The sequence below is a fragment of the Pelobates fuscus genome, chromosome 7 (genome assembly GCF_036172605.1).
Source record: "Pelobates fuscus isolate aPelFus1 chromosome 7, aPelFus1.pri, whole genome shotgun sequence".
In the NCBI taxonomy this organism is placed as follows: Eukaryota; Metazoa; Chordata; class Amphibia; order Anura; family Pelobatidae; genus Pelobates; species Pelobates fuscus.
In genome coordinates, this window is record NC_086323.1 from 94,751,283 (window position 1) to 94,823,371 (window position 72,089).

General features: G+C 42.7%; 1 protein-coding gene across 1 annotated transcript; it reads right to left on the minus strand.

Annotated features, from left to right (window-relative positions):
• Positions 1 to 35,139: 35,139 nt before the first annotated feature.
• On the minus strand, positions 35,140 to 57,245 carry LOC134568004 (cytochrome b-c1 complex subunit 1, mitochondrial). Its single transcript, XM_063426217.1, has 13 exons — positions 57,142 to 57,245; positions 48,578 to 48,718; positions 47,455 to 47,541; positions 46,897 to 47,026; positions 45,369 to 45,567; positions 43,454 to 43,533; positions 42,821 to 42,936; positions 42,547 to 42,690; positions 41,533 to 41,693; positions 40,883 to 40,968; positions 38,549 to 38,637; positions 35,479 to 35,554; positions 35,140 to 35,382 (listed from the first exon to the last, which is right to left on the minus strand). Exons 1-13 carry the CDS (start codon positions 57,202 to 57,204, stop codon positions 35,318 to 35,320), a joined length of 1,437 nt encoding a protein of 478 aa, XP_063282287.1. The 5' UTR covers positions 57,205 to 57,245; the 3' UTR covers positions 35,140 to 35,317.
• Between the last annotated feature and the right edge of the window lie 14,844 nt (positions 57,246 to 72,089).

Here is a 72,089-nt window from a genome sequence, read left to right on the forward strand (position 1 = left end):
TTCAGGAAGGTAGAGGTACCGACACTCCTAGCTGTGAGGTATGCATTAAGACTACGAGAACAGGTAACCATATTTCCCAAACCCTAATTTGGCATTCACAATACGAATGTAAAGGAGATGTATCAAGATGTAGATACTTAAATATAGACTATAGTGTATGCCATTTAGGAGTAGGAGAACCTAAGTGCTTCAGTCCGGAGTATCAGCCTCGTACAATTTGGTTGACTCTCAGGAATGGAGATCCTCAGGGGACCCTAATTAATAAGACGGTGTTAGAATCCGTATATTCTTCGGGTGTTCTGCTATTTGATGCATGTAAGGCGATATCAAGTGGTAGAAAGCCGTGGAATGTATGTGGGGATCTTAGATGGGAGAGGACGTATGGATCTAACGATAAATATATTTGTCCCAGTAGTAAAAATAAATATGTGAGTCCTAGATGCCCAAATAAAGACTATAACTTTTGCCCATATTGGTCTTGTGTGGGGTGGGCGACTTGGGGACAGACAGTAGATAAAGACATGATAGTGACTAAGTTGCCGACTAGCCCATATTGTAAGTCTATGGAATGCAACCCAGTCCATATACTTATTAATAACCCCGACAAGTTCCTAGATAAGTATGGCAATTTATTTGGGTTTCAGATATACGGGACGGGTTTAGATCCTGGGACATTATTGTTTATAGGGATAGAGACTGATACGGTATCCTCCCAGACTCATCAAGTATACCACTCCTTTTATGAAGAGATGAGTATAGATAATAAGATCCCCCATAGCGCTAAGAACCTGTTCATTGACCTAGCTGAAAGTATTGCCGGTAGTCTTAATGTTACCAACTGCTATGTGTGTGGAGGTACTAACATGGGAGACCAATGGCCTTGGGAAGCAAAGGAGGTAATGTCCGGTTCTGAGGCAGTTGACCAACTAATATCTGCACCAGCCGATTATCATTTGAGTGTTAGAGGTAAATCTGAGTGGAGATTAAAGACCTCCATCATAGGTTATGTTTGCATAGCAAGGAAAGGAATAATGTATAATACTTCTGTAGGAGAATTAACTTGTCTAGGGCAAAAAGCTTATGATGATGATACAAAGAATACAACTTGGTGGTCGGCTTCAAATGTCTCAGAACCATCTAACCCGTTTGCTAGATACGCCAATTTAAAGGATGTGTGGTTTGATTTATCCATCACATCTACCTGGAGAGCCCCAGCAAATTTGTACTGGATCTGTGGTAAGAAAGCCTATTCGGAGCTGCCACAGGACTGGGAAGGGGCATGTGTGTTGGGTATGCTCAAACCATCCTTCTTCTTGTTACCGATTGAAACAGGTGAGACTTTAGGTGTTAAAGTGTATGATGTGAATCATAGGAAGAAAAGGGGGCCCTTAGAGATAGGTACCTGGGAAGATAATGAATGGCCTCCCCAGCGTATCATAGATTATTATGGGCCAGCCACGTGGGCTGAGGATGGTACCTTTGGTTATAGAACCCCTATTTATATGCTCAACCGTATTATAAGATTACAGGCGGTGGTTGAGATTATCACAAATGAGACATCACAAGCGCTCAATCTTCTAGTGAAACATAATACCAGGATGAGGACAGCAGTATACCAGAATAGATTAGCCTTGGATTACCTTTTGGCAGTAGAGGGAGGTGTATGTGGGAAGTTTAACCTAAGCAATTGCTGTCTTCAAATAGATGATGAAGGGCAAGCAATAGCTGAGCTTACTAGCCATATGGTTAAACTAGCGCATGTGCCTACTCAGGTATGGAAAGGGTACAATCCAAGTAGTTGGTTTGGTAGCTGGTATGAGTGGTTTGGAGGGCTTAAGGCAGTGGTAGGTGGAGTCCTACTGATTTTACTGTTGTGTCTACTCCTGCCGTGTCTTATACCCTTAGTAGTTAGGTCTGTGCAAAGCCTGATAGGAAGTATAGCAGAGAGGAAGGCTGCTGCACAGATAATGGCGATATATAAATATAAGGCTCTAGATCAGGGAGAACCAATGCAAGAAGATGAATGTTGAAGATTCACATCATAAGATAAGTCTGGTCTGGTTCAAGGTAACTTGCGGTGTAAGCAAACTAAGGTTATGTGATGCCTCAAGTAATTGTAAAATATCAAGAGGCATCAAAGGGGGGAATGTGGTGGAATCTCGGTAAAAATAAATTTAGTAGGCCGAGATTACCACGTGGCATGTGTACGTGCATATGCTGACGTATCGATCAGTTGGTTGCACGTGGCAAGATACGATCAGTAGTGTACGGAGCATGTGCAAGAATACAGGATATAGTATTCCCCCTCCTCCATTGTGCTGGACAAGCCATGCGGTCAAACAGGAAGTTAATTCTTATTTGTGTTGATTGGTTAAGAGAATGTGCGGGTGGAGCTTAATATGGGAGGAGTTATATGCCTATATAAGGAGCCTGCACTATTGTCCGGGGCTCAGAATTTGCTGTATTTTGGTGACGCTAGTCCCTCTGAGTCCCGATCGGTGATCCAATAAAGAATCTCTTCCTTCCTGAAGAAACCTGTGTCCATCTCTCTGTGCTTGGCTTCCGTCAGTTTCTCCGGTATCAGCTCCATCTTTTTATATGTATGTATAACTATGTGTTTTTAAGTGGTGTAGGGGAAACCACTTTTTAGGTTTTTGAGCACTATCTTTTATTCACCTCCATATTGTGCACATTATCATACATAGTTGTATTATTTGCAAGAACCCAAATCATTTACACATTGAATCATAACATCACTGAGGAAGAAATATAGGTCTAAGTTAACCCTTCCGTTGGGCTTTCCAACATTTTTTAGTTTTCAGTTAATCTCTTGTACCATGTTTAGTATCTACAAACCTCGTTCTGGTTTGGGAAGATTTTGTCTGCTGCAGAACGTGACCATGTAAATGCTGCAATCCTAGGAACTTTAAAACAAAGTATATTTTTATTATTATTACTGATTTTTTTTTTCCATTACGCTGTTTAATACATTACCTTTGAAATTCATTAAAACATAGGGGATATTTTCCCTCAAATTGTTTTCCTTTAAGTTGTGTTTGTTACTGAGCACTTGCTGGCTCACTTTCCTTAACCCTGGAAATACTGAGAAAACTGTAAAAAAAAAAAAAAAAAGCGCTTACAAAAAAAAAAACAATATTGTTTTTCCAGGGCCAACAGGGTAATTAAGTAATTACCTTTCCTCTTTTAATGGGTTTAAAGAGTAATAATTGAAAACATAAAGTATGATGTAAGCGGTAAGGTCTGTCACAGGACTCTAACTTGAACATATCCTCAACAAAATAATTTATACTTTGAAGACGAACACTTTTCAAAACACAGAGGATAATTATAGTGTGCGGTGTCTTCATTTCCGAGGAGTGGTGAGACAAAAATATGTATGGATATTTTATTATCAAATGTACTTTGTAGCCAGGCAAATCTATTATAATATTACAAGAACGAGAAACAAAAAGTCCCCAGGAGATGATCTGTGTTTGGAATGTAACTCTCCCCCAGGGAAGAGTTTGACACTGTTTGGGACTCTGAGGATCGTGAATAGACAGATGATGAGTCTGTATCACATACCCCGTGGCTTGTGTTCTTCGGTTCAAAATCTTGAGGTGAAAATTAGCATTTTAACCATTAAGTGCTGAAGTGGAGAGCAACAAATTGCAAGCAACGACATAGTGACATCAGTGTTGGCCCCCAAGGGTACCATTAGTCCCAGGGCTAATTTTCAGGGGGTTGGGGGGTGCAAGATAAATGTATTAAACAAATCTTACATATAACCTTTGTGGAACTATGTTTATTAGTATAAGAATAGTGTGAATGCATGTTTGCATTTGTGTAGAATCAGCATGTCAGTGTGAACATCTCTGCATTTGTATTTAGTACTGGTGTGTGAGTTTTTGGCTGAGGTTGTTGGGTGAGGGGGTATTCGAGAGCAAACAATAAGAGGTGGTGATCAGAGAGGGGAATTGGAGTGTTGCGGATATGAGATACTGCACATGTATAAGAGAAAATGAGGTTGAGGGTATTGCCAGCTACATGGGTGGGAGAATTAGCCCATTGCAATAGCCCGAGGGAGGAAGTAATTGAAAGTAGTTTAGAGGCTGCTGAGGTCAAAGATGGGTTAATGGGAATATTGAAGTCCCCAAGAATTAGGCATGGTGTGTTAGAGGAGAGGAAGTAGGGTAGCCAGGCAGCAAAGTGGTCAAGGAAGAGGAGAGGGGAACCAGGGGGACGATAAATAACGGCAATGTTAGCAGAGAAGGGTTTGAAAAGGCAAATTAAATGAATTTCAAATAATGGAAAAGAGAGGGAAGGGGGGTGGGCAGAGTTTTAAAGGAGCAGTGGGGTGAAAGCAGAAAACCTACACCGCCACCTTTACTCTGTTTGTCTTGGGTTGTGGGTAAGAATTAAGTACATTCTCGTGCGTGTGTGTGTATAGATGTGTATCTACGTGTGTATATATATATACACACGTAGATATTTTTTTCTAAAGAAACTGGTCCGGATTCACATTCCCTGTAGCCATATTCTCCCTTACACAATCCTGACCTCCATTATTTAATGCTTTTTGTTTTCTGGTCATCAATTAAGGTTATTCACTTGTTTTGCTTATGGTGTGTTTTTGACCCAGTAGAATGGATGCCTCTCACCCATGGTATGATGACAACCTTGGCTCAGGATGTCATGAAATGGGTAAATATCCCCAAAAGTGTGTGATTGTATAAGGGGTTTTCTATATGTGAAGTAATTTGCCCTGGACACCATATGTTATTCCTACCAATATCGCAGGACCATAATTGGAAGCACATCTTGTGGCTGTTTGAGTTAGCCACTAGAAGTGTCCTTAGGGAGACTGCAGGGAAAGACTGTTAATGCTAAAATTGTTACAATAAAATGTAATGGTTCTTGTGCATAAAGTGTCCTTAGTAGGTACTTCTCTGCCTTGTCAGTGAATGTAGTTTTTTGCAACATAATTAATACCCATCAGAAAGATGGGTGTTTATTTGCACCTTTTAATTAATCGACCACATTACTGCTCTGGGAGTGACTGCAGTAAGTTATTATTATTATTTTTTAATATACTCCACCTACCACCTAGGGATTTTTTTTATAAAGCTTTTTTAATTAATAGAAGTTTTACTTATTTATTTTTGGCACTTTAAATGTAAAAAACAACCCATTTTTTTTATGTATTTAGCACTGAGCAGTATTTGTGTGTGAATGCACGTATGTTTTTGTTTTGAATATGTTTATTGTTATCACATAAAGACATCGCAAACCTGCGATTAAACATAATGTTGCCTGCGCAGAGGCTCTTTATAAGATTAATTGCAGTATTGCCTGCGCAGAGGCTCAGTGTGCTGAAATGTAATTTGTGAATAAGCTGTTGCCTACGCAGAGGTCCAGTATGATTTTACAGGATGCCAATCATCGGTACTACCCTAGCATTTAAGTTCAGTGCTGCACTGCTGGTCAATTATAGCCTCTAGTAATCTATTTGTCTTGCATATTGGATGGGGAGCTTAAAAATAAAAACGTATGTTAAGAGCAAATACAGGCGCAACTAGTTGCTTGAATCGTACGGTGCGGTAAGCATATATGGCAGAGGTATTGCATCCGTCTGGCGATGATAAATCTTGTCAGTTAGTATTATAACAATGTCTGATTAATAGTACTATGCGAATGCTATGAAATAATGTACAAAAAGAATAATATATAATAAGAAATTAAATAAACTAAAAATGATCAATCTGTTATCATGAGGGGCATATACGATTTCAAGCTGTGGTGACTTACTGTTCAATGCAGCTGTCTGGTTATTAAGTATGCGGTTAGAAACGACTTTACAGCCTATTATGCAGCAATCTGTGAGTATGTGTGCATCAATAAGTAGTATCTATCCTTGGCTCCTAGGGACGTTATGGCAGAGCATTGTAGGTTAACATAGAAAAAAGTAAGAACTTAACTTGCTTATAAAATGTTTCTGATATGAATTACCAGGGAGCTTTCCCTTTGTGAATGTCTAACTGTTTAGGCAAAACGAATCCTAACTTGGTAGCCGAGCAATTACTTAATGTACCGCCCTGTACAGCACATTTTAGCTGAATATGTATATACTAAGGAGCAGTACATCGTTAAGCAGTAATAAGGGATATGAACTTAGACAAAGCTTATGCGTTTTTAAACTAGAGTCCTACATGTTCCGTTAATTCCCCACGTAAATAGGTGCTGATGCAATGTTCATATATGGAGGTGAGAAGGCTTGGTGAGGTAACTGTACATGGCTGGAACAGCATGACGGCCTGCGTGACCGTCTGTGAGGAGTCTCTTACTGTGTCACCATCGTACTGTCCCTGGGTCGCCAGGCCTCCGTTCGTCCCCCCTGAGCCGACTCCCGCCAGCCAGCCGGGTCCCCCGCGGCACTGTGGGCACTCAGGAGCGCAAACCGGCCTTTGGACCCAACCACAAAATCCGCGGGTCGACCGCTCCCTGCACCTCCCCAGCTGCACGTGAGTCCACTTGGAGCGCGCACTCTGCTGTCTCACCCGCTGCCGGCCTCATATTTGGCGCTGGTGGCTATCCCCCCCGACCACCGGTCCGTCGGGAGGGGCAGCGTTTGTCCCGCCCCACCGGGCTCGCGACATCAGGGACAAAAGCTCTCCGGGGACCCCACAGACCCGGAGGCTCAAGCGCCCACTCCACTAGCGGTCAGGGGCCTAGCTCGGGGGTCCGTCTGGTGCCCTGAACCTCCAGGGCCCGCACGCGGTGTTCCGGTCAGCCTCCCTTGTGTAGTCTTCTGTGTTCCCTCTCCTGTGGGATAGGTCTGCAGGCGGGCCCCTGTCTGGTGGCCTTTGCCTGTGTAGGGGATCGTGTGGACCTCACGCGGTATCTACCGCCCTGGAGTGTGTCGTCCCCATACGGCCGGGATTACCCCCACCGGCCGGGGGGGGAGCGGGGCCGGGCCCCCCCTTGCGGCTTTTGCTGTCCTCAGCGAAGAATTGCCGGGGTTCAGATGTCCCTGGCCCGTTGGGCTGCTATCCGTGTTACTACAGGTGCCGTGCATGTCCAGGCTTAATTTGGCGTGTAGGCCCGCTTTAGGAGTTTCGATGTTCCCATCTCAGTACCGGGTTCAGTGTGGTATCGTCAGGTAGCTGATCTGTTCCTCGTCAGTAATATGCAGAGGGATCCCGCTTTATCGTATTTTGTGTGTTCTTTTTAGCCGTTTTCCTGGGCTCAAGGCTGGGAGACATGAGGTGCTGCTGCCATTCAGCTTGGCGGCCCGGCCCCGCCCCCCCACGTATGTTTTTGTATGGAGTATGTGTGAGTGAATGTAGGGGTGTGTTTGTATGTAGTGTTGGTGTTTGAATGCAAGCATGCATTTGTGTTATGTGTGGCATTTGAATGCAGTGATGTGGTTATATATAATGGTGGGGTTTGTATGTAGTGTTGACGTTGAAATGAAATGCATGAGTGTATTTGTGTGTAGTGTTGGCGAGATTTTGAGATGTATGCACATATACACATAAACGGACATACACACATGCAGATACATATACACACACGCAGAAACACTGTGCTCTGCATGCTGGCATCTGACAACACATTTGCATATAATTCACATTAGCCACCCAGATTTTTTGTTGTGGGCTGGCTGACACCTCTTAACTTCGATCTTTGTTTAGCAGATAACTCCCCTATTTGCTATCCTTATGTGGGCTTGCAATATTTAAGGACACCAAATAAGTGAACTATCTGCTAAACAGCACCCTCATTTGGTATCTTTAAATATGGAAATCTCGCATACGGGCACCAAATCAGGGAATTATCTACTAAACAGCTAAAGGATCAAAATTTAAAAAGCCCTTTTCTTATTTTCAGTTGTTTAGTAGATAAATCCCTTATTTGTTATCCTTATATTAGATTGCAATATTTAAGGACACCAAATAAGGGAGCTATCTACTGAACACATACACAGAGATACACATAATCACAGATATACACAAACACAATCACAGACCCACACACATACAATGCTGCTAGGATCTCTGTGCTCTTCCTGCACAGGTCCCTCGCACGCCCTATAATGACGCAGAGGCCGCGATGACACCATATCCCAGCTGCCATCTCACTGCAGGGCGAAGACAGTCAGACACAGTCAGATGCACACAGTCCCACACACAGTCACAGGCAGACAGTCACACATACACACGCACGCAATCACAGGCAGATAGTTACACAGGCAAACAGTCACACATACACACACACAGTCACAGACAGTCTCACACACACACACACAATCCCAGGCAGGCAGACAGTCTCTCACACACACACACACACGCAGACAGTCACACATACACACACACAGTCACAGACAGTCTCACACACACACACACACAATCCCAGGCAGGCAGACAGTCTCTCACACACACACACACACACACACGCAGACAGTCACACATACACAGACAGTCACACACAATCACAGGCAGACAGTCACACACACACCATCACAGGCAGACGGTCTCTCACACAGTCACAGACAGTCACCAAATAAGGGAGCTGTCTACTAAACACATACACAGAGATACATACAATCACTCACATAATCACAGATATACACAAACACAATCATAGGCAGGCAGTCACACAGTCACACATACACACAATTACAGGCAGACAGTCACACATACACACACACATTCACAGACAGACAGTCACACACACACACAGTCACAGACAGTCACACACACACACAGTCACAGACAGACAGTCACACACACACACACAGTCACACAGACAATCACACACACACACACACACAGACAATCACAGGCAGTCACTAACACAGTCACAGATAGTCTCACACACACACAGTCAAATACAGTCACAATCACAGTTACACACTCTCTCACTTACAGTAAGCTTGGGCTGGATGAGGAGTGGATCCAGTGCCTCTGTCTCCTGTGTTGTAGTTGGGGAAGCAGGGACTCCTTCCTGCTTCCCCTCTGTGTGATCAGATAGAGGCTGCATGTAGCTCCGCCCCCGCATCCGGCTTGACTCCACCCCCACGGCCGATCTGGCTCCGCCTCCAAATCTCCGTGCAGCCAGTTCTCCTGCTTGCTCCCGATCCCAGCCCCTGCGTGTGAGCTGTGTCGGCTGCCCGACGCCCCTGCTGCTATGGCACCCGGTGCAGCCACACAGCTCACTGAACTCCAAGCCTGGCCAGCCCTGGTGGCACCCCCTTACCTGATGGCACCAGGTGCGGACGCCCCCTCTTAGTACGCCACTGGTTTTACTCACTATAACAATGTTATTAGCGTCTGAGCAGGAGTGTTTGATTTCCAGCTCTCTGTTTTCTGGAGCAATATAATGAAAGTAATGGCATTTTTATAAATTATTATCACCATTTATATAGCGCCAACAGATTCTGTAGCGCTTTACAATATTATGAGAGGGGGGATTTAACTAAAAATAGGACAATTACAAGAAAACTTACAGGAACAATAGGTTGAAGAGGACCCTGCTAAAACGAGCTTACAGTCTATAGGAGGTGGGGTATAAAACAAGATAGGAGGTAGCAATCAAATAAGGTGGGAGTGAAGCAGAGCTGGAGGAGAGAGTAGAGTGCTGCCCTTTATGAGAGAGCAAGGGACAGGTACCGGAGGTAGAGGTTACTCTGGGAGGCCATAAGCTTTTCCTAAAGAGATGGGTTTTAAGGCACTTCTTAAACGATTGAAGACTAGGGGAGAGTCTGATAGGGGTAGGCAGGCTATTCCATAGGAAGGGAGATGCCCGCGAGAAGTCCTGCAAGTGCGAGTTGGCAGTACCAGTGCGAGCAGCGGACAGGAGAAGGTCACGGGCAGAGCAGAGAGACCGAGAAGGGGCATACCTATGGATCTGTGAAGAGATATAAGAGGGGCTAGAATTGTTCAGTGCTTTATAGGTATGGGTTAGCACTTTGAATTGACTCCTGTAGGATACAGGAAGCCAATGTAAGGACTGACAGAGGGGTGAGGTGTGAGAGGACCGACTAGAGAGGAAAATCAGTCTGGCGGCAGCATTCATTACAGACTGTAGAGGGGCAATATGGCTTTCGGGAAGACCAATCAAGAGAGGGTTACAATAATCCATGTGGGAAATTACTAGAGCATGGACAAGCATCTTTTGTAAGAAAGGGGCGGACATGGGCTATGCTTTTAAGTTGGAATCTACAGAATTTGGCAGCATACTGCATGTGAGGCCAGAGTCAAGTATGACGCCAAGACAGCGCACAAGGATAGACTTATGTGGATACCACTAACTTGAAGGGAGAGCGAGAGAGGAGGATCAGAATTAGGAGGAGGAAAGACAAGGAGTTCAGATTTAGAGAGATTGAGTTTCAGAGAGTGGGAGGACATCCAGTCAGAGATGGAAGAAAGGCAAGCAGTGACACTTTGCAGGACGGCAGGGGAGAGGCCAGGGTAGGAGTGATATATCTGGGTGTAATCAGCGTACAGGTTGTAGTGGAATCCAAGAGAGGCAGTATAAAGATAAAATAGTAGAGTGGAGAGGGTGGAAGCCAGACTGAAGAGGGTCAAGGAGAGAGTTGGAATTGAGGTGAAACCCATGGGTAAAGACAAGTCTTTCCAGAAGCTTTGAGGAAAAGGGGAGCAGGGATATGAGACGATAGTTAGAGGGGGAGGACGGGTCAAGAGATTTTTTTTTTCAGGATTGGTACTGTAGTGGCATGTTTAAGGTCAGCAGGGACAATGCCAGAAGATAGAGATCAGTTGAAGATGTGTGTTAAGGAAGGCACAAGACAAGGGGAGAGAGATCTGATGAGGTGAGACGGGACAGGATCAAGCGGGCAAGTGGTGGGGCTAGAGGAAAGGAGAAGCGCAGCCACCTCTTGTTCAGTAGCTGGGGAGAAAGTTTGAAGGGTAGGAAAGGCATGATCTATGTGTGGTTGAGAAAGAGAACGGCAAGGTGGGGAGAATTATTTCCTTAGCTGTTCAATCTTGTCGGTGAAGTAGCATGCAAAGCTATCGGTTGTAAGGTTAGTTTGAGTTGGGCCAGTCACCTAAACCCACACTCACGGACACAAATACTCACCGACAGATGCACATACTCATTGACATTTCACAGACACAAATTCGCTCTCACAAATAGAATATATATTTTTTATTTTAATTAAATTCCACCCAGGCTTCTGTCCTTTGGAGAGCTAGAGTGGATCCTTTCCCTGGGGTCCAGTGTGGCTGCTATGATCCTAGATTCCGGTCATCTTCTTGCTCTGCTCCTTTGAGTGCCATTTAGTGATCTCCTGGCATCACCACAGATCATGCGAGAAAGGAAGAAGAATTACATGATGATTACAGCTCCCTCGCCACTGTCTCCATTCCACGGGTGCTGAATGGGCTAACAAACACCGAGGCGCCAGGACAAAATTCCTAGTCGCCATGATGACCTGGGATTTGTCGAGCCCTGGTGTAGTGGATGCAGTGTGTGTAGTGGAAGCAGTGTCTTTGTGCAGTGGATGCAGTGTGTGTGGATATGTCCATTTTAAAAGTAATTACTATAAACCATGGGCAATGGATACCAAATACTCAGATTGTCAAAATAAAGATTGTTCCTGATGTCAAGGAACAATTAAAAATACTCCAGAAGAAACTGGTAGAGAAAAATATAACAATTCAATAGAGAAAATTATCAAAGAGGTAGGAAGAACATATATGGAGGTGTTTGAGAAATAATAGTAGATAAAATAATAACAAAGTATTCCAATACTCTTTTATTACACAATATCATGGTCAACATACAAAAATCAAAAACATATTTAAAAATTACTGGAGAATTGGTTAAAATTACTGGTAGAGAATTGCCAGTAAACCCACAGATTTATTTTCAGAAAAGTAAAAAATAATAAAAAAATCTAAAAATGACAATAGACCCAAGCAATGCTTTAAAGAATATTAAAAACAGACCAATTAGAGGCGGGTTTTAGATGTGGGAAGTGCAAAGCGTGCACCCATTTAGACAATAAGAATATAATTTGATTTAAAAGTAATATTTCAAGGCAAAAGCTTAAAATAAATAATGATCTTAATTGTCTCTCAAACCATGTGGCCTACAATATTTTGAATGTATAAAATGTAAATGAAAAGAAAGGAATACAATTTTACAAACATGCAGGTCCAATACATTGCCATCTTTGCCCAAAATTCCAGTACAAAATCAAAGTTTACACTGCTATAACAAGGTAGGGGGAGGGTGGTGGAGAATCGAAGGGCACTCAACATGACATAAATTGTAAAAAGTAAAGTAAAATAAACAAGTGAAAAACATAACAAAATAACAATGAGAGGCAGTGTAGGATGCCATCAGTTTGCGATCACTGTATCACTGCAGTTGCGGGACTCCCCCTATGCACAACCAGAACAAATGGGCAAACCCTATCAGGGTCCCAGGAATTCTGCGGTAGTGATGTCGGTGAAGAATGTGGCTCTACAGTGTCGGTCTGTAGTCCCAGTGTTTGAAGGACATTAGTAGTTCCTGAGGCCTCGTAAACATTTAAAGTCCCAGAGTCATAAAGATCAGGCTATCTTGCCCATTTTGGAAGCAGACAATGACATCCCTGCTGGTCCACACTCTGGTTTTCGGTGATGCTGGTATTCTGTAGCAGCCAACCAACAGCACAACTTTAGCCTGTTTGGCAAAAAAGTTGTGCTGTTGTTTCCTGAACAAGGGTGGAATTTCAGCAGCCTCCATGCCATCTTCTAGGCCACGCACCTTCACATTTTTCCACTGATTCTTATCCTTCATAGCTGACATGCGGTCTTGAGCCAGAGCGTATTTGCATTGTATATCCTGCAGCTGATGTTCTAGATTGGTTACCCGGCTTCATAGACCACCGTGACCAGCTCCACATCATGGAGATGTGTAGAAACCCCCTCTAATCTCCACTTGGAGCTGGCCTATATTGGCCGTGATTTTGTGTTGGAACTTGCCCAGGAGCTCTCAGCGTGCCGTCCATTACCAGTGAGCCTCTGATAGGTGCAGGAGGCCTGAGAACTTGCCCCCTAACTATCTGCTTGTGCACTGTCCCCATGTCTTCCAGGGAGGCCTCGCTGGATGATTGGGAGGGCCTGTTGGAGGGAGGCGCCATGACAGGACTTTACAGGATCGGCGGCTTCCAGAGCAACTCCCCAATGATGGCAGTAGCCGGAGGTTTTTGGGGTTTGTATTTCTTATTTCTGCATCCCATCTTCGAGGAGATACTTCCCCTTGTTTTTGGAGGCACTGAGGTAAGTAAAAGCTGAAATAAATCAGTAATTTTCCACTGCTCTGAAGGGAGCTCATCAGATGCACATCTGCTTAGTATGGCTGCTGGCTCCACCACTTGTGTATGATATTTTGTGTATCAGGAGTGGGAACCCTGTGATAAGCCAATCCTTAACTGGGTTTAAGTATCCAATTTCCCACACAACTTTGGAGACAGTGGTTGTATGTATATACAGTTGCAAGAAAACGTATGTGAACCCTTTGGAATGATATGTATTTCTGCACAAATTGGTCATAAAATGTGATCTAATCATCATCTAAGTCACAACAATAGACACTCACAGTCTGCTTAAACTAATAACACACAAAGAATGAAATGTTGCCATGTTTTTATTGAACACACCATGTAACAGCAAGACTTTTGGAGATACTTTTATAACCCTTTCCAGCTTTATGCAAGTCAACAATTCTTAATCGTAGGTCTTCTGAGAGCTCTTTTGTGCGAGGCATCATTCACATCAGGCAATGCTTCTTGTGAAAAGCAAACCCAGAACTGGTGTGTGTTTTTTATAGGGCAGGGCAGCTGTAACCAACACCTCCAATCTCATCTCATTGATTGGACTCCAGTTGGCTGACATCTCACTCCAATTAGCTCTTGGAGATGTCATTAGTCTAGGGGTTCACATACTTTTTCCACCTGCCCTGTGAATGTTTACATGGTGTGTTCAATAAAAACATGGCAACATTTCATTCTTTGTGTGTTATTAGTTTAAGCAGACTGTGATTGTCTATTGTTGTGACTTAGATAATGATCAGATCACATTTTATGACCAATTTGTGCAGAAATCCATATAATTCCAAAGGGTTCACATACTTTTTCTTGCAACTGTATACTGGAGACCTAAAGGTTGCCTGTAACGGAGTTAACAAATCAAATATATTATTGGTTATCTTCATTGGTATCATTATTTTTGCAATTCTAATTTGTTCTGTAAAGCAGTTTAACAGTAATAAAAAATAGATGAATAAACTGGTTAAGTTGAACAAGAGGTTGAAGGGGTTCTGCTCAAAAGAGCTAAAAGTATTTTCAAATGCCTTTATTTTAGATTTTTAAGAAATTTTAACAAAATTAAACAATATATTAAATCCATACAATAACAATCATATATAATAATTTACAAAATCATATAAAGGGATAATGAATATAAGAAATAAAAGTAATTATAAGCTGGAGGGGGATAAAAAGATGACATAGAATCTTAGCATGTAAAATATTCCTAGGTGACGTCCTCTATTAATTATTTCCATCATTTCCATAATTTATAAAGAAAACTTAAACAAATCAAGTTGTCCATACAGATCACATTCAACATTTAAGATTCACAATACCTTAATATAGCTTGCAAAATATGACCATAGATGTTCATAAATTCTCGTATTATAACCATTAGCTACATTTAACTATATGCCTCTCCTTAATGTTCTTTTACCATGAAACCCATACTTGTCCCAATTGTTCCTAACCAAGATTTCTTTTTTGGTTGTATTAGGTGGAGATTTACAATATCTCGGAGCTTACAGTCTAATGGTTAGTGTGTATCATGTTATGATTCTAAATGCTAAAAACACGGATTTGCTGAGTCCCTGCACATGAAGCAGTGACTCACGTATAAAATATGCTTCGACACGTGTACAGTATGGTTGATGCAAGACTAGTATTTATAATACATTTAAATGACAAACACTGTTAAATTATACAAGCATTGCAGGACTGACGTTGCAAGCATTGCAGGACTGACGTTCAGCACCTTCACATTCCTGATGAACACTGAACACTTCACATAGAGATGCATTGGCATAATGCACCTCTACGAGGAGATGCTGATTGGCACAGCGGGATGATGGTCCCTCCAATGCTTGCACAATGGTCCCTCCAGTCTCAGCAATGGTAACAATGCCTTTCCACTTAGAAAAACACTAGAGGCACTTCATATTGTGGTCCTCCAATCATTGTGGTTCTGCAAGCATTGCAGGACTGACGTTCAGCACCTTCACATTCCTGATGAACACTGAACACTTCACATAGAGATGCATTGGCATAATGCACCTCTACGAGGAGATGCTGATTGGCACAGCGGGATGATGGTCCCTCCAATGCTTGCACAATGGTCCCTCCAATGCTTCCCTAGGGAAAAGCATTGGATTGGCTGAGAGTATCATCATTGCTGATCTTAGCTGGAGTAAAGTGATGGCTGTGGGGAGACCGGCACAGTTAGGGATATAAGGTAACAGACCGATTTAACTTCTTTTGGGGGGTAGGGAGACTCTAAATACATGTTTGTATTTCTAATGTTAACATGTTCCTTTAAGCGATAAGAAGAAAGGTCCAAATAAAAGATAACCTAGTAATTAGCAAGCCAAATCCTTTTTTGCGAGTAAATGAACAAAATGGAAATCATATATTGTGAAAACTGACTTTGAGAAGGACTTTATGGCTTTTATTGGGGCTTTCTTCATCCATATTTATGCCTACTTTCTACCCAACATTAAAAAAAACTAAGAATACATAAAATATCACTCACTACAAGGGTGGGGAGTCAAGAGACCAGAAACACCAACATCATTCTTTATGCAACAGTCATAATAAATAAATATGTAATTTATTATGTTTAAGCATTCATAAATATTCATCCAACATTCTAATACAGACCGATTGCAATGACTGATACTATGAGGTACATCAGTTACACAGAGGATTACTCACAATTAGTGATGTCCCGAACAGTTTGCCGGCGAACACGCGCGATGTTCGGTCCGCCCCCTATTCGTCATGGAGGTGGGAGGGTCTGGGAGGGAGGGTCTGCTGCTGATTGGCTGTAATGTGTCTGCTGACTGTGAGGTACAGGGTCAAAGTTTACTCAATGATGACGAATAGGGGGCGGACCGAACATTGCGCGTTCGCCGGCGAACGGTTCCTGGCGAACTGTTCGGGACATCACTACTCACAATGCTTCATTTTCCAATGTGTTTTGTTTGCACACCTTTTTCTGTCTACAGGACTTTTTGGAGCTTTGTGCCAAGCTCCAAAAGAATCTGCTGCAATTAAATGTATTTTGGCCACCACAATCTGCAAAAACAACCCCCCTGCTAAAAGGGTGGATGGATTATACATCTGTTAACAAGTGCCACCATTCATGTCATTTAGCATTGGCAACACACTGATTGTTATATCTTGATAATGATTCCCTTTAGGTTGATTTGTGTTCAGAATCTTTGCGCTGACTTTTAGTGGTTTAACCCCTTAAGGACACATGACATGTCTGACATGCCATGATTCCCTTTTATTCCAGAAGTTTGGTCCTTAAGGGGTTAACAAACCCCAAACCTGCTCCCGCTATATCATCACAAAACGCAGTATAAACAGTTTAATGATAAGCCAGGTATACAGGCACGGTCTGTTCCACAGAGAGGGAAATTCTCCTCTTGGCATGAAGTGACTTGTCCGTGTTAAATCAAACATAAAGACACTCAAGATTCTTGGATGTGTTCCACCTATTTTCCTTGCAAAAAAAAATTAAAGACATAAATCCACCCTTCTCTAATAGACTGGCACCCAAAATCCCTGTCTGTTGTCTTGGGAACATCTTACTACCCAATAGAATTATCAATTAGCTCACACATCTTAATGAAACAATTTTGGAGTTTTGCCAGGTGGGCGTTTGGTACATTTATAGAGGGCGTTGGTCTTTTCTGTTTCTGCAAGCAGAATTATGTTCTGTCGGATGCGTAACAGCAAAATTTGCACTTACTCAGTGCCAAAACGCTAAGCTTTAGCTTAAATTACTAATCATAAAATTACCTTGAGATAGATTCGCTAACATGCCACTAGTGGTAAACAAGAAACAGGGGTTTTGTCTAGTGCCCATTTATTCAGCACTCTATCATCTTATCATGTGACACAAAAATCTATATTTCCAAATTACAAAAATTACCAACAGTACAAATAATATGACTGTTATATCTGGTAATAAATTGCACATATGGGTGTTTTTGCAACTGTGCAAAGCAGGTGGTGTTTGAGATTTATTGAATAATATAATAAATATATGATATGGTTTGAAAAGTTAACAGTATTCTGTTTATTTACTAAGCCGCGAATTGAAAATGATACCCCACAATTTCAAACCTTTTCCAAAATGTACAAAATAGTGAATAAATCCTCCGTGGAGAAGCTTTAAAATGGCTGTCCATTGGCGGCCCCCTTTCAAACTGACAGAACTTGATAGAATACAGAGATGAATCCAGGTGTGCAAAAGTTTGCGCCTCATAACCCAAAACACTTGAGGCTTTAATCTCTTTAGCCTCAGTTTTGCAATTCAGATTTAATTCCCTAAACCTAAAGGGGCAGCTCTGTTGTAGATGAGAAAGATAAGTCCTGCGCTCGCTCCCATCACTAATGAGCCGAATGCAATGGCTACAGTACACATCAGCCCCAATATATAGTTAATAAACCAAAGAAAAGAAAAAAAAGTTGCCTGCGCTCTCTCCTTAATCCCTATGTATATTTAGACAAATGGAGGTCATTTAGTTGCTACAATGGCAATTGGAGGGAATGCCCGCCTGCCAGCGTCAAGGCAGACCCCCCTAAAGCGGGTCCTAACACTGACCCTTCAGCCTGCTTCCTTGAGCTTCTGGCAAAGATATCTCTAATGAGACAGAGGGGTATTTTTTATATACACCCCTATATACTTATTAACCCTTAATAGGGAACACATGGGATGGGTGGCAGCATTGTAACAAGGCTGTGTGATACAAAGTAAATAGTAAATACATAGGGATTAAGGAGAGAGCGCAGGTAACTTTTTATTTTCTTTGTTTTTTAATATATATTGGGGCTGATGTGTCCTAGGCATGTGTGGGGGCCAGGGGGGAGGACATTAGGCCCCCCCCTTATTTTTGTTTAGGGCCCCCACCCACCGCTCAGGGGTGGGGCCCAGGGGGAGGACATTAGGTCCCCCCCTTATTCTAGTTTAGGGCCCCCACCCACCGCTCAGGGGTGGGGGCCAGGGGGGCGGACTTCGGCACTTCAGCAATTCGGCACTTCTTACACTTCGGTAATTTCGGCACTTCGGCAATTCAGCTATTCGGACATTCGGAAGCACCCGAATGTCCGAATTACCAGAAATTCGGCCGAATTTTAATTCAGACAGAAACAAATTGCACATGTCTAATGTGTACTGTAGTCATTGCTGCCGACCCAGTAGTGATGGGAGTGAGTGCAGGACTTATCTTTTTGTACTTGTATTTACTTTGTATCACACAGCCGCCCATCCCATGTGTTCCCTATTAAGGGTTAATAAGTATATAGGGGTGTATATAAAAAAATACCCCTCTGTCTCATTAGAGATATCTTTGCCAGAAGCTCAAGGAAGCAGGCTAAAGGGTCAGTGTTAGGATCTGCTTTAGGAGGGTCTGCTTTGACGTTGACAGGCGGGCATTCCCTCCAATTGCCATTGGAGCAACTAAATGACCTCCATTTGTCTAAATATACATAGGAATTAAGGAGAAAGCGCAGGTAACTTTTTCTTTTCTTTGGTTTTTACTGTTGTAGATGAGGTCCACCTAATCCTCTCCGCATCTTCTTCACTGTACTGCCATAGTTCTGCCTGTTCTGCCAAGCCGCCAACCAATGATAAAAATTCTTCCATAGATGAAAATCTATTTGTTGTATCAGTATCTATTGACTACTCATAACAACAATTATATAGAACTATTTAGGGAATCTGCCCTTTGGTCATGGTGCATGGAATTCAGCCTTTGTTAATGGTCTTAATCTGTCGTTTTCAAATAATCCTGCACTCTCCAATTCAAATATTTTCTGTTGCCCGGTGCTTGTCCACAAAAATACAGAAATAGAAAAAAGGGCTTCTTAAATGGAATAAAAAATGAACTTTTATTGTCCATAAAAATCGACAGGTGATCAGAAATTTTTTCTATGTTTAAGAAGATATGGTGCAGCACAACTGAAATGTTTTGCCGAGGACAAGTGATCTCTGAATTTTGCAATTTTCAGCATTCTTTTAACCCTAACCAGTCTCCCAGTAGCTGCCTCAGAAAAAAAAACAAAGCATAAAACTATGATTAACTATTGCACCTGTTACTGCCTCGCCCGCTGCCCCTCGAGCATGGCCCGCGGTCAGGATGCCTCACAGAGACTGGCCTGGGCACCACATGAGTGGCAGGCCTTTCCTCTCCCCCACGGCTGGCAGTGGTGAGTATGGGTAAGGTGGGTCACTCCCACTGCCATCAATGGACGGGGGGTCCCCTTGGGCTCTCTTTCCTGTCTGGGGGTGTGGAGTGGTCTGGGGATGCCCTTCCCTTAGCTCACGCTGTCCCTTCCTCTCCCTCTCTCCACCCTCCTGTGCTGTCCCCTGGTTTAGTGGTACCGCCTCCCCCCCTTGTTCCCTTTTGTGTTCCCCCTGTCCCCTCTCCCCCCAGGGTTCCTTTTGTCCTCTTTCTGTCTTTCCTGCTTTGGCTTCTGTCCCCAGTATCCAGCTGTATCCCACATATTTTATACCATACCTTTAAGCGGGTTAAGCCTTCAAAGAAGGGTGACCTGGGAGCTAAGGATGGGATGACGCTGGTGGTGGTAGGTGAGATGCTCCTCTGGCTTGGCAATTATAAGATTCATTGAGTGGTGGAGCTCCTGCTGGAGGGTTTTGAGCAGGGCTTCTGAATCCCATTCTCTGTTCACCCTCCCTCTTTTGTGGTCGGAACCTACGGTCAGTGTGGGAGTTCGCTCGGGTGGTCTTGGACAAGCTTCATAAGCTTTTCCTTGGTCGTATGGCCGGGCCCTTTGATGATCTTACCTTGGCCAACTTGCCCCTCAAGGGGGTTCAGTTAATGATGACATATCAGCTGAGCTCTGTCGGGTTTCTTACGCATCGTTGGATGTGGCAGTACGTATGGTTAGGGCGGCGGGCCCTGGGCCTTGCTGGCGAAGGCAGATGTTAAGTCGGCTTTCGGTTTGTTGACAGTGTACCCAGACTGCTATCACCTCCTTGGTTGTGTTCTTGATGGTATTATGTGGATATGTGCCTACCTATGGATTGTTCCATATCCTGTTTTAGTTTGAGTGCTTGAGCATGTTACTGGAGTGAGTAGTGTGGCAGGAGTTAGGGATTGATTCGCTGCTGCATTATCTAGATGATTTTTTTGTGTGTGGGCCTGGCCAATTCCCCGACGTGCCCCATTTTGCTCAAAACGATCAGGGATACGTTTGGGCGTTTTGGGGATTCCCCTGGCTCACGATAAGACTGTGGGGCCAGTTCCGTGTCTTTTTTGGGCATCAAAATCTATTCCATAGCCTTGAGCTCTTTCCAGGATTGGTGGCATTGGAATTGTGTGGGTCACAGCTTCAGGACCGGCATGTAGTTTTTCACTGACAACTTGGTAGTGGTTAAGGCAATTATTCAGCTTAGGGCCTCCTCCGGTGATCAGTTTGCTTCTGCGTTTGGTGCTGCATTGCTTGTGCCTCAATGTGACTTGTAGGGCAATGCAGATGCTCTTGCTCGTTCACAGCAGGCAGAGTTTTGGGCTGTTGTGCCTGGATGGGTGTCCATGTCCTGTGGAGCTCTGGTCTCTGGGTAGAGCAGACTGATGGAGCTGATTCGTGGATCGGTTTCTGGGTCCACGTGGATTGGGGAATTAGTAGACATGTGCAATTAGTTTCGTTCCGAATGTAAATTCGGACATTTGGATGCTTCCGAAGTGCCGAACCGAGTTTCGGAAGTGCTGAATTCGGTAGTTGCCCCATTTTGTCTTTTCAGTAATATTGTGTGGTACGCCCTGCCTGGCCCTCTTCTGGTTCATGAGGATGGGAGTTTTCTCCCACTTTCAGTTTGTTCAGGTTTTTCATTTGGGGTTTGCTGGACCAGGAGGTTCAGAGGATCGGTAGGTGAGATTCTAGGTGGTTTGCTTCTTACATGCGCCCTGCTGGTCTGCTAAATTAGTGTTTTTTCTCCTCCAGTTCAGTTCCACCCAGGGTCTAGGTGATTGGGCACTCATCTTTTGGCCACGGCAGTCTGGCCAGGGGAGTTCTCCTTGGATTCACGCCTTCCACTGCGGAGGTTCATTGGTTTGGTGCCAGGGGCATGAGGTGGGTATGGCTTTTCCCTGAATTGGTCAATTATTATTATTATTGGTAATTCAACTAGGAGGCAATGACCTGGAGACTATTTTGGTTGGAGGTTTGGTGGTCATGATTAGACGGGACTTGTCCCAGATCTTGATTCTGTTCCCTGATGTTTGCCTAATGTGGTCGGAGGTGATTGCTTGGAATTTTTGGCGGCATGACCACAGTCAAAGAGCGCTGTTAGAAGAAGTTGAATGGGCCGGTTTAGAAATGCATCCTGGGGGTTTGGGGGGATCCTGGTTCGTCATCAGGTATTGAGAGGGAGGCGGTAAATTTATTTTGCCCGCGTGGGGTTCACCTGACCGAGGTCATGCTCGACCTTTTTAATCTTGCTCTTCATGAGGCAGTGGAGCAGGGTGGGGCCCCCACTGATATTACGCTTCAAACAGCGGGGTTTGGAGACAGATTTCCAGATGGACTAATAAGCTGGATAATGGTCTCAACCTGCCCTGTCTCTTATGGTAAACGACAAGGGTCTCAAGTTGGACGTGTCCCCACTGAGCTAAAAGCAGTCTGGTGGAGAGCATTATGGACGTGCCGCACTGAGTTAATAGCTGGCTGTTGGTGAGCATTAAAGGTAAAAGGGAATTTTGGTATAATTAGGGTGGAAGGTGAGAGCCTTTGGGGGTGTTAGCTTGTCAAAGACGTTTGATTAAAGTTAAATATACTGTGTGACATTATGTATTATTTATATGTTAATCTATTGATCGGTTGGTTATATTTATAATTAAAGATCGATGTGTTATACAGTATTATGTATTAAATAAATGCTGTGGCCTGTTCCATCCAACATTGGTGTCTATCTTAATTAGGCATTTACTGGTTGGTCAACTTATCCAGTGCCCACTAAGTACATACATGGTCTAACCAATCTGCAATAAACTACAGATTGGTTGAATGTTGCAGGGATAGTTGCCCTTCTGAAAATCTCTCCCATCTCCACACATGATTTCTATAGCTCAGCCCGTCCCGTTCTTGGTCACCTCTCTTACATATACATATAAGTACTAAGGATTATTTTTATTCTACTCATTTTTATTCACCACTGGTATTTTATCATTTCCACTGAGTCCTGTCTACACTATTGGTTTACTGCAATAGGCACCCAGAATTCTGTAAATCATTATGACTAGATAGAGCCTTTTCCACTTCCCTTTGGTGAATCTCCTCCAGTCATGTAAATCACAAAGAGAATTTATTCTCCATGGCCTTGTAATATAAGCTCCTCCTTCGTGGTTTATGAAATGTAGTTACCATATTTTTACGTGCATAAGATGCTACCTATTTTTTTGAGCCCAAAATTAAGAAATGCATATTTTAAACATCTATAGCACTGAAGTTTGGCCGGATCCCGCACTTGTCCCGGGGCCCCTCACACTCCGGTAGGCTGACACTGGTTCCCTGGAGCACCGTCCTGCTGTTGGTGGCAACGATGTCCTCTGCCTGCAATGGATGTCCAGGCAAGGCCTCACTCTGCGGCTTCTATCTTGTCCAGAGCCATGTGGTCCAGAGTGAAGCGAGGAAGTGTCACGTATTCATCCGCTTATAAAAATGTGATTAATGGCATTTACTGTTCAGAATGGAAAAGTTGTGCCGAGCAACATTACTGTCATGGCAGGAAAAGTTGTGCCAAGCAGCAATCAATCCACAGGAGGGTTTGTGCTGAGCAGCAATCATGCAAATATGTACTTGGTAACTGCCTTTGGGGTCAAAGGCCGGTTACAACCAATCAGATCCACAAGCGGGGTATTAAGGCCCAGTTTTGGTTTCCCTTGTGGTTGTCCGAGAGCGCGTTATTGATTCTGGTTATTCTGGTAATTTGACTTTGGCATTGATTTTGACTTCCCTGTTTTCTGGCATCCCTGACCCCTGGATTTTCCTTATCGCTGTGTCTCTTTCTGTGTCCCTTGACCTCAGCTATTCCTGACTATTCTTTGGTACCTTAGTCCGGCCATTCTAAGGTCAGTTATACGTTACCTATCCGTCATCTGTATTACACAATTCTACATGCTCGATCATACTGTAATCCTGACAGGAAGGATGCGGTTGTGCAAGATCTCCCAAACCCATGCAAACACTCTCTATCAAATTCACAGAGAAACACCTCCTCTGCTTCAAGTATTTAAGCAGGTCGCAAAGGTGTACAACACAGCCTATGCCCACAGGAACCTGGCAGTAGCAAACCCAACAGTCGGCTAAGTGTTCTGTCAGCGAGTAGCCATGTTTTGTGCCCAAATTGCGCTGAGTAAGTGTTTGGCTTAATAATTAGATTTTTTTTTTTTTTCAATATATTTTTTATTGAAGTTTTGTCATCAGTGATACATTTTGCATCAGTGATATAATCAAAGGTTGAATATAACTAAGAAAAACAAGATAACATTACATTTGTAATCAGGTTGGGAAAAAAAAATAAAAAATTACAGCCAGGTGCTATGGATTAACATACATAGATTGGTATGTATATATACTTTCGCAGTTGTTGCTCACAGAGCCAGAGTAACAGTCGACCCGTTTGCGTGTTGTAATTGGTGGAGAGGTGTTTGTGTCTGTATCTGTATGACCCTTGGTTAAACATACGTATATTTATATGCAATTAGCAGGAGGTAGCTTTCGAAGACTGTCGATTATATATTTCTACCCATGGAGCCCAACTTGAGCGGAACACCTGTGCCGTTTTGGAACTGGGCACAGCCATTCGTTCATAGATGTGGAATTGGTGTACTTTGTCCCATAGTTGGGTTTTGTTTGGCCAAATTTTGGATTTCCAGTTGAGAGCTATCAGACTACGCGCCGCCAGGATAGCGATGGCACATAATTGCTTGTGTGATTGTTTGAATGTCTGAGGGAACCTCAGGAGCAGGTATGTTTCAGGTGTATTTGGGGTGTCTGGGGTTTTGAGGGCGAGAAGCGTATTGCGTACTTCTTTCCATAGAGGTTGGATTTTGGGGCATGCCAACCAGATATGCATAAATGTACCTTCTGCAGCTGAGCATCTCCAGCATAGCGGGGTTGAGTTAGGGTATATTTTGTGGAGCTTATGCGGGGTTAGGTACCATCTGTACATTAGTTTTCTGTGTGCTTCTATATGTGTGCATTTTGTCCATGTGGATATGTCATTCAATACCCGTATCCATGCTTCATCCGTGAGTTGGATGTTACAGTCTGTTTCCCACAATGTTTTGCAATGTGGTGTTACGGTGGGTGTAGTGTTTTCCCAAGCTTTGTAGCATAAGGAGATGGTCTTTGGTTTTGTGGGGTGTTTCCAACACCTTTCAATTAATGCCTTCGTCGATGGGAACGTCTGGGTATGATTTGTTTGTTGTGTGTGTACATGTGCTGTGATGAGTCCCTTAAATTGTAAATATGTGAAAATCGCACTATTGGGAATCTCCCATTTTTGTTGTATTTCGGGGAACGACATCAGTCCATGAGGTTGGAGTAGGTGATGTATATGTGTTATTCCTGCTAGGGACCACCTTTGTAGGTGTATATCCGGTGAGATAGCCTTTAAGGCCGTCAGTGGAGCCTCTGTGCGGAACGTATCTCTATCCCCCACGGCTTCTAAAAAAGCCGTCCAGAATTGGATAGTTAGTTTGGTAGTGGGTAGCAAGTCAGGTCTGGGTGCTCTGAACTTTTTCGGCGTCCATAGGTGTGCTAGTGCTGATTTATATCTAAATTGGGTCCTCTCCATGTCCACCCATTGTATTGTTCCCTCAGTGGTGTGTAGTAATATTCCTGATGCTAAGGCCGATGCCTTGTAATATAGGCTTATATTGGGCCCCGCCTTGTTTCGAGTGTTTGTATAATATTGTACTTGCTATACGTGGCTTTTTGTGTCCCCAAATGAACTTGTTGCATATGGTTTGCAGTGATTTCAGGAGTGTTTGTGGGATTTGTAAGGGAAGCATCCTGAACAGATAAAGTATTTTTGGTAAGATCACCATCTTATACGCATTTACTTTACCTAACCACGAGATGTGTGTTTGTGACCATTTGTGCATTTCTCATGTGCATTGTTGCGGTAGTGTGAGATAGTTTAGTTTGATTATCTCCGCTATGGAGGATGCAATTTTTACGCCTTGTTTCGAGTGTTTGTATAATATTGTACTTGCTATACGTGGCTTTTTGTGTCCCCAAATGAACTTGTTGCATATGGTTTGCAGTGATTTCAGGAGTGTTTGTGGGATTTGTAAGGGAAGCATCCTGGACAGATAAAGTATTTTTGGTAAGATCACCATCTTATACGCATTTACTTTACCTAACCACGAGATGTGTGTTTGTGACCATTTGTGCATTTCTCATGTGCATTGTTGCGGTAGTGTGAGATAGTTTAGTTTGATTATCTCCGCTATGGAGGATGCAATTTTTACGCCCAGATAAGTAAGTGACGATGTCCTCCAGTCAAAGAGGTATTTCTCTTTCATTGTGGACACGGTGGTCAAGGGGAGCTTAACAGGTAGTGCTTGCGTTTTTTCCTGGTTTAGGCGGTAAGGTGATATGTCCCCGAATCTCGTCAGTGTCTCCATTAGGGGTGGGGTTGATACTTGTGGGTTTTCTAATGTTATTAAGATATCATCTGCGAACAGCGCTAATTTGTATTCTTTCCCTAAGAGCTTAACGCCCTGTATGCGAGGGTCGTTTCTTATTTTTTGTGCTAGTGGTTCAAGGGATAAGATGTAGAGTAGGGGGGATAAGGGGCACCCTTGTCGTGTACCATTGGATATTTGAAAGGGGGTGGACAGGAAGCCACCATGAGCAACTCTGGCAGCTGGTTTCTTATACAATGCCATGATGCCGTTGATAAATTCGATAGGTAAACCAAATTTTTGCAGTACTCTTTGCATGTACGCCCAATTAAGTCGGTTGAAGGCCTTCTCCGCATCTAGTGCCAGAAGGAGGCCTCCCGCCGATTCCCTCTCCATCGTAGCTAGTATGTTAAGGACTTTTCGGGTGTTGTCAGAGCCCTGATGCCCCTTGACGAACGCTGATTGGTCATTATGTACCAGGTCGCTTATTATGGATGTAAGTCTGTTACTCAGTATCTTCGCATAGAGTTTGGCGTCACTATTGAGAAGGGAGATCGGCCTGAAGTTTTTACAAGTGGTGGGTGGTTTGCCTGGCTTGGGTAACGTAGAGATGTGAGCCATTAATAATTCTGGTGGTAGGGCTCCCCTATCTAGACTATGTTGGTATAGGTTCAAGAGGTGGGGAAGTAGCAATCGTGAGAACTATTTATAGTACCTATTAGGGAGGCCGTCTGGGCCTGGGGATTTGTTTGATGGTAAGTCAGCTATGGCTTTGGATATTTCCTCATGGGATATCGGTTGTTTGAGTTGGTATACTCTATCCGGTGATAAGGATGGTAGGTGGATGTTTGCTAGAAAATTGTCAATATCATCAAAGGGTGGGCGTTGGCACCCCCTTGTCCTCGCTCAGATTATACAGTTTGTCGTAATAGTCCGAGAATTCATTTACTATTTTGTTAGGGTCAGTGATTTTTTTTGTCCATTATTTGTGTTTAGGAAGGCAATCCTGGAGGCGAATGATTTTTGTTTGAGCTGGGAAGCCAGTTTTGCTCCCGCTCTATTGCCATAGGCGAAATATTTATGTTTGTATTTTTGAAGTAGATACGTGGTTTTGGCCAATTCAGTTTCGTAGTCTGGCATGAGCATGTAGGAGTCTTGTTTGTGTCGTGGGTGAAGGTGAGCGTTTGTTTCTATGTGTCAAAGCTGTGATTTCTTGAATGATTTCTAGGTATTGGGTTTGTCGCGCTCTTTTGGCATGATTGGCGTGTTTTATAAAACTCCCCCTGATCACTGCCTTGTGTGCTAGCCAAATAGAAGTCGGCGATGTATCTGGGCGAGTATTTTCTGTGAAATAATTTTGGAGGTCTGTTGTGATTTGGGATATTATGGCTGGGTCATTAAGTAAGGATTCGTTCAGTCTCCAGGGGAATTGGCCGGTAGATGGACATTGTTCCGATAAGGTCAGCGTAATAGGGGCATGGTCCGACCATGAGATGATGCCAATGTCTGTACTTATCATTCTCCCTAGGGACGTGGACTTAATCAGAAACCTGTCAATTCTGGAGTAGCTGTTGTGTGCTGCAGTGTAGCATGTGTAGTCTGTCAGCAGGGTGAGCTATTCTCCATGGGTCTACATAGTTATGTGTCGTCAGTGTTCTGCATATATCGGATGTCAGTGCGTGTCTTTGTTTAGAGGTTGTTGCGGTTACCGTTCTCGCTGCTGAGGAATCCATATTGATGTCTAGGAGAAAGTTAGTGTCGCCTCCAAGAATTACCTCCCCAAAACTGTACATTGATAAGAGAGAAAATACATTAGTCATGAACATGTTTTGGTTTTCGTTAGGGCTATAGACATTCATTAAGGTATACGGTTGATTGTTAAGGCGGCATTGTAGTATGAGGTATCTGCCTTTTTTGCCACTTATTTTACGGATGAGTTCAAAAACCACATTCTTATGTACTAGTATCGATACACCTCTCTTCTTTTTGTGGTAGCACGTATGGTAGTCTACTGGGAACCAAGAAGAGTTAAATCTGGGTTTGGACCCCCATTTGAAGTGGGTTTCCTGAAAGAAAGCTACATGCGCTCCTTGTGTCTTGGCCTCTTGGAGAGCTAATCTACGCTTATTAGGTGAATTTAAGCCTTTGGTATTCAGCGACAGAAATTTGAGCGGCATATCGCTGCTGGTGTTATTCGTTAAGGGTCGTACCAACAGTACCAACAATGATATCCGAAGTTGGGGTGGATAGAGTGTTGGTGTAAGTGAATGTTACTTAAGCCGTGGGGGATGAGTTATCTGGGTCAGTCGCAGGGAGGGGGAAGTAAACTATGTACAATTACCCGTTAACCACCTGGGCCTAATGCAACGTATTGCAGACGGGTATATGGTGGCCTAGCTAGTAAGCCTTGTTTGGGGGTTGGTGGTATTTGCTTAGAATAGGTGATAATCAACGATTACCCACTACAGTAGATGGATGTGGAAATAACAAATACAAGATTAACAAAGAAAAAGAAAACAACAATCACAAAGTTATGAAATTAGCAGTGGCCTAGCGCCAATCGTGGTCACATGTCTCATGGCCGTTGTTGCGGTAACTGCACACATGAAGTCATTATATTCTTATGTGTAGGCAACCTGCGAAACATAGAATTAATTCATTTAACAATATTACGTGTCCTTGTGTACAACCGGAGTGGGCTCAAGGATGAGGATTTCTTCGGCTTTGTGGGGTTGCTGTAATCCATGGGACTTGATGCCAATCTCTCGCTATTTTGCGGGGAGGCGGCAGGCCTGAACTGTGTGAGTCATTCGGTGGAACGGGAACTTTCCAGTCATCCAGGATTTTTATGCCCTCTTCTGGTGTCAGGATTGCTCGGTCAATTCCATTTCTCTGCACGAGGAGTTTAGTCGGGAATCCCCATTTGTACATTATGTTGGCGTTGCGTAAGGCTGTTGTTATTGGAGCAAACGATCTTCTTTTAAACATGGTGGCCGCTGAGAGGTCTATGAACAGCTTAATGTCCGCATATCCTTCAGGGGGGGCCGTGTTGAGCCTAGATGCATGCATTATTTGGTCCTTGACCGTGAAGTAGTGGAGTCTAGTAATGACATCTCGGGGAGATGTGTCTAGTAATGACATCTCGGGGAGTTGTAACGGTCAGATATCTCGGTTTAGGTAGTCGGTGTGTTCTATCCAGGTGGAGGTCGGCCTCTGTTAATGAGGGAACCATAGCTTTAAACAGCTTCTGTACAAATTGTGTGAGGTCACGCGGTCCCACATTTTAGGGTATTCCGCGGATCCTAATGTTGTTTCTCCTGTCCCGGTCTTTGTTATCAGCAATTTTCCCTTCTAAATATTTGACTTTATTTTCTAGCGCCACATGTGCTTCTGCCAGGTCATTGTGCGCTGTAAGTAGTCCCTCTGTTTTTTCTTCTAGGTGAGCTGTCCTGTCCCCCAGTGCCTGGATGTCAGCTCTAATATCAGATGCCACTTTGTGTAAGTCGGAGCATAATGCTGTTTTCAGTCTGTCCAGCATAGTGCTGATGGATGCATCAGTGGCAGGGGTTATGACAGTGCTGTCAAAGCTGTTTTGGCTGTCTCCTACCTCATGCTCCAGTGTGGGCGATCCGGTGTCGTCGGTGCCATCTTGGATTCGCATGGGAGAATTGAGCTGCGGATTTAGGTGTATATCGATCGTTTTCTGCTTCATTTTTCTCTGCGATTTCGTTGCCATCGTGTGCAGGGTGCGTTCAGTGTCTGGTAGAGGTATTTTGTACGGCCGTCTCGCTGTTAAAACACGCTGTGGAGACCACGATATGGCGGAGCTCACAGTTTATGCGTCCGGCTCCATGCGGTCCATAGCCACGCCCCCCAATAATTAGATTTTTGAAGGTGTTCTTTTGTTTTTAATTTCCTGCGGTGACATTCCGTGTATAAGACATCCCCCAATTTTAGACTAAAAGGAAAATTTGAAAAAAAAATAGTTTTCTACATGGAAAAATACGGTAAGTTTGTCTTGTGGGTTTTTGTTTTTTAGTAATTCTTTTTCGTTCTGGAAAATGCCTAGTTCTATGTATTCAATTTACAGAATTAGACTGGGTGTACATTATGTTTTTGACATGGTTTAATTTCTCTTGGGTATTAATTACCTGAGAGAGTACATCCGATTCATGCTTCATAGTTTATTGAAATTTGGCACAATTATTTTTCCTGCTTCAAACTTTAATTTTAAATTCATCATTTTATTTTTTACCAGATTTTTAACTGTTGGCATACAATTCCCATTAAACTACGCTGGCAGCATGCAGTGATTTTGCCCAAAGGTTCGTGAGATTTGCAGTTCTCCAATGAATTTTTAAATATGCTTGCGTATTTAGTTGAGCTACTGAAATCCTGCTGTTGTTCCCTTGTTTATGCAGCTGCAAACCCTCATACTTTTCTAATTATAATTTATGATTATTTTTCTTTTTCTCTACAAGCTAGAAATTAAAAACACCCACAGCTTTGCCTGCATTTTTAACCTCTTTCAGATTTTAACAGCCAGCTATAGCGCACTAGATTCCGTAAAATTACTTTTATAGATATCATAGTCTGATAAAATTCCCAGAGGCTTTTCTTTTAGGTGGTTTGGATGAGCTATGACTTGTTGAGAAAGAAATGCAGTTAAGTACTTGCAGGTATTTAAACACATTTAAATTAATATCACAAGTAACCTCATTTAATCGGTTTACTTTAGGAAGATCCTGTTTAATTTTATTGCTTTCATAAATCAATCTGATCTAGTCGGTTTGACTGAGAGCTGTAAATTGGTACAGAATGTGGAATCTTTAATATCGTTATGCAAGGTATATCCCAGACTGCTTAGATGTCAATTCATGGATTTTTTTTTTATTTTGTTATTTCAAACAAACAACCTTAAAGTTTAAACTGATTTTATGTAGGAAGAAACGAACTAGTAGAGCCACATTAGATACACACAAAGGTGGGGGGTAACCCCAAAGTAGAAAATGGGAAAAACAAGAAGTGATGTATTTAATGTATAATGCAAAGTATTTGCATAGATAGGATATCAAGGTAGCCAATGGACTTATTGTAGACCAGGTAAACCAATACTTATTTGATGAACAGAAAAAATTATAAAGTTTTATTAAACAAAATATGCGTGTGCTGTGATATAGACACCAAAAAACTGAGTTAAAAGTACATACTAGACGGATCTGTGATACAGATACAGGACGTCTAGCCCTCCAGTATGAAAAGCTGGTAACTGTCAGTAATATTTCGGACTAGAGAGCGGAGCTAGATAGTTAATTTCACAGTCTGTCTCATCAGACAGCAATAATAAGCTGAAGAGTTACAAAACAAAAAAAAACCAGTCTGTAACACTAATAAATTAGTAAATCTGCAACCCTAATTGCTTAGTAGGGGATATGACAGCAGGGAATAGCTGAGGAAATAATCTGATCTCAAGATTAACATATCAAGAGATTGAAAAGATCGCTGATTTAATATAGCCAGCCTCTGCCTGCAATTCACTGAATACACAGTTACAGACAGAGTACTTGTCGCTATCAGTGATAGATACTGGATACTTAGTTCAGAAAGGACAATTTGATAATTAATGCTGCAGTCAGTCCTTGTAGGTAGCAATGATATGCTTGAATAACCAGCAAAAAACCAAGTATATCTATCGTGATCAGTCTTTGTACGTAACAATGATTTGTCTGAAGATTATATCGATCCTCGGTATACCTGCCGTTATCAATTTGTATAGCTGGCAGTAATATACTTAGGAGCTTTTAAGATCCTAGGTGTCTCTGCCGTGGCAACTGGTAAATAAATATAACGATAGCCAGTTGCGGGGAACGGTAAAAATAATTCAGTAGTAGTTATACAGCAATGAAACGGGTATGTAGAGAGTTAGATCGGTATATCCAGCATCTGTCTGTGATACTAGAACTAACAGTTAAGCAAGTAGGGAGGGAGGGGGGGGGGGGGGGGGGAAATAAGGGGAGAAAATGGATACAGATGAAGTTGCGGTAGACAGGGCTACAAAGTATCAATTGGCAGTAGCACACTGTGTACTACGGAGGCTGATACCGAATAGAAGGATTAAACAACCCCTGCAATAATATATCCCGTGCCTTCAAGGGCACCTAACCCCAACCCCCAGGTTGTAAATCACTGGAATAAAATCGCAAAACAAAGTGTGGTGAAAAAAGAAAAAGGTAATAATAAATGGAGTAAATGAAAAATATATAAAGTAGGACAGCGCGGTCGCCAGTCTATGCACTGCACTTAGAGGTCCAGAAGTGCAGTACCCCCTAATCCTCTGACGCGCGGAGGATTAGGGTGTACTGCACTTCTGGACCTCTAAGTGCAGTGCATAGACTGGCGACCGCGCTGTCCTACTTTATATATTTTTCATTTACTCCATTTATTATTACCTTTTTCTTTTTTCACCACACTTTGTTTTGCGATTTTATTCCAGTGATTTACAACCTGGGGGTTGGGGTTAGGTGCCCTTGAAGGCACGGGATATATTATTGCAGGGGTTGTTTAATCCTTCTATTCGGTATCAGCCTCCGTAGTACACAGTGTGCTACTGCCAATTGATACTTTGTAGCCCTGTCTACCGCAACTTCATCTGTATCCATTTTATCCCCTTATTTCCCCCCCCTCCCTCCCTACTTGCTTAACTGTTAGTTCTAGTATCACAGACAGATGCTGGATATACCGATCTAACTCTCTACATACCCGTTTCATTGCTGTATAACTACTACTGAATTATTTTTACCGTTCCCCGCAACTGGCTATCGTTATATTTATTTACCAGTTGCCACGGCAGAGACACCTAGGATCTTAAAAGCTCCTAAGTATATTACTGCCAGCTATACAAATTGATAACGGCAGGTATACCGAGGATCGATATAATCTTCAGACAAATCATTGTTACGTACAAAGACTGATCACGATAGATATACTTGGTTTTTTGCTGGTTATTCAAGCATATCATTGCTACCTACAAGGACTGACTGCAGCATTAATTATCAAATTGTCCTTTCTGAACTAAGTATCCAGTATCTATCACTGATAGCGACAAGTACTCTGTCTGTAACTGTGTATTCAGTGAATTGCAGGCAGAGGCTGGCTATATTAAATCAGCGATCTTTTCAATCTCTTGATATGTTAATCTTGAGATCAGATTATTTCCTCAGCTATTCCCTGCTGTCATATCCCCTACTAAGCAATTAGGGTTGCAGATTTACTAATTTATTAGTGTTACAGACTGGTTTTTTTTTGTTTTGTAACTCTTCAGCTTATTATTGCTGTCTGATGAGACAGACTGTGAAATTAACTATCTAGCTCCGCTCTCTAGTCTGAAATATTACTGACAGTTACCAGCTTTTCATACTGGAGGGCTAGACGTCCTGTATCTGTATCACAGATCCGTCTAGTATGTACTTTTAACTCAGTTTTTTGGTGTCTATATCACAGCACACGCATATTTTGTTTAATAAAACTTTATAATTTTTTCTGTTCATCAAATAAGTATTGGTTTACCTGGTCTACAATAAGTCCATTGGCTACCTTGATATCCCATCTATGCAAATACTTTGCATTATACATTAGATACATCATTTCTTGTTTTTCCCCTGATTTTATGTAGAACCAGATAACATTACAAGGAGTGTTGAATGTGTGCTTAGTTTAATTTTTCTACTTTTTTTTCTTTTGACAGCATTTAATGATGGCTTAATTAAAAAAAAATTGCACTACAGACACAATGTTGGTTCCTTCACTGTTAGCTGTGAAGGAGACTTGTGTTGGACGCACACTGTTCTACGACTTGATTTGGCTGGGCAGGGTATGGGTAAAGACTACAATTTTAAAGTAAGACTTAGGCATTATAACAGTTTCATCTGAAAGAACTTGCTGTAGTGCCTTAAATATGTCAACTGTGTCCTATTCTTCAAGTCTGTATACTTAACTTATTAAGAGTTGTGCCAAGTTTATATATACATATAAATATTTTTAACTGGTAAACTGTCTGCTGCACTATATAATTGACACGTTAACCCCTTGTGGTGCAGGAGTATTTTTATTTATTTTATTTCAATGTTATCCAGTATGTATCAGTTCTTCCTTTGATAAGTTATAGGACCTGTACTAGATTATTGTCCTAGCAGTTTTTGGATCCTTCCTACCTTTTATTGTGGAGGGTAAGGACCGGACTAGCTGATACACTTGTAGTAAGGATTATTTTTATTCACCACTGGTATTTTATCATTTCCACTGAGTCCTGTCTACACTATTGGTTTACTCCAATAGGCACCCAGAATTTTGATTATTTTAACCCAGGGTGGTGGTTATTTTGGACAGTGTAAAAGTGGTTATGGTTGCTTGATTTGGTCTCCAACTATAACTTAAGAAGGCTATTTTACCATTTATTGGTACATATCGATCATACAGTTAGTGATTTATAATGATTTACAGGTCTAGAGTATGCGGTAACAACATATAAATTATTATTTAAATTTGTAAATCAATTAACGTGGATTGAACATTTTTATAGATGTGGTTGCAGGGACTGTACTACATACAGGTTTCTCACGAATGGAAATTAAGACACAAAGGGATCAGTAATGGTCACAATGAGTTAGATCCTTTAGGCATTAAAATGTAATCCACACATTCTACTTGAAAAACTGCTAGTAAACGGATAGACAAAGAAGTATTTCCTGAAGTTTGATTCTGTCCAATACCAGACTGATTATGCAGTGCATGAACACAGTGTGGTAACCCATCTGTTCAGTGTAAATGTGTACGTGTTTAAATTGAAAATTCTCTCCCACATTACACAGAACCACTATCCTTTTATTACCAATATCAGTTTGGGAATAGTTTGGTATTAAGGGGAGATGTTCCTGTGACAATAATTTAATCACTTACAGGGAGAGAATGCAGAAATAACAGCACAAAGATTGGGTGATATATTTTGACATACTTCGTATTAAAACACATACTTACATTAATTTAGTCTATTAATGTCAACTGTAAAAGTCAGTCAACACTCTAGTTAATACAGAAAAACCCTCCACAAAATCTTCCACTTAAGTTATATTTTATTTATGTATACGACTTGAAGACACCATTCCCTGCTGGGCCATATATTAGGTAAAATGTTCAGCTCTGTGACCCAAGATCGGTAAAAGCCAGAGGAAGGCTTGTAGAAACAGCCAATGGTACGCAAAAATAATGACACATCTGAAGTTCCTCCAACTGTGACGTTTGGATAACTGGTGTGACTGAAATATGAAAATTAGAATCGCAGCCAATACATAGCACTGCGGATACGATTGTAGTCTGGAAGCTGTTCAATGGGACCTAGAAGAGAAAAGAACAGGATGTTTGGCACTTGTTCTGTATTACATGTGTAGAACCGTGTAGGTGCAAGTCATAATGCGTAAATATTGCACTTACCAACTCCAGCAACAGCAGGGCATTTGTCATACAGATATTTTGAGCAAACATCCTGCACTTTTTTGGCATTGACAGCCTATAATAAAAAGGAAATTATATTGTTTTAGAGCAATACAAAAATCAGCAGAAAGAGCAAATGTGGAAAAGGGTAATCTGTCTTACATTCACTAGCCATGGTTTATGTTAAAAACCACTTGCTCCCAAAATAAGTGTTTCAACATCTGAATGCAAATTTCTATTTTTTTTTTTTTTATCCAGCTCTGTAAATAAAACAAATAAAACAAAGCATGGGTACCATGCTCTAAAATTTATTTATGGAAAATCAGTTAGATTAAAGACAATCTAAAAAAAAGCTATTTGAATCCTACAATCTAGAAAATTAATTTAAAAAAATGCTTTGTGGGTCGGGTCAGAAAGACAGACTCCACCCTTTACGTAATTTGACCCCTGCATCTCCTATTCCACATAGCTGCATGTGGTTTGGCATAACGTATACATAGTACTGTGTAAAAGGAGCACATATGAACTGGATCACAGCTGACCTCATCCAAATGTACCAGTTTCGGGATTCTTTGTGGTCAAAGTTTAAGTGTACTGGCTCTATGAATGATCACTGTGCGTATAGACAATGGCGAAATATATGCACAAAACAAACAAAATTGGCCAAGGCCCAATATTTCTATGACAATCTGAACAATAACATCTCAAACCCTAGAAACTTTTGGAAAGTCATAAATAAACTACAAACTCCCCCAATCCACTCCCAACCCTCCACTGTCAAAGTGGATAACCAAACCCTGCAACTTCCCTTAGATGTAGCAAATGCCTTTAACAATTATTTTGTCGGATGCTCTACTGCCCTGATTGCCAAGCTAATAAATGGCACACATCCTGAAACTACAAATGTGGATCAGGTCTCACTAAATTTGCAAACGCCCAATATAGACAAGTTCACTTTTAGACCTGTATCGGTTAGTGTCATTGAAAAACATCTTAATAATCTAAAAATGAAAAACCAGTCCGGACCTGACCAAATCCCAGCAATGCTGTTGAAGCTCAGTGCGCCGCCAATTGCTAAACCCGTCGCAACTCTAATTAATGAATCCTTGGTGTCTGGATACATACCCAAACTTTGGAAGACTGCAAGAGTAGTGCCTATCCATAAAAGTGGTGACACTACCTTGGTTTCTAACTATCGCCCTATATCATTGCTCCCGGTATTGTCAAAAATCTTAGAAAAATGTGTCCATACGCAACTATGTGAGTATTACCAACAATCAAACTATCTGACCCCTGATCAATCGGGCTTTCGTCAGAATCACTCCACTACAACTGCCCTCTTAAAAGTTTGCAATGACATCCAAACTGGCATGGAACAAGGAGACCTAACTGGAGCCATTTTCCTTGATTTTGCTAAGGCCTTTGACACAGTAGACCACGACATTCTACTGCACAAACTCAAAAACTCAGGTATTGGTGATCATTCGCTAAACTGGTTTCGATCGTATGTATCGGAACGCTCACAATATGTGTCCATTTCTGACAGCGACTCCCTCCCTCTCCCAGTCACGTGTGGTGTTCCCCAAGGTTCCATTCTCGGCCCCCTACTATTTTCATTATTTATAAATGATCTGCCTAATGTCTGCAAATCCTCAAATGTACACATGTACGCAGATGACACGGTAATCTATGCGAGCAGTTCCAATCTACCGCAGCTTGAGGCTGTGCTCCAAGACCAGTTTACAGAGGTAGAAAAGTGGATCGCAAAAAACAAACTGTTCCTGAACACTGACAAAACTGTCACAATGATCTTTGGAACAGTACCTAAATTACACAAATTACACAATTCTCACCTATCCATCAAAACAATTTCAAATGGCAAACTGACCGCAGTCCACTCTTTCAAATACTTGGGTATGATGTTAGACCCCAATCTATCTTTTGGCCTGCACATAGAAAACCTTGCATCTAAACTTTATCCAAAACTAGGTGCCCTGTACAGAAACAAATCCTGCCTAAGCCCTTCAGTAAAGGAAAAGATTGTACAGCAAATGCTGATGCCAATCATTGATTATGGGGATGTAGTATATGCATCTGCATCGCAATCCCACATTAATAAACTCAACACATTGTATAACTCGTTCTGCCGATTTGTGCTACAATGTAATTACAGGACCCACCATTGTGACATGCTAAAAGAACTAAAATGACTGTAGATGGAATCCAGACGCACCCTTCATCTTTCCAGCCTTGTGTTTAAGAGCTTTTCTGGAAAACTCCCACCCTACCTGAACGCAATGCTTTCCCCGGCTGTTCCCAACTTCCTACAACCTCCGATCCAGTACCAACACTTTACTTAGTCTACCTCAATATAAAAAGAAAGCAGCCTGATCCTCCTTCTCCTACAGAGCACCGCATTTGTGGAACGACCTCCCGCACAAATTAAAATCTTCCCTAAGCTTAAAGTCCTTTAAGAGATCCTTCGCTACATACCTCAAAACAGAATGTACCTGTCATGGTTGATTATATATTTCCTACCTGTTCTATGTTAAATGTTGTATATATTGTATATTTTGTATTTTATTGCACTCTAACTGTAACAATGCAATGATTTGTGGACCCAGGACATACTTGAAAACGAGAGAAATCTCAATGTATCTTTCCTGGTAAAATATTTTATAAATAAATAATATACCATCAGATAATAGGATTATTTGTTCATGCTGGGCATTCACTGTGGCATGTTAGCAACATAGGCAATCACTACTGCCATAAAAAATACTCAGCCAGTCTGTAGTCTTTAAACTCTGAAACCACACACAGAAGATTACAGTGAGCTAATATGCAGAGTAATTAGTTAGATGTATAAATAAATAAATAGAGTGCACCAGAAACAGGGCTTATTCTCCCCCCTCTCCCCACTAAAATAATACTCTATCTTTTCTGATGTGAAAGGATTTAAAACTACTTTGACTCAAAAGGCCTGTGATCAAGAAGATGACTGGCATGTAGCTGTTCTGTGTCAGATTTGAGAAGATACACAGCACAGACACGTGAGATCTAAACTTACATCAATTCTAGAATTCCATTCTTCCAAGGGAATACGCTGTCCATAATTCAGGATCTGACGTCCAATGTCTTCACATACAAGAGTTGTTCCTACAAAAAATGATTTAAAAAAATGAAATCAAAATATGAAAATTGCCAATAAAGAATTGCAGTATGTAAGTAGTAAGCAAGTGCTGGAGTGCCACAATTGACCAGTACTCTTGGGGATGACACAAAACATACATACCGGGGGGCGGAGCCTGCAAGCCTGACAAGCGGACGCCATATCTGAGAGCTCCCAAACAAGCGAATGAATCCAACCAAATATCTAAGCAACTATAGCCCATCCGACCCTCTTACTGCCACAGCTGGGTCCCCAGAGCCATAACGCATCGATAGATGCCTTTCTTTCTCACGACAAAGCACTCCAAACCACGGCGCAAATCCGCGAACTACAACACACCCCTGAGCCTGGGACTGGAAGCACTCCTCCGCGGCAGCACCATACAACCCCCCGCAGGGAACGGAGCCCATAACCTCCCTGCCGCAACCGGAACACCGGACCGCAATGGGGAGACGCTCCCAAAAGCCAAACACAGTGGCTGACGGCAGAGACATTGGGGACATGCTGAGACAGCCCATGCAGCCTAAGCTGACCCCTGCTGGAGACCGGAATGAGGAGAACCGGGCGCAGGACAGACAAGAGGCTGCACCGATCACCCAGGCAAGTCTCCTACACATAATTGACAACCCAGACGGGTCTGCACCCTCAACAAAGCAGGATTTGAAACTCCTGCTTAGTGACATCCAACAAGTGTGGGCTGCTGACCTCAGGGCTCTGAGAACTGACATACAGGCCATAACTGACAGAGTACAAACCTCTGAAAAGGACATATGTACTGCCAGAACTGACATCGTGGCCCTTAAAGAGACAGTACAACAATTGCAAACCACTCAAGTCACACTGTCACACCAAATCTCAGCCCTGGAGGACAAACAGCGCAGGAACCACATAAAAATCCGTGGCATCCCTGCTGCGGTGACCGCAGAGGAACTCCCTCATTACGTACGTAGATTAATCACATCCATACTGCCCCACACAACAGCCAAAAAGATGATTATGGACGGAGTATATCGCATATCGGGCACACCTAAAACACCAACTGGAACAGAACGAGACGTTATCCTCCGCTGCTTATCCTCACAAGATAGGAACCAGATCATGATGGCACTGAAGAATAAAGCACCTCTGCCCTTTGAAGGCTCCTCGTTATCAAGACCTCACCAAAAATACCCTAGTCTGGAGGAAGTCATTGGGTACAGTTACCTCTCAACTACGATCTGCAGCCATACCCTACCGCTGGGGAGCCCCAGGAACGCTTGTGGTAACCCACAATGGACATAATCACATACTCACGTCAATAGAAGGGGCACCGGCCTTCATCCAAGCACTGGGACTAACGGACAGCCATCAGAACCCACTAGCGACTACCCCTAGGGGCACATGGGACCCTGCCCACATAACCCCCTTCGTCCCAAGAGCCGGAAGCTCACAGGAAACCGACGGTTGACAGCTAATGGGGGCTGGGCCAATGATTATGGCTATGGCACCTGCACAAAAAACATCTGGGGCAAAATCGACAAGCCGTTATACCCGTTTGATTTAAGTTGCATATGTATATATATATATATATATATATATATATATATATATATATATATATATTTATATATATTTTTTTTATTCCTGTTTCTCTCTCATACACATGTTCCAGACCACTGCTCTACCAGAGCTCTAGAACCCGCAGAGACAAGCACCTTGAGGCACACTGATGCTACACCCCCCTCCTCCCCCTCCCGCCACCCCCTTGGTTAGGGGCAACACATAAAGAGGAGGTCCCACATCTCCCCTCAGGCACCTTGGCAGTGCGCCTAGCGACACCCAGCCACATACCTTAATATGACAGCCACTAGGCAAAAGACAACCCACACATGGGGACCTCCCGCAGAATACCACGGACATACGCATGGGAAGCCACTACAAGCCTCCACATAGAATCCCATACGACTCTCTCACACATCACAAGGGCACACCTAAGAGCCCCTTTTTTCTCGAGATACCTAAGCCATCTCCTGTTATAACGCACACAAAAGAAAATGTTGACAAGCATGTTTTCTATCTTGTTATTAATCCTGTTAAAAAAGAAAAAAAAAGTGCAGCACACCATGACTATGCTATGCGGAACACTGTCAATCTCTTTCTAAAGCCATGTAATATTGCTGAAACGTATATTTACCTCTGCACTCAAAAATAAAGAATTTATTAAAAAAAAAACAAAAAAAAAAACATACATACCATCTAGCTGGTTCACCAGAGCGGTTTTCAGGACATTTTTAGCTCGTGCCACCTCACTTTCTGTCACGCTGGTACAGAGACGCATCCTAACATTGAAATAATGGCATTAACTATTTTACAGATTTTAAATGCCCCAAGGACAAGTGTGCATGTAGTTGAGAATTAAATAATATATTCATTCCATCGCTATTTTTAAATATATAATATGTACATAAAAATCAAACAACTGGTGCCAACGCTGCAAAACGTAAGCATTACCAGAGATGAGTGACTGTTTCTAAATTTCCTTTTTCCCTCTTTTTAATGTTTTACATAAGGGAGGGTTCAACTTTAGCCTGCAGTGCTCTATTTTGTGGTTTAACTATGGTGACAGATATATAGATTATATATATATATATATATATATATATATATATATATAAATAAAAAACAAGATTACTTTTAAATTACAATTTGTACAGGTATGACATTTTGTAAGGACACATGACATGTCATGATTCCCTTTTATTCCAGAAGTTTGGTCCTTAAGGGGTTAAATATCACACACATCCATCATTCATATATAAATGCTAATTATATCATCAATATTTATTACGTCAATTAAAGTGATGAGCTGGCTAACAAATGTTGGGATCCAACCAGTGGCTCACCATTCTCCCTGGGCTATATGCAGCATATCTTCGACATTATGTTTATCTGTAGCAAAGTGGATTCCAAAGAGTCCTGTGTCAGAATAACGAATGTTGAACGTTTGGTAGCTCTGGCAGGCATTGTACTCTGCTGCAGTTCTTCCAAGTCTACTGGAGAGATTCTATGGAAAAAGTTAAAAACCAGTGACAGCAACTAATACATTTATTTGATATCATTACCAAATATAAATTGCAATGCCACATGCCATTGTAACGTCTGCTTCTGCAACCTTCTGATGCTTAAGAATAAAATCAGCAATATAAAACTGCAGGTAGCAGCAATGATACTATAGCAGCTACAGCTGAGGACGTTGAGGATAATGATCTAAAAACAAAACAGATGAGGTAGATTGCAGTATGTGAGGATAGTATAAAATCAGCAGGATACGGATTGTACTTTTCTGAGCTTCTAATCTACACACGCCTCGCTTGTAATTTATTGTAAACAGGCATGACAACTATTTAAAGAGATACTCTAAGCTTTGTTTCTGTTAATACAGTCCTAACCACACCTCCCTGGCTGTGACTCACAAAGCCAGCATGAAAAAAAAAAAAATGGCTTTATTTTCAAATATCTTACAGCACAGCATGTTTACTTGTGAAGTTATTTTCTCCTGCTCTGTTAAATTAATTTTATCACACACAAGTCTTATGCAGACTATAGCAGACAATTAACAGAGCAGGAGATAAATTATAAATTAAACACAAAGGGCAACGAAAAGAGTTTAAAAATTAGATCATTTTTTTTATAGGAAGGATGTAGAGAGGCTGTGTGAGTCTCATCCAGGAAAGGTGTGGCTAGGACTGCATAAACAAAGTTTTTAATTTTTTTTTTTAGACTATTGAAGTTTTTCAATTCATTTGAAAGAGAAAGCAAGGGGTATTGCATTAATATCTTTGGCATAGTGTGGTTTGTGGCAAATTGGACTTAAATTATTGAAGACCGTGTTCAACTGCCTCATCACTTTCCCTTACCTTTCCTCCTCCGTATGTTACATCATAGTTGCCAATGATAGAGTTGGCTACAAGCAGGGCTACATTGTCAGAGCTATTCCAGCCAGGCCCTTCTACTGCAACAGCGATATGGGCCAGTGGGAGGGCATCATCACGTGCACGAATCTGAAGAAATAGAAGGAAGCTTATTGACAGAAGAACTTGCAGAATATCTGAAAGGGGGTTAATAATGTTTAGTGGTGTCATAAAGAGCACACAGAATCAATTGCTAAAGTCTGGCTTGGCAAGATCATACCTCACTTCCAGTAAACCTACAGGGAGTCAGCAATGGGACAGCATCATTCTCATAGGTATATGAAAGACCACTGAAGTGACGCTGAGCCAGGTCACACAGCTCCTTGTGATTAATTCCTGATAAAAGAAAAATATAGTTTCAAAATTAATTGCATACTGCTTAAACAAAAACCTGAGCTGTGCCGTGTAACAAAATCCTACAATTATTCCAGGGGATAAAATAGTAAAAGCTTTTGAGGCAGTTCTGTGCATTCCCCAGAGCAGTAATTCCCAACTTAAATGGACAAACATTCACAGTAAAGAAAAGGCATACACATTTGTTTAACCTTCATATCACATTTACTTTAAGCCTATTAGAGAGATATGCACATTTCAAGCCACATAAATGTAATAGTTTTAATTAGTTGCATGATGTGAATCCCAATGTTAAGAGACACTATAGTCATCAAAATAACTTTAGCTTAATGATGCAGTTTAGGTGTATAGATCAGAATGAATGCATAGAGGTAAACAAAAGAAAAAAATAATTAAGCAATAGTAAGCAATTTTTGCATGATAAGTTTAAAAACAAAACAAACCAAAAAAGTAGATTATGAACAGTCACACACATTCTTATGTAACAAGGTTTATTTACCTCCAGCAGCTGCAAGTACCATACGAGGTGCTTTGAAATGGCTGTTAACGTAATCAACAAGATCTGCTCGGGTGAGCTTCCTAAAATATATGGAGGGGGGGGGGGGGGGGGGGGAAATGACTGTTAAAAATGTCATGAATCATCACTGTGTTTGCCCTAAAAAATAAAAAAAAAAAGTCTCAGGAAGATCTCAAAGTCTCAGGAAGACTGCTGAAATTATAGTTAAATTCCATTTGGTATACAGTCACTTTTTAATAAAGATCCTATCTAAACCGTAACCATTAGATGGCAGTAGAGACTTAAGAAAATGACATAAAATGAAAAGACAATACATTCCCAGAGATCAGAAAACAATATAGCAACAGCAATGAGCAAGTGTTCATAGTAACTAGCGATCCCAAGGAGGAGAATGGATGGATGGACACACACACACACACAGAACAGGGAAAACTTGCTTTACAGTGCGTTGCCAATATAGTAATTTTTAATTATATTAGATTATAAATATCCACGATCTTCACTTTAAGATTAACAATGCATTATTTTCATTATGGTTTTTGGTCTAGCGATATTGCACACTTAATATACATTTGATGTATGATGGTATAAAAATGATTTAAGGCTTTTGTGCATAAATGAAAAAAAATCCTGTGATTCACTTTCTAGCGATACTCCTTTTACAATTGTAGTGTGGAACTTAACTCTATAATAATAGTGAAGCATACCTGTATATGTAATAACTATCAGGAAAATAGCACTGAGGACATTTAAAGAGAAACCGTCACTCCTCTTACACTATTGAAAGTCGGCAATAACTTGTATTAACTTTTTATTCTGATGCTCCAATTTCTTTTAAATGTATTTTTAAAGGGTTACTCCAGCCCTGATTAAATAAACATTCTAAATGCCCTCTGTAGAATACCATTTAGGTCCACTGCCACCCTGTATAAAAAAAAAAAAAAAAAAAAAAAAAAGTTTTAACTTCCCTTAATGCAGCCCCTGGCGAAGCTCCTGGCTCTGATTTTCCAAGCCCCATTGTGACGTCACCCAGCACTTGTATGGACCAATCTCAGGCTTCTAATAGAGAAGCCTGTGTTTAGACCGATTCCCCAGCTCAGAATGCATGAGCACGCTCTGGGCTGGCAAGGAAAGGGAGGATTTACCCCACTTTGAACAGCAGGAGAGAGTGCCCAGGGGGTGGGAAGGGAGAGCTAGCTTCTTCGCATGTGCACTGCCTGCAAGGGGAATATTCTTGTATTTGTCAGCTTCTTTTAACCTTCTCTGTATGCCATCACTATGTATACAAATGCAAAGGACAGAACAGATAACTATGATTGGAATAAAATTAAAATGTAGGGCCCGGTTGTAGGATAGAGGTGTATGGATTTCTACTTTTCACATCTGTTAAATGCATAGAAAAAGTAAACCTAATATTAAAAATCCTGAAAAGTGACAGTCCCACTTGAAAGAAAAAAAACAAAAAACTGCTAGGTGTAGTTCAAGTTGAATGCTAAAATAACTAGGCAACATTATTAACCAATTACGGTATAAAACTGGCTGTATTCAATAACAAGCACTCATATCATTGTTAAGACGATGATTATGTTAGCACTGTTATGATATAAAGACAGCGGCTAAGGGACTAAAAAAATAAAAAAAATAAACCCCCCCCAAAAAAACAAACTTAATTTTACTGTTTTGGAAAGAGGCTGGTGCAATTAATCTGAACTGATAAAAATACACTAACATTAGGATTACATTTTTCCCAACAGTGTTTCTTGAATTAATTGGTGGCATGTACTTTTATTTTACCCTGGGATTGCAAGAATGGCCTTTTTAAGATATAGCTTGATGACGATGTTCCTGGCTGTATATATGTAAAAAAAATAATAATACATGACTTTTTGCTACCCACTTTGCATTCTCAGAAGGTCCCACAACAGTTTGGCTAAGAGCTGTTCCCTGGTAGGCAGTCGCATGCAGAAAATCAAAGGCAACTTCTTGCTGGTTGGAGTCGATTTCCTGCAGCTCACGTAACATCACCTGACGTGCCTTCTCAATTTGCGAATCCTCCAGGCTGCTGTTTTGTACCACATCAGCCAAAATCTCCACAGCTAGGAAAGAAATGCATCATTGCCAAACTGGACCCGCATAGTAAGCATAGTCACATTAATATTTGGAACCAAGCAATTAAAATGTATGCATAATGCAGTTAAACTACCTTAGGTCTAAATTACTGTTTGAACCTTATAATATATTTGCTTAATACATGGTAATGTAGTTTTTAGGAACACATGTTCCAACAGCATTATTTAGGTGTTTTCAGCGGCGTACAGGGGTCATCATGGGCACTCTGAATGGTCTGTGGCTAAGCAGCCCCATACGGAGCAAACTGCGATGCATTCTCTGTTCTAACACCTTTCTATCATAGCCAGCATTATGTCTTTCAGCTATTTGAGCTACAGTAGCTCTTCTGTGTGATCTGACCAGACAGGCTAGCATTCTCTCTGACTCCGCTTCACTGGTTCTTCTTTGCACCACTTTTAATAGGTACTAACCACTGCATACTGGGAACACCCCACAAAACTTGCAGTTTTTGGAGATGATCTGATCCAGTCACCTAGCCATCGCTATTTGGCAATTGTCAAAATAACTGATCTTTTCGCTTGCCCGTGTTTCCTGCTTCCAACACATGAAATTGAAGAACTGACCATGAACTTGCCTAAAATATCCCACCCCTTGACAGGTGCCATTGTAACAATATAATCAATGCTATTCTCTTCACCTGCCTGTAGTTTTAATGTGGCTAATCAGTATATTTGTAAGTTAAGGGGTGGGGCTTATAGTTGGAGTCATTTCTTAAAATTGCTGCGGTTATAAGCAATGTTTACACAGAGACAAAGAAGAACTTTGTTAGGATGCTGGAAGTGCTCTTTAACAATGATCCCATTTTGCTAGAACTGCAATTTATTGAATAGAAATGATGTAATTCTGACAAGTGTGTAACTCCTATGACTCTGCCCAGAGTCAACTTAAGCATAGTTACAGTATACCGGATCTTGTTTATATTAAATCTTACGTGTGCTCGCAGACAACTAAATGAACTTGTCAAACAACCGATGAAGTTCCAATGTTGAACACTTGTTTTAGATTTTAGGAGACTGTTGTGTTAATGTGTTTTAATAATCCCTTTGTCATTCACATAGTCATATAAATATGGGTTTAAAAAAAAAAAAAAATTATATATATATATATATATATATATATATATATATACACACACACTTTGAAGACAGATTGGTACTACCCTAACAGAGTTATATAACTATTATAACTGACACTAAATTTTGCATGCATATATTGCATTCGGTCATTATTAATTTATAAAATGCTACCATATTTTGCAGACCTGGGTTATAATTGAACTGCTAGACATTGCTTACCCTTCGGTAAGTCCTTCGAAAGAGCTTTGATGTAGATAGCTGTCTGCTCGCGTGATGTATATGCATTTAAATGAGCTCCCAAACTCTCTACCTCTTGTTCCAAAGCATCCTGAGGGCGTTTCTTTGTTCCCTGAAGGAAGGTAAAGAACACAAAATTAAACCCAAGAGTTACATTATTCACAGAAAGAAAGCAAAAAAAAAAAAAAAAAAAAAAAAAAAAGTTTATTCAGATTTATTTTCAAGATGTCTGGAACAGCAAGTTTTACATTTTGAAACAGATTTTATTCAAAATTGAGGAGAGACAATAAGTGCCAATAAACCAGCCAATTAAAAGAAAAAAATGCTCTCAACCATATCATTTTGGCCTACATTTTTAACTTTTTTTCTTTTAATAGACACCCATCCCTAAGAAGAATGAAGACTATCCTATCCGAACCCAGAGGTTATGGACATTTATAGCCTAAAGAAGCGTCTGTTTCCACATCCAATTTTGGAATTAAAAATTATACATAGAACATGTTCTATTGAAGAAGAACATAAGATGTAGCTTTCACTTACTTTAAACAGCAGATGTTCCAAGAAAAATGCTGAGCCGTTGTTTTTTTCGTTTTCATAGCGACTGCCTGCTCCAATCCACACCCCCACCTGAAGAATAAAAAAAAGGACACAAAGTTAATACACAGGTCAATGAAGCTCCAATCCACGTAGCAGATTCTCATTCTGTAGATAGAGCGATAAAGTAGGACTTGCTGTAAACAATGGCAAGCAATCAATGTAATTCTTTTCTCCTTGTAAGAATGGGACAATTGTTTTCTAATGTATAAAAAAACAAAAAAACATACTATATATATATAAAAAACATATTCCAAAGCCAATAATGAAACATGACCCAACATTCTTGTATACATTTATAGTGAGGCACAGAATGTATGCAGATTTCTTTGCTGCCTGGGGAAAATATACCATTAATTATGCAAAGGACCATCAGTCATGTCTTCCTATCAAAAGCTTTTAAAAGGACCACTATAGGCACCCAGACCACTTCAGCTCAATGAAGTGGTCTGGGAGCCAGGTCCATCTAGGGTTAACCCTAAAGCTGTACACATAGCAGTTTCAGAGAAACTGTTATGTTTACATTAGGGTTAATCCAGCCTCTAGTGGCTGTCTCATTGACAGCCGCTATAGGCGCTTCTCACTGTGATTTTCACAGTGAGAAGACGCTGCCGTCTATAGGAAAGCATTGAGAAATGCTTTCCTATGGACTGATTGAATGCGTGCGTGGCTCTTGCTGCGCATGCACATTCGACGGATGACATTGGAAGATGGAGGAGAGTCCCCAGCGCAGAGGAAGCCCGGCGCTGAAGAAAGGCAAGTGTTTAACCCCTTCCTCCCCCTTCAGCCCGGCGGGAGGAGGACCCTGAGGGTGGGGGAGACCTATTAACACTATAGTGCCAGGAAAACGAGTTTGTTTTCCTGGCACTATAGTGGTCCTTTAATATATATTTGAACAGTTACTAGAGGTATATCACTTGCCACCTTTTTCATTAAAAAGGAAACTTTATTTTAGATTTTTGATCACTTCAACTGGGAATGATAAAATTCAGAAGATGGAATGGGTTCATGGATACAAAACTCCCTGTAAAACTGAAAGCCATTCTGATTTAAAATATTGTCGACTTACAGTGCAGGTAGGCTGGCTAGATTCCTCAGATGCAACACGTAATCCATTGTCCAGAGTAGTAAGCTGGGTCTCAGGAATGTTCTGCAATGTCTGTGCATAGGATACAGCAGACCGACTTCTCTTCAGGCTTAACAATGCAGGCTGGATTTGGAATAAGAAAGAAATAAACTCAGAAATAAAGTACACTCTGTGCAAAACATAATGAACAGTAAGACACATAGCTTATAGTATACAGTTCTAGAATCAGGAAACCCAAACTTCAAACTCGCTCTTCGCTTCATATATATTCAATAAACCATATAATAGCAGTGCTTTCGAAAGAAATCACTTCACCTTCTTTAAAAAGGGGCACTATGTTAACTCTGAGGCAGGTAAACATGGGTTCTTTACCATTCAACTTTGTCAATTTATTTTATTCTGCTAGGATTTAAAAAAGCATTTATTCTATATTCAATCTACCGATCTATATGGAATCTAAACATGGCAATACATTTAGATTTTTTTTTTTAAACTAAAGTGAGTATTAGGGACAGTGTGGCTTAGAATGGGAGATATTTGTAAAAAGTGAAGCAGATCTGTTAATGTCTCACAGAGCTATAAATTAGCCTGCAATGAGAGTATGCTACTTGCAAAACCTAGGCCGAGTTCTCTGTCTGAGAGAGAACTGAGCCACAAACAATGGCTCCGCCAGCAGCTGTACATGAACACTGAACCACGCTACAAGTAAACCGGTCAGTTTATAGAGAAATTTCACTTATCCAAAATGGTTTAATAGGATCATAGAAGAATCTCTTCGTGCAATGGCATGCAGACCAACTAAATAATGCAGAGAGTAACATGGAAGGCAAATATATTTAAATGTACTTTTTTGGCATCTTTTATGTGCTACCTTTTAAATGGAATAAAAAATAAATCAAATAAAAAAAAAAAAGTCATTTTTATATAATGGTTTTGCTTTCAAAAGAAACTCCAGGCAAATAACCTATGCACATTACACAGGTCAGGGTGTAAGATTTCCACGTGCCACTAGCCAGTGAAATTTACCTCTGGTACGTATGTGATGGCTTACAGTGGACAGTAACTTTTAAGGCCTGGCTTGTACCATAGTATCTCAAATATTAAGCCCTGGCACAGGTTGGTGTTGCAGGGAGGTTCCCTGCCTTCCGTCACATAATTGCACAAAAATCACTGCAACTAAAAGTCTTCCCCTTTACGAACAAGCATGATAGGAGTAAACTATATTTCATCATCATATATGTAAGGTGTGCTCATGCAGACTGCGACAAAACTCTAGTCCAAGAACTGAAGTCATGGCAGCACAAATGCTCTGCAGTGGCTCAGTAGATGCTAGTGAAGTCACACCCTCTTTCGAAACACTGAATTGGTCTATAATACTGATAGTAACCGTTTGGTTGCTGTCGGCTTATTGAATATTTTCACTTACATATGGAATTAATGGAACCCATGCCCCAAGCTGAACTGTGTCTCAAATCTCTGAGACAAAAAGGTGTATGGGATGAGATCCAATTAATTTTTTGCATTTTTGTTTACACTGCATTTACATATATAATTCATTAGAGCGAGTTTAAACTCCATGTTGGACTGTTCCTTTATTATCAAATCTAACTTTGGTTGTTTCATACTTTGGATTTTATTTCTTCTCCCTAAAACTATGGGTCTACTATTTTTGTAACTAATTAACCGGTTACTGATACTGAAATGTGTTTAAAGCACATGCTATTAATCAAAATGTTGGATAAAGATTCATATTTTATTGTAGAGTAACTTCTTAAACTGATCCTACAATAAATTAAGAAAAATATGTGTAGCAAAACATATATATCAAGCAATTAATCATGCTAAAATACAAAGTTACTGATTGTATTACAATTGTATAAGATGAGCAAGACAACAATGAACTTTGTATTTTAGTGTAACATTAAAATGTAAATACAACTCTAAAACATCACACACACACAATTACAAAATACATGGCAATGAAAATTGCTACAAGTCTAAGACAACCCCAAACAGTTGTTAAATGACCACTTAAGGCACCCAGACGACTCCATCTTAATTAAGTGGTCCGGGTGCAGTAGCCCTGTCCTTTGAGACCTTCCATGTAAAACACTGCAGTTTAGCAGATACAGAAATGTTTTAATCAAAAGGTTAAAAACGACTCTAGTAGCAGTCTTCCTGACAGCCATTATAGGCACTTGTGCTGCAATGAACAAGCTTCAGTCATGGGACGTTCGATGGCCAGGGCGTTGAATGTCATCAAATGCAGCTCCCTATCAGAAGCATTTGTTTAGACGTTCACACACACCTTGTTCCCAATGACATTAAATTGAAAAAAGAAGACCGAATGAAATCAGTGAATCTCTTTTTTTTTTCAAAAAAAATAAAATTATTTTTTTTAACATGGCAAGGAGGGGCTGGAACTAACTAGGACAGTGCATTGGCAATATCGGTGTGTATTCCTAACACTATAGTGTTCCTTTAAATCACAGTGTGCATTGCGTGGGTTCAGCATATCAAGCTACATACTGGAGCTTTGCCAAGAGCTTAAAGACTTACCGTCCAAATGAAAAAAAAAAAAAAAAGAAGTTTCTTCCTTCACCACATTAAATGTTATTGTAGTGTTGTATAATACAAGGGGAGAGAAGAAGAAAAAAAAAAAAAAAAACAAAAACAAAAAAAAACACTTTGCTGCACTTCCACAATCTGTTAAATTGTCTCAAGCATGTTCAAGCATCTACCAAGATATTTACAGCTGTAATCAAAATTATTCAACCCCCCATTGAAAACCAAGTTTATTGTCAAAAGTTACAGACTTTCAGCGGTTTGTAATGAGCAAATTAAGCAAAAGCACTTGAAATAGCGCAATACAACAAATGCTTCAAGTTGTTTCCCTAAATTCAAATAAAAATGCAACTTATAATGACTTCTCCAATCCTCAGCGATCCTGAGGAATCTTAACCCACTGCTCATGAGCAATAGCCTCCAATTCAGTAATATTATTGGGTTTGCGTTCTAAAACTACCATTTTCAAATCCCACCAGAGATCTTTATGTATTTTTTTTTTTTAGTGGACGTCTTCGCGTTCTGGCATTGAAAACTTCTGCGTTTTGTACACGCCTTACTGTGCTCACTGAAACCTCAGTGGCTGTTGCCACCAAGTCTTGCTGTAGGTCTCTTGCAGTCAATCAAGAGTTTTTCACAACCTGCATTCTGAGAAATCTGGTTGCAGCCATTATTAACTTCTTTTTTTGCCCCATCCAGGTAGCGTAACCACTATTCCTTCAACTTTGAACTTACGAACTATGCTTCCAACAGTGTCTCTAGGAACATTCAGTACCGTCACTATCTTTTTGTATCCTGTTCCTTGTTTGTGAAGGGTGATGATCTCCTCTTAACTTTGTGGATCATTCTTTTGACTTATACAAAAGAATACATATTTCTAACAAGCAGTCAAATGTCACACTCAACAAACCTCTAGTCAGTTTAGGTATTTCAAGTGTCCCAGGTCAAGCACACCTGATGAAGCTAATGAAGCCCATGATTAGTTGTTTCAAGTGTGTTTGAGACAACACCTGTTTTGTATATTTGTGCTGTTGCGAGGAATTCAATTCAGGGTTGAATAATTTTGAGATTGGAAAAGTCATAAGTTGCATTTTCAGTTAGATTTGGGGAAACCACTTGAAGCATTTGTTGTTTTGAGCGATTTCAATTGTTTTATTTGTTCATTGGAAACAGCTGAAAGTCCGTAAACTTTGACAATAAACCAGATTTTCAATGGGGGTTAAATAATTTTTATTACAACTGTAGTAAATGCACATGTTTTATCCAGCAGTGCTATTCCAGCAATGTTAATAGCAAAGTATGGAAATTAGAATTAATCTACATGTGTAAACTGATGAAAGACATGGTATAGCTGCTATCAATTTAGTGATAAGTTCAACTCAAACTACGTGAGGAGTAGAGCGAAGGTTGGAGAATTGACTCTTCTCATAAACTCTGCTAGACGTCTCAACTTGGTGTTGAAGAGTCTATCTGCCGCTGCAGAAAGGCCCACTAAACGGTGTCACACTGGGTACTTTAAAGTTTTGTTTTATATGCAATATTTGTATAATCAATGTTACCCCATAATTTCCCTTTAAAATAATTAAAGTGGATCAAGAATTTAATAGCACATTAAAATATGTCAAACACTGTTCTTGAATGAACATTATAGTCACCAGAACTACAGCTTACTTTAGTTGTGCTAGTGTGTATAGTATGTCCCTGCAGGGACTTTCATGAGAACACTGCCTCCTCAGAGAAAAGGCAGCATTTACATTGCAGCCTAGAAACATCTACAGTGGCAGTCACTCAGAAGGTCATTAGAGGCGCTTCCTGGGTCAGTGCTGTAATGTTCAGCGTCTCCACGCTCTGCATGGAGACGCTGAACTTTCCTTATAAAGATGCACTGATTTAATGCATTTCTATGAGGAGATGCTGATTGCCAAAGCGGCATTTGGCTTAGCCCACCTCCTTGGAGGACCCATTGTAAATGGCTCAGATCATTCATTCTGATGTAAGGTGAGGGGGCGAAGCGTGGGAAAAAGCAAGAGTCAGCAGACCTGTGTGGTGCTGAAAGAAGGCAAAAAGGGCTAAATAGTGTTTTTAATGCTATAGGGTCAAGATTACAGGTTTGTGTTCCTTTAACCAACGGATTTTCGAACTACTGCAATAATGTATTAAAATCAATTAACCTAACCACCGAAGCGGACAGGGGTGACCCACGAACAAAAGGCACCTAAAAGACGTTTAGCACTCACTAATGGGTAAGAAAACGAAAAAACTGAAGCCTGACCGACCCCAGCAGGGGAGAAGCATTGGGGACCTCTGGCGGCAGGCACATGGCGCCCAAGAGTCTGCAATGGCGTCTCTCCATGGCGGCTGCTCCGACTTCTCCGATGGCATGTCGGAGGAAGGGGATGACGACCACACGCTGGCAATGGTGCGGCAACCGGCAACACGAGCAGCACCCCTGCAAGGATCTCCCGATGCCGCCTCAGTAACCTTAACGGCCATCAGGGAGATCATGGCGGATCTCCACACTAAAATCTCGGCGGACGTGGCCTTGATCCGTGAGGACCTGCGGGGCCTGACAGGCCGCCTCGGAGAGATGGAGCACAAAACAAGCCCACTCACAACAAATTAATGTCCTAACATGACAGGTGGAAGAGCTCACGAAACAGAGCGCAACTTATGAGAGCAGATTTGACACCCTACAAGACAAGAGGAGACAGAGGAACATAAAACTCAGGGGTGTCGGGGAGACAGTGCCACCAGAAGAACTCCCACACCTCGCAAGGCGCCTCCTGACAGCCATACTTATGCCAAAGCAGGCTAAAACAATATCACTGGAAGGCATATTCCGACTACAGAAGCCAATTAAGGCACCAGCCGCAGCCGCTGGAGACATAGTGATGCAGTTCCAGAACCTCAGGGACAGGGCGGCAGTGATGGCAGCCGTCAGGGGGCAAACTCCCTATAACTTCGAGGGAATGTCCTTAACCTTCTTTGCTGACCTGTCGGGGGGAACTCTTGCTTGGTGACGGTCACTCCGACCCCTTACCTCCCTCCTACGCACGAAGACCATCAGCTACAGATGGAGCCAGTCTCGATCACTACAGATACCACGCGCGGAGACACCATCATCACCATACGGGACCTACCGGATGCAGCAAGCCACTTGCACGCACTGGGCCTACCACCGGACTCGCTGGGCCCGACAAACCCTCACGGGTGGGACCCCGGGGCTACCCGTGTCTTTGTGCCCAGGGACAAAGCGTTAACCGCTAGAGTTATTCGGTCTACATCTCATGGCTTCTTAAAAGCTCATAGCATTCCCAACATCTCCTTATACATTTCATCTCACGAGGCATTATATTCGTATATCTTTTTTTTTTGTATAAGATAAGTTAAAGGACCACTCTAGGCACCCAGACCACTTCAGCTTAATGAAGTGGTCTGGGTGCCAGGTCCAGCTAGCTTTTACCCTTTTTTTTATAAACATAGCAGTTTCAGAGAAACTGCTATGTTTATACTGAGGGTTAAGCCAGCCTCTAGTGGCTGTCTCATTGACAGCAGCTAGAGGCGCTTGCGTGCGTCTCACTGTGAAAATCACAGTGAGAGCACGCAAGCGTCCATAGGACGGCTCCTGCCGCGCATGCATATTCAGCCGATGACGTCGCGAGGAAGAAGAGGAGGAGGAGGAAAGCTCCCCGCCCGGCGCTGGAGAAAGAGGTAAGTTTAACCCCTTCCTCCCCCCAGAGCCCGGCAGGAGTGGGTCCCTGAGGGTGGGGGCATCCTCAGGGCACTCTAGTGCCAGGAAAACGAGTATGTTTTCCTGGCACTAGAGTGGTCCTTTAAACCTTCTGCAGCATCTTTGGTGTGGCTGGATTCTTCCTGCTCTGCCTCTGTTGATCTGCAATGCTCTTAATTGTTATGATAATGGGTGTTGCAATACACTGCTTGGTGTACTTTGATCCTATCCTCTTGCCCAATGTCGTTTATGGCAGCTAGGTGGCTGGGGCAATTGACCTAACCTTTTCTTAAGGACGAATACAACAGCTACAATTAACCACTCCACATTACCTGCCCTTTGCAAAACTGCATTTAATTATACTTATTATGCTCTAAATATTAGACCCTCCCACTGCCCTAATGCAATATTTAGGCCGTTACGTGGCTTTGAGCCATGCACTTACGTTGGAAAGAAAATACACTGATTTGGTTGACTGATCGCTCCATTTAGCAATACACCACAAGAGGGCACTGCAGTACACTGCTCTACGAGGAGTTTAAAGCACAGTCCAAATCTATATGTATGAATGTCTTGTTAAAGCTTTGAACGTTTCAATTTTAGAAGCTGTCTTTAATATACAACTGCTGGCGAAATCATTTTGCAATTATAACAATTCGAGTTACTACTTTATATCCGTTTACACTTGACTTTGTTCTGCATCTTTATTAACTGTGCAATGTCTTTTTCAAGAGTCATTTACAACAAAAAAAAAAAATTGTGCATTGTATTTCTGTCATGCCACACAGCAATGAGGTTTACTGTTATATAGCGGGTGCCTGCCGTTGGGGCATGGCACACGCATTTGTGAATGTTAACCTTCTTTATGCACTCAAAAATAAAGAATTAAAAAAAAAAAAAAATCAATTAAAACACACTCCCATACACGTAAATTTAAACGCCTGGAACCATAAATCATACAGAACTCAGGATTTCCCTGCCAACTGCTCTGTTCACCCAGCAATGCAAAAATCATGAATAATAAAATAAGGCTAAAAGGGGCGTATTTGTGCACGTATGTAATCATAAGTTATGGTATTTTGGAATTAAAAAAAGAAACCCTCTTGTACAAACATCCACAGTAATTAAAGTTAATAAAACAGATAAGCATGTGTTGCATTGAATAGCATAGGGGATTTTCATGGGTAGGGAAATCGGATATAACACCGGGACAAAAATGCATGGACTGTCAAATCTTGGGATTTACCCAACTCCTTGTTAAATGGGTAAATGCATTGCTGAGAATGTAAAAGTTCCCCTCTGTACAACATTACATCAATGGACAAACAAAGCATACGACATGTACACCAGGGATGAATATAGTGCATTATATTTAAGTCTGTTTATTAATGATCTTGTACATTTATACACAATTGAAAAATATTTAAGGCCAATTAATGTGTTCTTAATGTATAGGCAGCATTAAAGGATGTAGGAAGTCTCTGTTAACCTAGATTATATATTGTACTAAAGGCAACATATTTTGCATTAGATGCCATAGAAATATATAGACATAATTTGTCATGAAAAACAAAGGGTGCTATTCTACAGAGGCACCTAAAAAGGCAAAAGGATGCACACCGAACTTAGTATTCATAAACAAAGAACAATCTTTATTACATAAAATGTAATTACACAAATAAACAGCCAATACTAGAATAGAGAAAGTTAGTGATAAAGGCGAATATAAAAAAAACAAAGCAAAAAAACACAACAATCCTTATAGTATTCAGCAAACAAAACTTACATAAAGCCTGTGAGGGCTGGACACTTGTGATACTACAAACCCAACATTTCAGCACCAATACATGTGTCCCTTAGGCTTTATTTGAGGTTTGTATATGAATATTGAGTTCGGTGTGCATCCTTTTGCCTTTATATATAGTACTGAAGGACATGTATATATAACGATACCAATCACACAGGGGGCAGATGAGAAAGGTCCCTATTAAAGCCCATATAATGGATGTAATGCTTCGATAGTCTGTGTGGAGGATAAAGGGCCCCGTGTCAGTGTGTGAGGGGGCCCCCCGGTATCCTGCCCTCCCCAGGCCCAGCTCTGGGTGTCAGGGACTGGGTGACCTTCTCAGGGCAGCTCCCTGTTAATGACCTCAGCCAGGCCCTCAGCCACATCCCTTCCCCCCAGAAACCATTAACTAGCCACCCACAGCCACCCTGCCGCACACCCTGCCAGGCGGAGCCCGATACCCACCGAGCGAGCCTTGAACAAAGCTTTGCTCGCAGCGCTGCCGGCTCTGCACACGGACGTCGCCATCTTCCAGCTGACAGGGACAGGAAACAGCGAGCCTGCGCGGGTTCCAAGCAAGAAAGGCACTCAGGGCAGAGCGCTCGGCAGCGACATCTACAGGGCGGAGGCCAAAATAGGAGAATCCCATGCTTTATCTACTAAACAGCGACCCGCCTCGCTGTACATGATATACAAGGTTGAGGGGAATGGTCCTATAGGAATGAAACATTTATTTAACTGAGCTAAAAACAGAGTTTTAAGATTTAGGCAAAAAATGGTAGATTTGGCAAAAATTCCCAACTTAACCATGTTGAGATTTTTTATTTTATTTTTAGCCAAAGTTTAGCAGTTTGTTGCGTTGTCCTTGTCGCGTTTAATGTATGTGTTGTTTGTGCTACTAGGGAGATTTGCTACTGGCTGGCTCAGTGTTATTAAATGACGACGCAATCAGGGCTTTTCTATAGTAGAGTGTCCCTTTAATGTGGAATAATACCAGAAGCTGCAGAAATGTGTATCAGTCACCTGCTAGCAACTGTCATCTTCTGCAGACGTGTTAAAATAATTGTATTAAATGTGTGGAAATGTATATGTGGAACCGTCGAAAGTGGGCATGTTCGGCTGCCTAGTACTATTTATTTGATCACTCCGATTCAAGCTGTCAGTGAAATCGTTTTTTTCTTAAATGGTAACAACTATGTAAATCCCATTAACCCCTTAGTGACCAGGCCATTTTTCAATTGTATTACCGTTAAGGACCAGGGCTCTTTTTACATTTCTGCAGTGGTTGTGTTTAGATGTAATTTGCCTCTTACACATTTACTGTACCCATACATATTATATACCATTTTTCTCGCTATTAAATGTTCATTCTAAAGATACCATTATTTTCATCATATCATATAATTTACTAGAATAAAAAAAGTAAAATATGATAAAAAAACAAACAAAAAAAAAACACAGCTGGCCATCATGCACCCATGTCCCAGTTGGAACATGTCTGAAGCCGACCAATGTAATTCACCTCCGTCAAACTGTATGTTTTTGAAAAGTACACACCCTAGGGCATTTCACATGGTGGCATTTGAACACTTTACATGCACTAATTCTACCACCAGTCTCTGTCAAACGTTTTTGTGGTGTTATTTTTCACTCACACATTCTACTTTGTGCATAGATTCTAAGCTCCTGTTAGGTGTTACTGCCAAAGGACACCACAATATGTACTTGGCATCATCTCCCGAGTACAGCGATAACACTCATGCATACGTTTGTCGGGTTCACTGGGGGGGTGCAAAGCGAAATGTCTGATATGCGTTTTTAAAATTTTATATATCTTGTTTGCCAATCTTGCTTTTGAGGGCCTTATCAGATATCCCAATGTATTTTCTTGCCATGAGCGTGCATATATTTGAAAAGTTTACACCCCACAGTAGTTGAAGAACGTGTGTGGAGGTAACTGTTCAATCCTCAATTTTACACACGCACACCGCTATTTGACTGTGATTTAGGAGAGCCCGCTGTTGGTTATTGCAAGAACACACCCCGGGTTGTTTTCTGCGAGGCCTCCTAAGGACACCCATGCCCCCCCATGCATAGGTCTGCCAGGATTTGGGGAAAGTACGGTAACAATTGAATGACTTGCCATTTGAGTTGAAATTGAGAGTATGTCTTCTGATAGGCCTATCTTTAGCTTGGGGCTTATCACATACCCCAGTTTTATATATCGCCACAAAAGGGTACATACTTGAAACGTAGACACCCCGAGGTATTGCATGTATGTGGAGTGCTTTGATGCAACTTTTTTTTAGCCAGAAAAAAGATAAAACAAGTTGAAGAACGTGTGTGGAGGTAACTGTTCAATCCTCAATTTTACACACGCACACCGCTTTTTGACTGTGATTTAGGAGAGCCCGCTGTTGGTTATTGCAAGAACACACCCCGGGTTGTTTTCTGCGAGGCCTCCTAAGGACACCCATGCCCCCCCATGCATAGGTCTGCCAGGATTTGGGGAAGGTACGGTTACAATTGAATGACTTGCCATTTGAGTTGAAATTGAGAGTATGTCTTCTGATAGGCCTATCTTTAGCTTGGGGCTTATCACATACCCCAGTTTTATATATCGCCACAAAAGGGTACATACTTGAAACGTAGACAGGCACACCGCTTTTTGACTGTGGAACACACCCCGGGTTTATCACGATTCCGGGAACCTAACACGCTAACAGACACACACACACACAGAAAAGGTGCCGTACCGGACCTTAGAGTGGCCGGGCTAAGCACACACAGAATAGTCAGGAGACAAGCCGAGTCAGGGGAACCAGAAAACAGAATAACGAGAAACAAGCCGAGGTCAAAGGGTAGGAGAAAGTCACAAAGTCAGTTTAACAAGCCAGAGAGTACGTAACCACAGATCACAAGTTCAGAATCAATACTATACAGCAAAGACCACAACAGGGCAGGGAGGAACAGGAAAGGTGAGTATAAATACCCTAGGTTAAATTCTGATTGGATAACTTCCAATCAGAATTAAAGGGAAACTCCAGTGCCAGGAAAACAATCCGTTTTCCTGGCACTGGAGGGTCCCTCTCCCTCCCACCCACCAATCCCCAGTTGCTGAAGGGGTGAAAACCCCTTCAGTCACTTACCAGGGGCAGCGACAGGTCCCACGTCGCTGCTTCCTCCTCCCCCGCCGCTCCTCCTTCTGGTTACGTCGGCCGGTGGGCGAGACTGATCTCGCCCGCCGGCCGAGGAGACCTAATGCGCATGCGCGGCAATGCCGCGCATGCGCATTAGCGCACCCCATAGGAAAGCATTGAAAATGAATTTCAATGCTTCCCTATGGGGAATAGAGCGACGCTGGAGGTCCTCACACAGCGTGAGGACGTCCAGCGACGCTCTAGCACAGAAAACCTGTGCTATGAAGCAGGAAGTGTCCTCTAGTGGCTGTCTAATAGACAGCCACTAGGGGAGGACTTAACCCTGCAAGGTAAATATTGCAGTTTTAAAAAAACTGCAATAATTACACTTGCAGGGTTAAGGGTAGTGGGAGTTGGCACCCAGACCACTCCAATGAGCTGAAGTGGTCTGGGTGCCTGGAGTGTCCCTTTAACAATCACATGTGGGAGATATCTAAGCCTCCCACTGTGATTGTGGTACTGTTGCTTTAACGGCGGGTCACTCACGTGACCCCGGCGTTTGCATAAATCAACGACCTTCCAGCGTGCAGCGTTATACATGCTGCCGCTGGGAGGCGTGACGGATGCGTGCGAGCGGCGGAGAGGAGACGCCGCTCGCCGACAGGTAGGAGGAGGGGAGACCGCGGGCGGCGATGGACTGAGGGTGAGTGCTGCGAGTTGCGAGCAGCCTCCCCTACTAGCCGCCCGCGGACCCCTGACAGGGTTGTTTTCTGCGAGGCCTCCTAAGGACACCCATGCCCCCCATGCACGGGGTAAATGTAACAACCCCCCCCCCCAAAGAAAAAGACACCAAAAAAAAAAAAAACTGAACGGCAAAAAATAATTAAAAATGGGCCAGCGTGTGGTATCGTTTGAAACAGTCTCCAATGCAGAGTCCAGGCTGCCCAGGGCAATCAGGACAGTAATATACACTGTCTTTTCTCTGCCCCCTCTTAGAACAGACCCTGCATCTTTTTTGGGGATTCTGTTTTGCCGCAGTAGGGGGAATTTAAAAAAAAAAATGTGTAGCCCCAACTCTGCTCTCTCCCATCACCGCCCGGGGAGCAGGTGCATCACGGTACAAAATCCCCGAAATGATCTGGAGCTGAAACTGTAAAAATCTCAGTTGCGTCCCGGGGTTTGCTTTTTTGAACAACAAGAAAGCGTTGTGGGTTGCAATCTGCATTAGGTAGATTGCAACCTTTTTGTACCAGGCCCTTGTCTTTCGTATAACTAGGTAGGGCTGCAGCAGCTGATCTGCCAGATCAACCCCACCCATATGACGGTTATAGGCCTTGATGCACACTGGCTTCCTCGTTCTCTCAGCTCTGCCACGTACAGGGACCTCCACAGTCCCCTCAGTGTGGATGGTGGTAAGAAGGTACACATCCTTCTTGTCTCTGTACTTAACTACCAACAGCTCCTCTTGGCGCAGAGCTGAGGTCTCCCCCCTCCGTAGCCGGGTGCGTGCAAGTTGTCCTGGGAAACCTGTGCTGTTCTTTTTAATTGTGCCGCAAGCTACTGTATCAAAACAGTACAGTAGCTTGAACAAAGGGACACTTGTATAAAAATTGTCAGTATACAAGTGGTACCCTTTGTTCATCAGGGGGAATATCAGGTCCCAGACAATCTTGCCACTGGTTCCCATATGTTCTGGGCAACCTGGAGGGTCAAGGTGGCTATCCTTTCCCTCGTACACCCGGAAGGCCTGAGTATACCCAGTCTCGCTATCACAGAGCTTATACATCTTTACACCATACCTAGAGCGCTTGGAAGGAACATACTGCTTGAATCCCAGCCTTCCCTTATACTTCATCAGGGATTCATCCACGCATATATTCCTTCCAGGTGTATAAGCCTCTGCAAACCTGGCAGCAAAGTGGGTAATCAGGGGGCGGATTTTATACAGCCTGTCAAACTGGGGATGCTCCCTAGGGGGACACAGGCTGTTGTCGCTGAAGTGCATGAAATGCAGAATCATTTCATACCTCTTCCTCGACATACATTGGGAGTAAATGGGGGTAGAGCAGATGGGGCTACTGCTCCAGTAGGAGCGGATGGAGGGCTTCTTTATGATGCCCATCAGCATAGTCAATGCCCAGAATCTTTTAAATTCTGGCACATCGATGGGGGCCCATTGCTGCTTTGCCAAAAAAGAGTCCGGTTTTGTAGCTCGGAATTGATGGGCATATAAATTAGTTTGGGCGACAATGTTCCCCAATACATCATCGCTCAGAAACACCTCCATAAACTGCTGAGGGCTAAATCCTGTGACATCTAAATTAATGCCAGGATTTGCAGTAAAGGATGGGATGTCTGGCCTCTGGTTATGAGGCACTACCCACTCCTCAGCAGTTCTGCCAGCTGGAGCAGCACGTCTCCTTCTGGCAGGGGGACTAGCAGGCACAGATACAACATCACCAGATACATCACTAGCAGTAGACACTGTATCGAGTGATGATGTATCTGAGCACCTGGCAGGGTCAAAATCAGGGTCAGAGTCTGACATAGACGCGTCAGACTCTAGCGCAAGGGTGGCATATGACTGCTCAGCGCGGGTTGTCTTCCGTGACCCGTGTGCCATGATCACAATTGCTTTACTTAGTGACCTGTCACAAAAAAAAAATTAAAAAAAAAAAATAACCCCTGAAAAAATGAACAGACAGCAAAATAAGTGATGCTGTGCAAGAGCCTGTGATCTGTATAGTGATCACTGGCAGGGCAGGGGTTAATCGTTCTGAAAAGAGCTTTTGGGTCTCAAAAAAGATCACAAAAAAAATGAACCCCTAAAAAAAAAAAGGCACAAACAGCAGAAAAGATCTGCTGTGCAAGAGCCAGTGATTATAGTGATCACTGGCAAGACAGGGGTTAATGGCTCTGAAAAGAGCCTTTGGGTCTCAAGATTTTACAAATCCCTACCTATAAATACCTAAATCTCTCTAGCTAAACCACAGATCTCTCTCTCTCTCTCTCACACTAAAACACAAGTGAAGAGAGGGAGGCAGATCCACACTAATCAGAGAAATGGGGAACACACTTGGGATGAAATTGCTAATGGGGCAAGCTGTGATTGTATGACTCCAGCCTGCCCCTTATGATGCGGCATGCTAGGGACACCCCCAGAAGCCCCATGATTCACTGCCTTTCGAAAAAAAAGGGGGGGGGGGAGTTAATATTGATCATTTTCTTTATTTTATATTTATTTTTTTATATATATTATTTTATATGCACGGAGTGCCAGGACCCCTCAAGGCACTCATCACATGCAGTACATCACTGCTATACTATCAGAGCTTCCAGAGCTCAAAATAGGTGCAGACGTACCAGGTACGTCCAAGGTCATTATGGACTGTTTTCTGCCAGACGTACCTGATACGTCCGCAGTCGGGAAGGGGTTAAAGGGACACTCCAGGCACCCAGACCACTTCTGCCCATTAGTGGTCTGGGTGCCAACTCCCACTACTCCTAACCCTGCAAGTGTTATTATTGCAGTTTTTTATAAACTGCAATAATTACCTTGCAGGGTTAACTCCACCTCTAGTGGCTGTCTACTAGACAGCCACTAGAGGTCACTTCCTCCTTCATAGCACAGGAAACCTATGCTAGAGCGTCGCTGGACGTCCTTACGCTGTGTGAGGACCTCCAGCGTCGCTCATTTCCCCATAGGAAAGCATGCCGCGCATGCGCATTAGGTTTCCACGGCCGGTGAGCGGCATCAGTCTCGCCCACCGGCCGACGCAATACAGAGGAAGAGCGTTGCAGAGGAGGAGACAGCGGAGAGGGACATCGCTTTGCCTCAGGTAAGTGACTGAAGGGTTTTCACCCCTTCAGTAACCGGGGATTAGGGGGTGGGAGGGAGAGGGACCCTCCAGTGCCAAGAAAACGGATCGTTTTCCTGGCACTGGAGTTTCCCTTTAAGGGAGTTGTACAAATACTAAGTGCAGGCTTCATAATAGAGTAATGGTCTCTAAACAGCTTCTTTGTGGTAAAAAAAACCAACCAAAAGCCTTGCAGGGTTATTCACTAAAGTTAGTATTAAATGTGAATATCAAATTTGATCGAACACTCCGGGCACTTTATCAAAATTAAGTTGTTATGGTGCCATGATGTCCCCAGAGTTGGCTGAGCTTCAGAGGTTAAACCATTCTCGAATGATTTAACCCCAAAATCTGTGTTACAGTGTTGGATCTCGCTGGTCCTCTGTTATTCCATTTGCTCAAATTCTGGAAATCGGAATGTTCTGGCAGCGGTGTCTCTGATTGGCTGAGAGCGTTCAGCTGGCACTCTTAGTCAATCAGAGACTCCCCATTCATAAAACTGGCTTAAAAAGGAACATATCTTTTTCAAGCTGGTTTTGAGAAGAACAGAGGGCTTGAGAGCAGGGCCCGACTGTCCTACCTGGATACCGGGAAATTTCCCGGTAGGCCTCCTGCCCTGGGGCCACTGTGTGCTGCGTCTGCAATCAGCCTCGGCCCCAAGAGCTCAAAGCTTTTGTCTACTCCGGCCGCCGGATATGTGCATACAGCGTGTGAAGTCATATCAGGCGGCACTACAGTGCGACGAGTGTCTGTCTGTAGAGCACAAAGCCACTTCCCCTTCCTACTGCACGCAGTGCCAGTGTGGCCTGCTATAGCAGAGAGGAGCAGGGCTGGAACTTTAGGACGGCTCATCCTTATGTAGGCTAAAAGGGGCTTGGGGGACCTTGCAGTAGTGCATTAAGTTGTGGGTAGGGAGAGGGGGTGATGTATTAAATTAGGGGAGGGGAGGTAGGAAGGGCGGTGTATTGAATTCGGGGAGCAGGAAAGGGAGGGCAGTGTATTGCACAGGAGGAGCAGGGATGGGAGGGCTGTTTAATGAATTGGGGGAGTAGGGGAGGAAAGGCAGTGCATTGAATACGGGGAGCAGGGATGGGAGGTCAGTGTCTTGAATTGGGGGATCAGGAATGGGAGGGCAGTGTATTAAATTGAGGGAGCAGGAAAGGGAGGGCAGTGTATTGAATTGGGATAGGAGGAGGGAGGGCAGTGTATTGAATTGGGATAGGAGGAGGGGGGAGGGCAGTGTTGAATTGGGATAGGAGGAGGGAGGGCAGTGTATTGAATTGGGATAGGAGGAGGGTAGGAAGGGCAGTGTATTGAATTGGGATAGGAGGAGGGGGGAGGGCAGCGTATTGAATTGGTATAGGAAGAGGGAGGGCAGTGTATTGAATTGGGATAGGAGGAGGAGGGGTAGTGTATTGAATTGAGGTAGGAGGAGGGGAGGGGGTAGTGTATTGAATTGGGGTAGGGGAGGGAGGTCAGTGTATTAAATTGGTGGTGGAGGAGGCAGGGCCAGATTAAGAGCCCAGTGGGCCTGGTGCTGACAATTATGACGGGCCTAATTACAGAATCATATCGACCAAAAACAGTAAAACACTCCCAAGCGTCATGTATCTGATGGAGATGGTGCTGGAGAGAAAGAAAACAGCAGCTATAAGAAAACACATACCCTAGGCTAATCTCTCACTAATTTATGTTTTCATCTTTCAAGTAAATCCATAACCCCTAACAGCAACGTCCAGTCAAGCAGGAAGTCAATGGGCACGGTAAAAGGGTGTACCACTGACACAAATCATGTAACCTGCCAAAAGGGGCGAACATGCCCAAAAAGAGGACATGTCTGCCCAAAGAATTAGAAGGCAAGCCTGGCATGAATGCATGTCAGGCTGACTGCCAATCATGCAGCTGGCCAACTAAGGGCATACTATGCAGACAGCACCCTGAGCTTGGCATAAATGCATGATGCAACGCTTTCTAAGGACTGTCCCTTAGCACTCACTGGTCCACTTGTCTCCTTACCTTCTTACTAGCAAGCAGACGCTCCTGGTATATAGTCTGGGACAGAGAAAAGCTGTGTGTAGTGAGTGTAGAAGAAAGGGAACATGCCACAGTGTTAGAGAGACCAAAGTCAGCATTACCTTGAAGGATCACTATAGGGTCAGGAACACAAACATGTATTCCTGACCCTATAGTGTTAACACCACAATCTAGCCCCCCTGGGCCCCTCATGCCTCCATAAGTATAGAAAAATCTTACTGTATTCAAGCCTGAAGCTGTAACTCTGCATGCTGTTAGACTCAGAAACACAAGCAGTCTGCTGACATCATTAGAAGAGGTGGCCTGATCCAATCACAGTGCTTCCCCATAGGATTGGCTGAGACTGACAAAGAGGCAGATCAGGGGCAGAGCCAACATGATTCAAACACAGCCCTGGCCAATCAGCATCTCCTCACAGAGATGAATTGAATCAATGAATCTCTATGAGGAAAGTTCAGTGTCTGCATGCAGAGGGAGGAGACACTGAATGTTTGGATGCATTGTAGGCAGCCATAACCCAGGAAGGATCTCTAACAGCTATCTGAGGAGTGGCCAGTGAAGTTATCCCTAGGCTGTAATGTAAACACTGCATTTTCTCTGAAAAGACAGTGTTTACAGCAAAAAGCCTGAAGGTAATGATTCTACTCACCAGAACAAATTCAATAAGCTGTAGTTGTTCTTGTGACTATAGTGTCCCTTTAACTATATTCATTGTCAGCCAGTCCACACAAGTTTTGTTCCCATACATCCCTCTTACGTTTCCATACTTAAGTAAGAGTATGTGAAAAGTAGTTAGGGTTGCCACCTTTCTTGGAAAAACATACCGGCCTTACTAATTTGCATAATTAAATATGTATGGGTGACATCACATGATGTAAATCACAAGGAGTGACATAAGAGAAAATGCTGTAAAATCACCAAAAAACTACTTAGTTTGATTCTGCTGTATAGATGGATTCCTCCCAGTGCCCCCATGTCTCCCAGTACCCTCATGACTCAGTGCCCTCATGTGTCGATTACTCCAGGTCTCAGTGTTCCTATGTATCAGTGTCTCAGTGCCCCATGTCTCCCAGTGTCCCCTAGTGTCGTGTCCCCAGGTCTCCCAGTGATCCTATGTGTCACAGTGTCTCAATGCCCCATGTCTCCCTGTGTCCCCATATATCCCAGGGTCCCCATGTCACTAGGACACTAAGAAGACGGGGAGACCTGGGGACACGGGGAGACCTAGGGACACTGAGACACCAGTGACACTGGGAGACTAGGGGACTCTGGCTGGGACACATGGGGACACTGGGAAAATAGGGGACACTTGAAGACATGGGGACACAGCCACCAGGGACACAGACACTAGAGACACTGGCTGGGGGACATGGGGACATTGAGACATGGGGGCACTGGGAGACATGGGGACACTGAGACACCAGGGCCACATACACTAGCTTGGAGACATGTGGACATTGAGACACTTGAGGCACTAGGAGACATGGGGACAGTGAGACACTGGCAGACTGGGGGCACCGGGAGACTAGGGGGCACTGAGACACCACAGTCTGTGTCATAATGTCTTCCAATGTCCCTTAGTGTCTCAGTGTATGTCTCCTTGCAGCCTTTCCCCCATCCCTTACTTCTCTGAGCTATAGGCTGTCTCTGCAGGGTGGGAGTTGCTGTCTGGACTCTCTGTAGCTGCACCCCTGCAGATCAGTGAGTATAGATAGGCAGGGAGGGATTTGCTGGAACTTCCTATCTCTGCCTGTCTCCACATACAGTGACCCCTACTGGCCAGTGCTGGTATTGCATAGTAATCTCTTGTTTATACTGAGAAAAATACCAGCATTTATATTGCCAGTATCACTGCAATATTGGCACCAGCCAGGCAGCCTCAAATACTGGCTGTGCCAATAAAATAAAAGCCAGGTGGAATCCCTAAGAGTAATGTGTGAAAAAAAAAATGTAAAAAAAAAAAAAAAAAAAAATTTTTTTTTTTTTTACATTTTTTTTTTTTAAATCAATGGGCCTATTCCATGGGCCTGGGCCTGGAGCTGCAGCTCCATCAGCCCCTATGTTAATCCGGCCCTGGGAGGAGGTGGAGGGGAGGGAGGGCAATGTATTACATGTGTTGTGCTAATAGTCTTAAAACTCATTAATATGTCTTTTTTTTAATGATTTGATTTTTTTAATTTTAATGTTTGTTTCCCCTCTACAGTCTGAACCCCTATGCCCCCCCCCCTACACAACATCGCCATAAATACATACCAAAGACCCTTAATACACACGTACACACAGCAGACCCAATACAAACTCACTGTAGCCCCATACTCACACTACAGCTTGTATTAATATACACACACATATAACCGCTGTCAGGGTCCCGCTGTCAGGGTCCTCACCCTCAGTTCTTCGCCACCCGCGGTCTCCCCTTCCCCTACCCAGGGCCGGATTAACATAGGGGCTGATGGAGCTGCAGCTCCAGGCCCAGGCCCATGGAATAGGCCCATTGATTTAAAAAAAAAAAATGTAAAAAAAAAAAAAATTTTTTTTTTTTTTTTTTTTTTACATTTTTTTTTTCACACATTACTCTTAGGGATTCCACCTGGCTTTTATTTTATTGGCACAGCCAGTATTTGAGGCTGCCTGGCTGGTGCCAATATTGCAGTGATACTGGCAATATAAATGCTGGTATTTTTCTCAGTATAAACAAGAGATTACTATGCAATACCAGCACTGGCCAGTAGGGGTCACTGTATGTGGAGACAGGCAGAGATAGGAAGTTCCAGCAAATCCCTCCCTGCCTATCTATACTCACTGATCTGCAGGGGTGCAGCTACAGAGAGTCCAGACAGCAACTCCCACCCTGCAGAGACAGCCTATAGCTCAGAGAAGTAAGGGATGGGGGAAAGGCTGCAAGGAGACATACACTGAGACACTAAGGGACATTGGAAGACATTATGACACAGACTGTGGTGTCTCAGTGCCCCCTAGTCTCCCGGTGCCCCCAGTCTGCCAGTGTCTCACTGTCCCCATGTCTCCTAGTGCCTCAAGTGTCTCAATGTCCACATGTCTCCAAGCTAGTGTATGTGGCCCTGGTGTCTCAGTGTCCCCATGTCTCCCAGTGCCCCCATGTCTCAATGTCCCCATGTCCCCCAGCCAGTGTCTCTAGTGTCTGTGTCCCTGGTGGCTGTGTCCCCATGTCTTCAAGTGTCCCCTATTTTCCCAGTGTCCCCATGTGTCCCAGCCAGAGTCCCCTAGTCTCCCAGTGTCACTGGTGTCTCAGTGTCCCTAGGTCTCCCCGTGTCCCCAGGTCTCCCCGTCTTCTTAGTGTCCTAGTGACATGGGGACCCTGGGATATATGGGGACACAGGGAGACATGGGGCATTGAGACACTGTGACACATAGGATCACTGGGAGACCTGGGGACACGACACTAGGGGACACTGGGAGACATGGGGCACTGAGACACTGATACATAGGAACACTGAGACCTGGAGTAATCGACACATGAGGGCACTGAGTCATGAGGGTACTGGGAGACATGGGGGCACTGGGAGGAATCCATCTATACAGCAGAATCAAACTAAGTAGTTTTTTGGTGATTTTACAGCATTTTCTCTTATGTCACTCCTTGTGATTTACATCATGTGATGTCACCCATACATATTTAATTATGCAAATTAGTAAGGCCGGTATGTTTTTCCAAGAAAGGTGGCAACCCTAACTACTTTTCACATACTCTTACTTAAGTATGGAAACGTAAGAGGGATGTATGGGAACAAAACTTGTGTGGACTGGCTGACAATGAATATAGTTAAAGGGACACTATAGTCACAAGAACAACTACAGCTTATTGAATTTGTTCTGGTGAGTAGAATCATTACCTTCAGGCTTTTTGCTGTAAACACTGTCTTTTCAGAGAAAATGCAGTGTTTACATTACAGCCTAGGGATAACTTCACTGGCCACTCCTCAGATAGCTGTTAGAGATCCTTCCTGGGTTATGGCTGCCTACAATGCATCCAAACATTCAGTGTCTCCTCCCTCTGCATGCAGACACTGAACTTTCCTCATAGAGATTCATTGATTCAATTCATCTCTGTGAGGAGATGCTGATTGGCCAGGGCTGTGTTTGAATCATGTTGGCTCTGCCCCTGATCTGCCTCTTTGTCAGTCTCAGCCAATCCTATGGGGAAGCACTGTGATTGGATCAGGCCACCTCTTCTAATGATGTCAGCAGACTGCTTGTGTTTCTGAGTCTAACAGCATGCAGAGTTACAGCTTCAGGCTTGAATACAGTAAGATTTTTCTATACTTATGGAGGCATGAGGGGCCCAGGGGGGCTAGATTGTGGTGTTAACACTATAGGGTCAGGAATACATGTTTGTGTTCCTGACCCTATAGTGATCCTTCAAGGTAATGCTGACTTTGGTCTCTCTAACACTGTGGCATGTTCCCTTTCTTCTACACTCACTACACACAGCTTTTCTCTGTCCCAGACTATATACCAGGAGCGTCTGCTTGCTAGTAAGAAGGTAAGGAGACAAGTGGACCAGTGAGTGCTAAGGGACAGTCCTTAGAAAGCGTTGCATCATGCATTTATGCCAAGCTCAGGGTGCTGTCTGCATAGTATGCCCTTAGTTGGCCAGCTGCATGATTGGCAGTCAGCCTGACATGCATTCATGCCAGGCTTGCCTTCTAATTCTTTGGGCAGACATGTCCTCTTTTTGGGCATGTTCGCCCCTTTTGGCAGGTTACATGATTTGTGTCAGTGGTACACCCTTTTACCGTGCCCATTGACTTCCTGCTTGACTGGACGTTGCTGTTAGGGGTTATGGATTTACTTGAAAGATGAAAACATAAATTAGTGAGAGATTAGCCTAGGGTATGTGTTTTCTTATAGCTGCTGTTTTCTTTCTCTCCAGCACCATCTCCATCAGATACATGACGCTTGGGAGTGTTTTACTGTTTTTGGTCGATATGATTCTGTAATTAGGCCCGTCATAATTGTCAGCACCAGGCCCACTGGGCTCTTAATCTGGCCCTGCCCCTACCTGTTGGCGAGCAGCGTCCTCACAGCCCCGGTCGGCGCTCGCATCCTCCTTCTCGTCTCCCAGCTGCAGCATGTATAACGCTGCACGCTGGGAGACCATGCATTCATACAAACGCTTGGGTCAGCCACGTGACCCGGCGTTAAAGTCACAGCACTACAATCACAGTGGGAGGTATAGATATCTCCCACGTGTGATTGTTAATTCTGATTGGAAATTATCCAATCAGAATTAAGCACAGGATTTAAATACTTACCTTTCCTGTCTCTCAGTGCCCTGTTGTGGTCTTTGATACCTGTATTGCTATTTGCTTGTGTGTCTCTCTGGTTACCGAATATTTGGCTTGTGATTCCGATTCTCCTGTATTCTCCATTCCTTTGACCTCGGCTTGTTTCTCGTTCTTCTGTTTCTGGCTCCCTTTACTCGGCTTGTCTCCGGACTATTCGTAGAGTGTGCTTAACCAGGCCATTCTAAGGACCGGTATTGCACCCTTTACTATCTGTGACCTGTTAGCGTGTTAGGTTCCAGAATCGTGACAACCGCACTACAGTCCATATACATAAACATTAGATACACATATACGCACACTACAGACCCTAGAGGCACACATCCCCTCTAGACACACACTACACCACATAGATAATCATATACACTATCCAGGCATAGGCAACCTTCGGCACTCTAGATGTTTTGGACCACACCTCCCATGATACTTTGACAGCATTATGGGTGTAAGAGCATTATGGGGGATGTAGTCCACAACATCTGGAGTGCTGAAGGTTGCCTATCCCTGCTATACCATCTAGACTCACAAACACTCTTTGTAGCCTCTAGACTCACACACAACAGCCCATATACAAACAAAAACTTCCCTGTTCACACAAACTAGAGCCCTGTTTATACATAAAAACGCACATTACAGCTCCTGTAACATGCTACAGCCCCTAGATACACCCACATAAACACAACAATCCCGATACACATACATGCACACTACAGCCTTTTGAAGTACTACAAATACACACATGCTTTCTTTCTCTCTCTCTCTCTACAACTGCTAGACAGACACACACAATCTCTGTGAGGTCTGTCATGGCAGAGGGGCTTTAATAAAGATAAGGAAAATACAAGGCAAAGGTGTCCGAAGAAGGCTCAGGCAGGAATCTGAGGCAGATGGTCCAGAGGTCAAGGCAGATGGCAATCAGCAAGGGCAGGAAATATAGGGTGGCAAACGCTAGAAGTTCTGAGGCAGTCAACAAAACAACCAAACACTGACTGAAAGGTGTGCTCTGCTTATAAAGGAGTGGCTCAATCACATAACCTGGTCTTACTTGTAGAAGAGGT

Bases quoted from the DNA above. Each gene is read 5' to 3' on its own strand.
- LOC134568004 (XM_063426217.1), bottom strand. From the start codon at position 57,204: ATGGCGACGTCCGTGTGCAGAGCCGGCAGCGCTGCGAGCAAAGCTTTG. The intron at 47,027-47,454 runs GTAAGTGAAAGC...ACCTTCCTTCAG, and splicing joins TGGAACATCTGCTGTTTAAA to GGAACAAAGAAACGCCCTCA. The intron at 35,383-35,478 runs GTAAGTGCAATA...TTTCTCTTCTAG, and splicing joins CCCTGCTGTTGCTGGAGTTG to GTCCCATTGAACAGCTTCCA.